Source organism: Podarcis muralis, chromosome Z (assembly GCF_964188315.1).
Source record: "Podarcis muralis chromosome Z, rPodMur119.hap1.1, whole genome shotgun sequence".
NCBI lineage: Eukaryota > Metazoa > Chordata > Lepidosauria > Squamata > Lacertidae > Podarcis > Podarcis muralis.
In genome coordinates, this window is record NC_135673.1 from 21,322,829 (window position 1) to 21,383,776 (window position 60,948).

At 43.1% G+C, this 60,948-nt stretch overlaps 2 protein-coding genes across 2 annotated transcripts; both read left to right on the plus strand.

Moving 5' to 3' along the window:
* Nucleotides 1-7,671: 7,671 nt before the first annotated feature.
* On the plus strand, nt 7,672-27,365 carry LOC114589427 (G-protein coupled receptor 83-like). The gene is made up of 6 exons (XM_077922432.1): nt 7,672-7,811; nt 14,776-15,253; nt 16,002-16,127; nt 20,377-20,510; nt 23,659-24,269; nt 27,193-27,365. The coding sequence occupies exons 2-5, from the start codon at nt 14,822-14,824 to the stop codon at nt 24,251-24,253; spliced, it is 1,287 nt and encodes a 428-aa protein (XP_077778558.1). The 5' UTR covers nt 7,672-7,811; nt 14,776-14,821; the 3' UTR covers nt 24,254-24,269; nt 27,193-27,365.
* A 9,160-nt stretch (nt 27,366-36,525) lies between these two features.
* Nucleotides 36,526-59,281, plus strand: PGK1 (phosphoglycerate kinase 1). Its single transcript, XM_028714837.2, has 11 exons — nt 36,526-36,692; nt 41,304-41,354; nt 42,762-42,917; nt 43,037-43,181; nt 46,801-46,904; nt 48,264-48,383; nt 51,262-51,376; nt 53,038-53,217; nt 53,451-53,628; nt 54,483-54,581; nt 58,807-59,281. The coding sequence occupies exons 1-11, from the start codon at nt 36,628-36,630 to the stop codon at nt 58,845-58,847; spliced, it is 1,254 nt and encodes a 417-aa protein (XP_028570670.2). The 5' UTR covers nt 36,526-36,627; the 3' UTR covers nt 58,848-59,281.
* The last annotated feature ends 1,667 nt before the right edge of the window (nt 59,282-60,948 follow it).

Consider the following 60,948-nt stretch of genomic DNA (forward strand, 5'->3'; position numbering starts at 1 on the left):
ACTGGAAGGGATTCAGGTCATCAGCTGGAGTGACATTTCCCCAAACTCACATCAATATATCTGAGTGAACAGATTCTCCTAACAATATGCTTTTCACACTTCCTTTTTCAGTTTTTTTCCATCTATTCATATGTATACTATTCATCAAAGCATATACTAGTCCTTATGTTACTATGAGCAGCCAGACCAGTAATAGCCCAATACCAGAAATTGCCAAAAGTTCCTACGTGGGAGGCACGGTTTATTCATGTGTGGGAAATTGCTTTATCTGAACATGTAAGGTAAAGGTAAAGGTACCCCTGCCCATACGGGCCAGTCTTGACAGACTCTAGGGTTGTGCGCCCATCTCACTCTATAGGCCGGGGGCCAGCGCTGTCCAAAGACACTTCCGGGTCACGTGGCCAGCGTGACAAGCTGCATCTGGTGAGCCAGCGCAGCACACGGAACATCGTTTACCTTCCCGCTAGTAAGCGGTCCCTATTTATCTACTTGCACCCGGGGGTGCTTTGGAACTGCTAGGTTGGCAGGCGCTGGGACCGAGCGACAGGAGCGCACCCCGCCGCAGGGATTCGAACCGCCGACCATGTGATCGGCAAGTCCTAGGCGCTGAGGCTTTAACCCACAGTGCCACCCGCGTCCCATCTGAACATGTAGTCTGGGATGAAGACAAACCGTACAGTTTTGATGCGACTGCTCTCCATTTTTTGATTATATAAATAGGGAGAGTCATAGAAATACTCCTCTCAAGTGTCACTCCTCACTGTGGCTGGGCTATAAAGGCTCATCATAAATTATTGGGTATATGTAACTGCATCTCTGTAATTTGCTTTTTATACTGAATGTGCTCCATATACAGCTCTGTCTTTGTTTGCACAGCTATGTGTTAGTTTGCACATACTGCACATTTGTGGTAAATGAATAAAAATTATACATGTTTAAGGCATATACTGTAGAGTTCTCTGTGGTGCAATGGGTCTGTGTGTCTTGATGTGAACCAGAAGGCTGGTGGCTTGAGCCCACCATGGGATGGCTGTGGGCAGGATTCCTGCATTGCAAGGGGTTGGACTAGATGACCCTGGGTCCCTTTCAACTCTACAATTCTATGCTTCTATGGCTCTGTGATTCTAATTTCTCAGGGGTAGGCAACCTAAGGCCGGGGGGCCGGATGCGGCCCAATCGCCTTCTCAATCCGGCCCGCGGACGGTCTGGGAATCAGCGTGTTTTTACATGAGTAGAATGTGTCCTTTTATTTAAAATGCATCTCAGGGTTATTTGTGGGGCATAGGAATTCGTTCATTTCCCCCCTCAAAATATAGTCCGGCCCACCACATAATCTGAGGGACAGTGGACCGGCCCACGTCTGAAAAAGGTTGCTGACCCCTGTAATTTCTACTACATTGTTGTCCTCACGTTCTCCCTTCTTGAATTATCTTCTCTCCCCTCAAGTTTTCTCTTTCTTCAGCCCAACAAGGCACACTTAATGACAGCAATTATGCCTCAGTCACCACAAAGTCTTTGTGATAACATCACCTTGGAATTAAACACAGCAGGTGGCAGGGCATCCATGAATGACTGTTTTCTTCCCTGGGTGTCATCCCTTTGTTTTATTAATATCAAGGAATGAAACAGGAAACTGTGAAAATAGACTGCCAGTCCTCAGGGGAATCAAATTCTTCTCTTCACTTTAGATGGTTTTGATGCAAGCAGCAAAACAAAACAAAGCTGAAATGTTGACTCCATATAAAAGCTATCTGTCAACAGTATAAATTAAATTTATACTAGGTAGACTATTACCCTCTATAGGCAGTCTAATCATTCAGATTAGTCATAACGCAGTAACAAAGAGTTGTTTGTAAAAGCTACTACTGAGCTCCATAGCTCATAAAAGTTTTCAAATGCTTTTGGAGATTCATGGAATGCTGTAAATAAAAGAGTGTTAGCCATTCTTGTTTTGTAGTCTATCCTTACATTTTGAATGATCAATAAAAAGCAGTCTAGAAAATAGGGTTGCACACAGCCCACCCATCCCCGATCTACCCTGTAGCTACAGCCCAGGGGGTTTACCCGACCTGCGATAACCTGTGGACCATTCCTGTCTCTGGATCCTGTTCTAAGTTCCTTCCTGAATAAGACCATGGGTGCTACCACCACTCCACCTGCTTGCTCAACAGGTGTTGAGAGGGGGTGTTCTACGGAGGGGGTGCTCTGCAACAGCTAAAGGAAAGCAACATGCAGAGCATGACCCACATGCTACAGGATCACTCCCTCCTCTCAATTGCTGTTGAGTGGACAGAGTGATCCTGTGGGCAGGCAGATATTAGGCAGGAAGGTGAGCACCAGACAGATAATAAGTTAAGTTAATATCTTCTCCTGGAAGGTGAAGCCAGCAATCAGAGGTAGGTGTCAGCTATCTCATGGGGTTATTCCGTCCTGCCTGCCTCTCCGTCCTGTCTGATCCTCCATCGCATTAATAGCCACAGATCGCTCTGGGTCATCCAACCTGACCTGTAGTCAATCCATGGCTGCCTGAACCCGATTCCTCCTTTGCCCTAAGCACAATTTGTCTCAAGACTCTACTGCAGCAGATGTACAACTCAACAACTAGCAACCACTACAGCCTTCAAAATACACTTTGTGCTTCCTTCTGCAGGCGGGTAAATCTTGTCTAAAATCAAGAAGATGAAAAGGTACTTTGACATTTGTGATGGACGAAGTTGCTTGGACAGTGATTTTCCAAAATGCTTGAGCTCTGTCACTTGCCCATCTCATGTGGAAGAAATCTGCTATCTTGTTGTACAGTTCTTTCTCAACGATGATCACAGAGTGAATTGACTCTCAATTCCAAAAAAAGGAAAGACCAAACTAATGGAAAATCTCCCCTTTGTAGAATGTATTGTGAAAACAGTAAAAGCATACTACAGTACTGTGATGCTTGTGACAGCTTTAATTTGTCAGAGAAACAAGCTTGCTCCATCTTCCATGTGAAAGCCTTTTGGCTATTTGAAGATGGCTATCATATCTCCTCTCAGTCTCCTCTTATCCAGGCTGAACATACCCAGCTCTCTCCACCATTCCTCAAAAGCCTGGTTTTCCAGAGTCTTTATCATCTTGGTCACCCTTCTCTGCACACGTTCCAGCTTGTCAACATCCTTCTTAAACTGTAGTATCCAGAACAGGATGCAGTACTTCCATTTATTATTATTTTTAAATAATATTTATTACTTTTACGACAATTTAAACACTACAGAAAAAAACCCAAAAAAATACATTACAATACAAAAACACTACATAACGCTAAAACATTAAATTAACAAGACAAAACACAAACAATTTAAAAACACATCAAAAAGAAAAAAAAAATTCAATGTCTTATCTTTCTTTCACATATTTCCACGACCTCCTCACACCTCCCTTTTTGTATTCCACTTCTATTAATTATTTCAGCAATTCCTTTCCATCTTCCCCTGTTTTCTATCCTATAATTATCTTAACACATTTTAACCTTATTTTTCCTTTAATACTCTATTAATCTATTTATACTTAATTCCTTATAACATTTCTACTAAAGCCATATCACTTCATTCCAACATTCTTCTAGCATTCATTAATTTTACAATGTTTCTGTAAATAGTCTTTAAACTTTTTCCAGTCTTCTTCCACCGACTCTTCTCCCTGGTCTCGGATTCTGCCAGTCATTTCCGCCAGTTCCATATAGTCCATCAACTTCATCTGCCACAGGATGCAGTACTTCAAGTGTGGTCTGACCAAGGCAGAATATAGCAGGACTATAACTTCCCTTGATCAGGACACTAGATTTCTGTTGATGCAGCCTAGAATAGCATTAGCCTTTTTTTTTTTTTTCCTCCCCCCCCCCCCCCCCCGCTGCATCACACTGTTGACACCAGTTTATGACAGAGCAGGCCCATCACTTTTTAGCCCTTTGCCTAAGGTCAAGTAAAGGAGCAGACCTGCCTTTGCCTCCCTTGGAGTGGGTCAACTATTATACGCACCCCTGAGAAACACTTGGTTTACCCTTTAAAACCAACTACAAATCTATGTTTGCAATTTACTCTCAGTAAGAAAGCTCAGTAAGGGATGCGGGTGGCGCTGTGGTCTAAACCATAGAGCCTAGGGCTTGCCAATCAGAAGGTCAGCGGTTCGAATCCCCACGACGGGGTGAGCTCCTGTTGCTCAGTCCCAGCTCCTGCCCACCTAGCAGTTCGAAAGCATGTCAAAGTGCAAGTAGATAAATAGGTACCGGTCCGGCAGGGAGGTAAATGGTGTTTCCGTGCACTGCTCTGGTTCGCCAGAAGCGGCTTAGTCATGCTGGCTACATGACCTGGAAGCCCTAAGCTGGCTCCCTCGGCCAATAAAGCGAGATGAGCAGCGCAACCCCAGAGTCGTCCGCGACTGGACCTAACGGTCAGGGGTCCTTTACCTTTACCTTTACCTTTAAGAAAGCTGAAGAATTTCGCTCAAGCTAACCAAAACTCCACTTCCCACATGAAGACACAGATTTGAACATGGCTATCCTTTGATCTGCAGACTGAGATGTACTGGGCCTACCTTAATCCACCCACCTTGGGTGGTTGAACTCCTGCAGAGTCCTTTGGGCAATAAGCAGCATGGAGCCAGAAACAAGCAAAAGAATTGTGAGACTCTGACCAGGAAGCCCTGGTGATGAGGCACTGATAATACCAAAAATTGTGACAAGATGAGGAGGAGAATTCGAAATGTCAAAGGCAATAACATCTGCGGGATATTTTGATGCAGCTAACACCTGGTTTGTCTATTGATTTCAGGTTCTGTTAAAATCCTCTCAAGGTAAAGAAAAACAAAGCAACTAGTACCATACACTGGGATATCAACATTCACAGGCTTTAAACCAAAGTGCTTTGTTGTAAATCTGAGGAGAGTTTCTGATCATGGCACCTGGAAAGTCTAGAGGTGTTTAAATGCCTCCAGCTGAGTTGAATAGTAGAAGCAAATTAAGATGCAAATCCTACTCCTCAGATGAAGGAAGGAAGGAAGGAAAATTCATTATGATCACAGACCAAGAAAATTAAATACATGGGCCCATCCAGTCCAGCTTCCTGTTCACACAGTGCCCAACCACATGTCTGTGGGAAAACCACAAGCAGGATTCAAGTGCAAGAGCAACACTCTCCCCTCCTGTGGTTTCCAGCAACTGGTATTCAGAAGTGTTGCTGCCTCCATCTGTGGAGGCAGAGCATAGCCTTCAACAGCCCTCTCCTCCATGAATTTGTTTAATTCTGCTTTAAAGCCATCCAAGTTGGTGGCCATCACTGCCTCCTGGGGGAGTGAGTTCCTATTCTGAACCACAAGCCCAAAGGAGGGCTCGTGGAAGTGGTTGAGTGCAGGGATACCAAAGAAGGTTGTCAAAAATATCAGAGTGATCAGTTCCAGTGCTTTATTAAAGAAAGATGTAAACCAGGAGACAGCAACCTTTTCCAGCAGTGGGCTGGTCCACTGTCCCTCAGACCTTGTGGTGGGCTGGACTATATGGGGGGGGGGGACGAATTCCTATGCCCCACAAGATGCATTTTAAATAAAAGCACACATTCTACTCATGTAAAAACATGCTGATCCCTGGACCGTCTGTGGGCCGGATTGAGAAGGCAATTGGGCCGGATCTAGGCCTTAGTTTGTCTACCTATGGTGTACTTACAGCAAATTAGCCTGCCAGGTCTCTCAGCCTTTCCAGATGTGAGATGGACAGCAAGGAGATGACTTGTCCACACCCAAGCAAGCGTACATGCATTCTTTATACACAAAGCAGCATACATCACTTTGGCCAGGGCTTCCCATCATTCCACCTGGCCAGATGACGGCATAGGTGGCAAATACCCATATCTTACAGATAGTTCTTCTTTCTGGGCTCAGAGCCCCAAGCCCACAGATGAGGATAACATCAAAACAAGTAGGTATAAACATATATGAGCTAATTGCTACAACAACTACCAGTTAATCTTGGGGTTATCTTGACTACCAAGATGACAGTTTGTAGAGCTTCCGAAACAGTTCACCTTTGGTTCAACACAGTTCCATAGTTTAAAAATGTGCTGTGTGAAGAACTAATTGAAATGGACACACACACACGAAACTGACAACAAATTTCTCCTCATCTGCACTCATTTCAGATCTAATTTTTGCAATTCTCTCAGTAATGTGGAAATAAATGTGCCTTAATCAAAACAATACCTAATCTATAGTAGACCTTCCCAGGAGATTTTGTTTATTTTTTGTTTGGTTTGGTTTTGGTTTTCAAAAGCTTATTTGACAATTGGCAAATTAAAATAAAACCAATTGGCAAATTAAAATAAAACCAGCAAAACAGCAGCATATACACAAGCAAATAAGATTAGTAAAATTAGCCACATCCTGCAGCAGACACAGTAAATATAAGGAAGGGTTCTTAATAGCGGGGACATCAAAATCCAGCTGCACTTACTATTTATTTAAACAATTTATATACCACTTAGCTACAATAGTCTCCAGTGGTTTACAATGCAAAAGAACATGATCAACATATTCTGTCACTCCAGCCCCACACAGACACTAATGTTTGTTGTCCCGCTCTTGTTAAATTGTCCATTTATCAATGCAGAAAGCAACACACAGAGACAAGTGAGCATAAACACTTTCTAGTGTTTGGAGACCCTTTGGAGACAGTTTCACTGTACAGATTGCAACTTTATTTAAAAGTAAGTTTAATAAGCACAGTAGAGCTTATTCTGCAGTTAGCTTTCTTCCAGCAGCTTCTGAGGAAATTTCAGTCAGGGATTGGAAGGCCCCTATTATTAGCACCACAGGCTCCCATCAAACTGCAAAATTAAGATGGACAGACATTCCATTTTGATCACTCCTGTGCACATTACTTGTGAATACCACTGGACGTACCGGTACATCTAAGCAAACACTAGCTGGATTTTTCTGTGATTTGAAGATCAACTTTCTAATCTGAGGTGTTGCCCACCAACCCAATCTCCAAGCAGTGCTTGGGGGATTCCAGGTGCTTCCCTGGGGTTGTTTCCTTGGAATGAGGGACAGTGGAGAGTGTAGTGTCTTTAGGATATATGGTTTATTTACACACATATACAACCTGAGTCTATGATGGAGGAGCTTGCAGGATTAGCAACCAAAAAAGGTCTTGCTTCTCCCATAGTCACAGTCTTGGATTCCGGCAAAAATGAAGCGTGGCTATCACTCTCAGGCTTCTACCTGCAACCTGCTTCTAGCCCAGCTCTCACACAGTACACAAGCACACGCACATGTGTGTGTGGATTGGGTTGAGTGGGGAAGAATTGTAAACTGTGAGTTGAAAGGGAAATGAGATTCAGTTTTCACTGTGGTTTAAAAACAACCCTTGGATTTCTCCCTCTTTTGCACTGAGTGATCAGAGCCACCATCCCTTCTTATCCTCTTGTAGTAAAAAGCATTACTGTAAGTGTCACTCATCATCCTGTAAATGACAGAAGGAACTCAAGCACTTCACTACTAGCAAGCTCCCTCCCACCTCGCCCACTTTCCTGCCTATCTCTGATTGGCCAGTCAGTTAAGGCACATGTGCCCAGTGATTAGAAGGGACTGTGTGTGTTTGGTGTTCTGCAGGACTAGAGGAAGAGCAGGCAGAACAGGGTGTCCTGCAAGAAGGCACAGTGAGAGATTGGGAAGTAGTTCATCAGCAGAGGAGGGAAAGAGTGCTCAACATTTTCCTTTGGGCCATAGGTTTGGGTGGCTGTGGAAAAGCCAGCAGAATCAACCGAAGCAGTTCCCTTCCTTCCCAGAGGGTGAGTAAAGTGAAAAGGACAAGTAGAATTGTTTTCATTGCCTGTCACCCATGCATCAATATTCCTGTGCTGCTGCAGATTCCCTCGGCTTTTGCACAATTTTGTATTCATGTGTTCGGATGTTTCTGGCGAGTTAAAGCGAAAGGATGAGGCTCGACTGCAGAGTTGGTTTGATACTACGTTGAACATGTAACACTAGAAGATAATGTATTGTGGTTTCTGAAGTAGCACAGATCTTGCCTTGAATGTGTAATAAAGACAATAATAGCTGTATTACTACAGTGATACCTCGGGTTAAGAACTTAATTCGTTCTGGAGGTCCGTTCTTAACCTGAAACTGTTCTTAACCTGAGGTACCACTTTAGCTAATGGGGCCTCCCACTGCCGCAGCGCCACCGCCGCACAATTTCTGTCCTTATTCTGAAGCAAAGTTCTTAACCCGAGGTACTATTTCTGGGTTAGCGGAGTCTGTAACCTGAAACGTCTGTAACCCGAGGTACCACTGTACTATTATAGTAGTAGTAGCAGCAGCAGCAGTAAGCACTATCTGAAGGTTCTTTAGACTATACTATGTGTCTACCATTTCTAGCTGCGTATGAATGTTTATACAGTATCAGAGAATCGTAGAGTTGAAAGCGACCCTCTGCAATGAATATATTCTGTTATATTGGGATGCTATCATGGGCATCACCAGAGGGAGAGAAGACGGCAGACACACACACCCAGCAAGGAGCTCCCACACACACTCCCCCCCCCCCTTGCCACAAACATATACCCTTATTTTTCATTCATAGATCTTAACACGTGGAATACAACTCACCCATCTAGACGTATATTGGTACTTTGCCCCTTCTGTACGCACCCTCCAAAAAAAAAAAATTGTCTGGTGCTGCCACTGGACTTCTTTTCTTATAGACACACATTCAAAGGCTGTTTGTGAAATGTATGACCTTCCATGCTTTATATGTTTCAAGGCGTTTTTTAATGTTTCAGAAGCTTAAAATAGTTTCCAAGTGTTTTAAATATTCTTTTGCTTTTGGTTTTTTATAGTGCTGTTTGGTGTTTGCCACCCTGAGCTCCTGTGGGAGAAAGGGCATGACATAAAAATTGTAATAAATAATAACGTTGCCATTCCATCTCCAGGTTTGTACTGGCAATTCTGAAACAGACTCTGACTCACATTGAAATCTAACTTTTTCTGCTAGACCACAGTACACTAAAGCTTTCTTTCAGCTTTATTTCTGAGGAGATGAACTGAATGATAATTCTTAGGCATGGAAATATACAGTGGCAAGGCATTTAGTAAAAGCCTGTCATATTAATCATTGCTCTGGTTCCAGTGCTCTCCCTCAACTGGTTTCTGAAGCTGAGTACAAACAGCATTAGCCGTGATCCAGAGGCATCCTGCCATTTCTTATAAAATATTGCTGGTTGGTGCGCTTTCCCTCAAACCAGCTTCCCTGTGATTTTAAAATGCAAGCTACAATTAATGTGAGGTATGTAAACTTGAGAGAGCTGTTGCATGTGTGCAAATGACAACCTCTGCTTCCCTCTGAGGGAAACTGCCCTTTAGCGCTCAATCGGAGCAAACACCAATTGGATTCTCTCTGGATTGACATTTGCACTGATTTTAACACCAAAAAGTGGGTTTTCCCTGGGAAAGGAGCCAGGCAAAGGGGAAAATGCTTGGGCCCTTGCTCTCTGGGCACAGGGCAAGCAGAAGTGTGGGTGAGCCCTTAGCCTAATCTACCTCACAGGGTTGTTGTGGGGATTAAATGAGGAGTGTGAGAGAACTGTGCATGCCATCTTGAGTTCCTTGGATAGAAAGGTGGGATATAAATGCACTTGGGCATAGATTGCTTTTGTTTTGCAATATTGACTTTATTCTGTGTTTGCCAGATTGTTGATTTTTGCCGCTTTTGAATTTACTGACGTTCTGTATTTGCCTCTCCCATGCTCTGTGTTTTGATGTTTTGAATGTTTGCTGTAAAATGCCTTGGGCACAGCTCATTGTGGAAATAAACTCAACCAATAAATCAAAGCCAGACTGAAGTGATCCAGAGAATCTGTTTCTTCCGTAAAGAGGCACTGGCACCACCTTCTCAAGTACGTTGCCCAATAAAGGGATATTTGTGATTGGGCAGTAGTGGTCATGGCCCAGGGAGGGCCCCTTCTCACTTAGGAGTCAATGGCCTTGTCCATCTCCCCATTCCATGTGAGACCAGAGCCCTTAGATGAGCACCAGCACTGCAACTAGAATGCCACCCCACCTCACTGGCCCCCAGAACATTCGGGAATCCCTCAAATTCCATAGGTCACTCAATGTCTTCAAGTTTAATTTGGACCTCATTCACCTGGGTTAGCAGTTTCAAACTCAAACATCAAATCAAATATAATTTATTTACAGTAGACAGGCTACAAGTACAGTATAAAAGTTACAGAATATAGAAGGCTAAGGGGAAGGGCGCAAAAAGCAATAATAGCTTGTCAAAGGTCACATCCGCACCATATATTTCAAATGATATGATACCACTTTAAATACCCATGGGTTCTGGGAGCTGTAGTTTGTCAAGGGTACAGAGAGACACTTATTAGGAGGCCCCTATTATATAAATAGGGACAGTTGTACTGAGGGAAATAATTCCAGAGCTGGGGCACCAACACAGAGAAGGCCCCTTCTCTGTACACCAACCATCAGACCTCTAATGGCATAGAGACCTGGGAAAGGGCAGGCTCCTGGGGCAGATGGTCCTTGAAGTATCTGTTGGAAGTGCAACAGCAGCAATCGTTCAGTTTGTAACTTAGTAGTAAATTATTTTACTGTTACAGTCTGTTAAAGCCAAGAGGTGGGTGGGTGGAGGTGTCACATAGCAACCAGGCAGAGTGGCATGATCTTTCCTGAGGTGGCATGCATTCTGACTGGCTGTGTAGTTCTGAGGGAGTTTTTAATTTGTGTGTTTGGCTGAATGTCTCCTTGCTATGTACAAGGCCTGAACTAAGAAAGACAAAACCTCTCTGTTCCTTTCTCTTCATATTACACAGTCTCTGTTCAGTTTGCTCAGTAAAGTGTTATCTGGACTTTTCTTTCTGGAACTGCATTTGGGTTATTTAAGTGACTTTGCTTACAATATCTGGGTCCAGTGGCATAGCATGGGTTGTCAGCACCCGGGGCAAGGCAAGTAATTTGCGCCCCCTAACCCGTGGATTTGTGCCCCATAACCCATGGATTTGCACCCCCTAACCTGTGGATTTGCCCTAACCCCAGATGTTGCACCCGGTGCGGCCGGCCCCCCCTGCACCCCCCACGCTACGCCACTGTCTGGGTCCAATGTGTTAGTACAGAAGACAGGTACATTGCAATGCTGCAAGATACAATTTTTAAAAAAGGTTGGCAGGTAATGGCAAAACCAGGTCTAACATGTTATGGGAGGGCCCTGTGTAAAAGGAGCCCCCCCCCCCCAGGATGCACAATAACTCTCTGCACCACACATGGGGGTCTTGGTTGGTGCAGCTGCCTTACTGTGAAAGGGAGAGGCACAAGTGGAAAAATAAGTGGGGGTTCTCAACAAAACAAAAAAAATCACAGTAGAAACTGCTCCTTGAGGATAAGCAGTTTGAATACAAGTCCCAGGCAATTAGATTTTGTTTGTGTATAACTTTCAGTTTTAATAATTGTGCAGTGAATAGAGAATGTTATTGCCTTCAGCTGACAAACAATGGCTGGAAGTATTATGTACTGTGCAATCATATGCCTGCCTGCTTTGAAGTAACTTCTGCTATCATCAATGGGGCTTGTTGTCAGGTAATGATATATAGGATTGCTGCCTTAGGGTAGCTTCATCCAAGACAATTTCCTCCTGCATGAATATCATTCCTATGTAAGAAAACCACTCACTTGTGCACCATAATGTGTGCATTCCTACCCATGTTTCATTGTATTGCATTACAAAATACCTAGATTTCCAGGTACCCAGGAACAGCTATGGGCAAGATTCCTGTATTAAAGGGGGTTGGACTAGATGACCCTTGGGGTCACTTCCAACTCTACAATTCTACGATTCTATTCTATGTATAAGGCTGTACACACAGTTGCTTCTTGTTTGTTGCATAGAATCTTACTCTTACTGGTGATTCATGACTGGTAAAAAAATGTTACCTGTAGGTATGCGGTTATTAGTTTTATAACACAATTTAAAACAGATTACGTGAGTATTTTAAAAAATATAACTGGGAAAATTCACAGCAGAAATGCACTTCAACAGACAAAGGAATGATTTGCTGAACCAATTTAATGTCTGAGCTGTCAGTATTTTGCTGTACTGATTCAAGTAGATCATTTAAAGTAAATAGGTGCTGTTTTGCGCCAGGACATGCAAATCTACTGTATTTCTTCTTTGAGAAAAGGACTTTTGGTTTGGAAACTGACAGGGAAATTCACAGTAAAACGTGGGATGAATGAATGACTAACATGAAGATGCTTAAAGACACCTCAAGTGAATTAGGATGGATGCCAGACAAGTTCTCATTGTCGTGTAACCATCCCACAAGCAAATCACAATGAATACTTGATAAAGACCAGATATAATCTAGCCTCTGAGGAAGCTTTGTGCAAGCAAGTCAGAATGAATACCCAATAAATAGCTAGTTTGTAAGGGCTCTTGAGGTAGATTTAACACACAAGCCACATATTTAAGACAGGAGAAATGTGATCTAGAAACATGCACCTTTTAAATAAGTGGGAATTTTTGTTCCATTCATTTCATAAAAATGTACCAGGCAAAGCCAATAAGGTGCAGTGGTCACTTAAAACATAATTCCTGGTGCCCAAATTTTGGGGTTTGAAGTTAAGTGTGAACCCCATGTTTGATGTATCAATTGCTCAGTTTGTGGGGTGCTACAAGAAGCAAGGTTTTTGCTGCAAAAAACTTGCTAAACTTTGGTACAGGTTTGGAGTGGATCCCAAATTTAGGGGTTCGTAGTTAATGGGGCTGATTTTCAGCAGTAGTTAGTTAAACTATAGGCCTAAACACACTTACCCCCAGGTAAGTAAAACCCATTGAGATTAGTGGGATTTGGATCTGAGCAACCTTGTGTGGAATTGTACTGTGCCATTGCATCTCCTTCTGGTAAGACATAAAAGCTGACTCTCCAAACATGATTGCTGGCTTTGTCTGCTGTGTTCTTTCTGGGTTTTAACTGAATGTTGGTGAGCTTTGCCTCCCAATCGTAACAATTTAGGTGGGTGGAAAAGGAAAGCACTGTTCTCCTGGGACTGCAGGCTGGAAGGGCAGCACTCTCTGAAGAGCCTCTTGGCTCTCTTTCCACTGGGCAGAGAAGGAACAACTGCAGAGAGCTTGCTTTGTGCCTCCCTGTCAAGAAGAGCACTTTAAAAAATATTATATCCAGAGCTTTTTGTTCCCCAGCCAGAACTCACTGAAACTTAGTTCTGGCACCTCTCAGGTGGGCACCATTGCCATTCTAAAAGAATAAGGGAGGCATTCATGATGAGTTCTGCTTTTTCTAGAAAAATAGCACAGATTGTACCTGAGAACTGGTGTCTGAGTTTGCCTTTTTTCCATCTCTAGTCCAACCCCTTTTCCTTTTGTGTTGTGTCTTTTAGATTGTAAACCTGAGGGGCAGGGACTATGGTAGCTTACTACGGAGTGATGAAAGCTGCTTCAGAGACTTGGTCCCGGTCCCCCCCACACACACACACACACCTGAAGGGCAGTTGAAATTGAGCAAATTAAATGTATGCAAGGTTTTTCTGGCACAAAAAGAACTTTTGAGCTCTCTGCCAGGGCTGGTGCTGGGAGATCTCATGGGGACTTGGATGGCTCCATGATATCTCATGAGAACATATCAGAGCTGGGGGACCGCATCTTGTGATCAATTATGTGAGGCAGAGCTTACCAATATTTTACAGTATTCAAGTTGGCACCCCTGAAACCATGGCAACTGTCTCAACAACCATAACCACAGAGTTTCAGAAAGGGGAGTGGGGGGTGCTTACTTTATAGACTTTAGCTTCAGAACTAGGTTGCCTGTTCGCTCTGAGCTAGTAATGTTTACTGTTGGGAGGAACATGTTCTGGAAATGGACATTTTCCCCCCACAATCTAGTCACAAGAACTCTTCGTTATCAAACCTTGCTCAGTTTGTACAGAGTTACAATCATGCCTCATCTGGTCTTGGCTGCCTGCTGATTGGAAAATGTAATTGAAAGCAAAAGACTAAATAAATAACCCTTCATTTTATACTGTACTGAAGAAGAACACGGAATGCAGGAAGAAAAGAAAACAGAGGTGAACTTATGGTGCCAGAAGCCAGCTTGTTCCCTGTTTAGGACACTGTTCCAAGCTCATCTCTGAATATTTGCATAGTTGCTTTCTATTGTACAGAAAAGAAAAAATCAAATCTATCAGCATAATGTTAATGTTTTCCCCTGATATCATTCACAGGTTCTGCAGGACAATCCAGCTGGGAAGAGAATTATAAAGAAGGGAGGGGAAAATACACATTTTAGAAGAATTGTGCTCCAAAAAAATCGACAAAGCAAATAGGAGGGTAAAGTGCTTTGAAAAAAGGAAGGGGGGAGAACAAAACACTGTAGGGCACTCTCAGAAGTTGGAAGAATGAATGCCTCAATAACGGGTAGCACAAAACGACTCAAGATGACCAATTAAAGCTGCACACCTGATCTTTCTCCATGATTTGTGTGTGCTCTGCCGTATGCCATTTTTATTTATTACTCCACTTTTACTGTCCACATTTTTTGTCAAATGACACACTAGTGCCTTTCTGACAGTGTGCTACAAAACATATTTAATGCACCTCAATACTTCTTTCTACTTGGATATTTAAATGTTGCCTTTCTCCTGACAGTTGCTCCCAACCAGAGTTGGCTAAAAAGCTTCTCTCTCTCTCTCTCTCTCTCTCTCTCTCTCTCTCTCTCTCCTATTTAGTCCCACCTGCTAGAACAAACGCCTCCTGCTAACTTAGCCTGTCTCCATGCAAGGCTCCAGCTGGCTGGAAGACCACCTCTCTCACATGCTCCTCTTCCCTCTATCCCATTCCCCTCACTTCCCATGTCCTCCTCAGGAGCCCAAATGCAATTTTTCTGTGGCCAAGTTTATGTTACACTACCAAGCCAAGAATGGCACACCCTTCAACTGGACAGAGAGCCAGATCATTGAGTGGGAGAAGTTTGCTGAGCTGGCTAAATACGAGCCGGAGTCGCAGAAGCCCACCATGAAAGCTCTTCTCATTGTGGCCTACACAATCATCATCATCGTATCTCTCTTTGGTAACTTGCTGGTATGCCATGTGGTGATGAAGAAGAGGAGGAGGAGGAGGAGGATGCATTCGGCCACCAGCCTCTTCATTGCCAACCTGGCCATGTCTGATATCATGATCACCTTGCTCAACACACCTTTCACTTTGGTAAGTCCTTCGCCACTGCCATGCCCCCAGACAGGAAAGGGAGGAGGTCACTGCCTGGATTAAGTCATTGCCTTGCATTTGCATTTGGTGTGCTGGACAGCCACCCAGGGCCTTGTTCACACCATACATTTAAAGCACTGTGATCCCACTTTAAATGTTCATGGGAGAGCTGGAGGAGGTCAGCAAATTCATCTGCCCACCCCTGCCTCGCCAAACTGCTGACCTTGAGGCTCATATTTCATTAAATTGGAAATATTAGTTTATGTTGCAATGATTTTGCTTGTTTGCCTTATGATAGAATTGTTTGGTTATTTATTGGTGGTCCTGTTTATATGATTTTGTAATTTTGGTGGATATTTTTCTATGTTTATTTTTATAAACTTTGTTCCCCTTTCTGAGATTGAAAACATTCAATGACAAGTGGACTATAAATACTGTAATCTTTTAAATTAATAAATAAATGGCTCTCCCAAAGAATTCTGGGAGCTGTAGTTTGCTAAAGATGCTGAGAGTTGTTTGGAGGGTCCTATTCCACTCCCATTGCCACTAGGCAAGCAAACAGTCAGATCAAGTAAAAAAATGACAGAAGTCCCTATTTTAATCTTTGCGAACTTTCACAAATGGACAGAGGTCTTCCTGACCCCATGTGCCGATGGAAACCCCATGTGCTTGACTGTACCAAGTGAATCCTAGTTGTTAGCCACAAATCTTCTGCTAGCCCCATTATTCTTGCCACTCTCTTCCGCAGGTTCGGTTCGTGAACAGCACGTGGGTCTTTGGGGAAAGCATGTGCCATGTCAGCCGCTTTGCGCAGTATTGCTCTCTCCACGTCTCCACCCTGACCCTGACAGCTATAGCCCTGGACCGGCATCAGGTATGAAACTCAACTCCATCCCCCACCTACCCCTGCAAAAGGTATCCTGAAACCAGGGGTGACAGCTTGAATAAAATATGGGGGGGGGAGGTATAATTGATCCCTGTCAATTATCCCTGTCCTGCATAATTGATCACAAGGTGTAGCACATGCACACCATTTGAGTGGCAATGCTCATCAACTTTGGGGAACCCTGGCCCCCTCAAATATTTTATTGGGGGGGTGGCTGAAGGGACCTTGGGCCCTATTTTGCCTTTAGTCTTGACTACACAAAGTTGTGGAATGGGCAGTGGGAGAAAGGGTGCCCTAAGGACACAAGGAAATTGAAATTGCCCACCATAATAAACAGCCAGTGTATGTATGTATTTGTTGGGAGTGGTCACTTGGGAGTATAAGCAGCTGCTTATACGATGTCAGGACATTGGTGGGTCTAGTTCAGTACTGTCTACACTGACTGCCCGTGGCTTCCTAGGGTTTCAGACAGGAATCTCTCCCGGCACTAAATGGAGATGCCATTGGAGATTCTACCTGGGACCTCCATGCATGCAAAGCAGGTGCTCTATCACTGAGCTATGGCCCTTTCCCATAATGGTCAGAGAAGGGTACTGCAGCTCATCCATCCGATCTGATCAGGTGAAAAACAGCCTGGGCAGTGGTTATTTTGCACACGTTCAATTATTGTGTGACCACTGAAATGCGGGTCATTTGGACCTGGAAGAGGGTGGGGCATAACAGGACATGAGGGGGTGGGGTGGGCTTGGCTTATGCGTGCACTGCCAACACGCATGAATGCCCAGAACGCATCCCCCGTGCAAAATGAGGGTTGCCTGTATTACAGAGAAAAGCCTTTTTAAACCAATAAAGCCAACTGTCATGATATATAAGTAACTTTATTTCAGAGGGGGAAAGGAATGCAACAAATCACACAGAGAGAGACTTCCAAATAACATTTTTAAAGTCAATCTAATTTAGTTAATTACATTTTGCCTATTTGAGTACTGTCTTGGGTGTCAGAAAACATGCAGAGCTCGTGGAAAGAAGGCAGCCTAGGAAAGTGCTAGTCCCTTGCAGAATATCTCTGGTTTTCATGGTTCCAAAGGAGACAAAGGACTACAGGATATGTCACACATTTATTATAGTTTGGGACCAGAAAAAGCTGCCTGCCTGGACTGTAGTTTGAACCAATGGTGAAATAAGCTCCATCTCTCATGTAAGTGGTTAGGTATCAATCAGAAGCCGTGTCTGGGGTGTTAGGGGAGGGGTTGTACCTCTGGTGGATGACATGTTGTACATTTTCTGAGGTAGTTTGTCCACCTTGGGTCCCCACCCTGCACTCAGCTCTCACCTGTGGGTCCTAGAAGCTGTCAGCATAGGACAGTGGCTACACCCCGGGAACAGCTTTGACTGGCAAGCTAAACCAGGTAAGGGGTAGCCGATGGGTCTCAAATCCTTGATGAGTTAGGGACTTCCCCTGCATGTGAAAACAGGCTGTTGTGGACTGAGTGGACCCAATAGACCTCAAGAAGGCAGTTTCTGCATGCGCTGTGGATGGAAGTGAGGGGCAGGTGGGACTCATCTACATGAGAAAGTAGTGCATCCCAGGGAAGGAAAACTCTGACCCTAAACCTCTGCTGGACCCAACACTAATCCGGAGTTCAGTCCCTAAGACAGTTGGACAGTACCTTGTACGCCTCCTTCCGGCAACTCCTGTAGCCAAGTTGGTGCCGAACATATTGCTCTGATTTCCTTTGGACCTCGTCAGTGACACCGAGGGGGGGGGTCTTGTCATCTGGGCAGCCCAGGACCTCCATGCACACTGCCTAGACTTGCACCCCAGGGAGGTCACTTTGGTGTTGCTAACACAGCAATTTGACTTCACCCCCAAAGGTACACTGCATTGTCTCTCGAGACAGATAGATGCCAACAACCACTAGTCAGAAATGTGCATAGAGGATGGTTCGGCTTCCTAATGGTGTTGAACATCCATTACTAAAGAACTAGTCAATTCAGACCAGTTTGCTATTGTAGGAAAGAAAGGATTAAATGAAATGAAACCAAGGATATTGTTTCCATGCACCGTTCTTAGCACTAGATGGCACTATTGGTCTATATTAGAATAAAGAGGTTCAGCTCTCACACATATTCATGTACAATAACTGACCCGTTGTTTTGCACTTCTTGATAAATGTCCTGCAGCAAAATTACATGGCTTATCAAGCATCTGGTAGATTGTTTACATGGGCTCCATGATTATTAAGGACTCATGGAGTTGGAAAGGACCTAGGAGATCATCAAGTCCACCTCCCTCCCCCATCAGTGCAGAATCTGCAATGCAGAATGATAGGCGTTGTGTCACATAGTGGGTTTTGTTTAACTCCTGGAGCATATACTCACAGAAAGATGAAACAGTTTAAAAAGGTTGGAGTGTGTCTTAGGAGCTTCTTTCATTAACTGAGGTACTGTGTAAGCTAACAATGTGTATTATAATATCAGCTCAGTAGGGAAAATGATTAATAGAACATTGTGACACTGAAAGAAGGTAGAAAGAAATTGCAGGCTTAGGAAGTGAATACTGAAATATTCCCCTGAGTGTTCAGAGAAAGTGTTCTATTATTATTCTCCCTAATAAGTCAAGCATTGGCAGCATTAAAAGCACCAGATTGTCATGTGCTGGTAGCAGTGAGGTAAGCTTTGCAGATTATCTGCAGCAGGGATGGCTACCTTTCTTCAGCCTAATATTAGCCACTCCTCTGAGAGTTACATGGCTTTTGCCACACAAACCCACAAGGGCAGACCACTAGAAACACAGCACTCCCTTTTATGTGCTGAGCATCACCTGGAAACCACGGACTTGCAGGTAACTCAGCTGCCTTTCTTCAGCCAAGTCTGTGCATCTCCCATGGATTGCAAACTTCAGTCAACAGCTTTCCATTAGCAAGAAGCTGATAATGGTGGTTGCTTATGCCAATATTCTTGCATGATTACCCAGCCCTTTTATGTCTAATGCAGTAAGAAGAGGCAGGACTTCAGAACTCAAAGAACTGTCTCTGATTCAAGATTCGCACCAGCACGATAATGAAGGTCAAGAGCCTCTATTGTCAAGACTGATTGGATGAGTGGGTCTGAATTGCATCTCCCATGGCTGCCTGCACTGGTTACAGAGATGTGGGTTAAATCTCTCCAACCACATAAGTGCAGTGATGGGGTTAAACAGCTCCACGCTCTGCTTGGTAGTGGGAGTGGGAGGTTTTTAAAACATCCGCACTATATATTTAAAGCAGTATCATGACCAGTTGTTCCCAAAATGGGCGGTACTGCCCCCCTAGAGGACAGTGGGATTACCTAGGGGACGCTAAGAGGCAAGGGGGCAGTAGTGGTTGTGGGAGATGCAAATTACTATCGGACTTTGAAAAGCTGGTACCACTGGATCAAGTCCATCACTAACTTAGATGCAGCCATGGTCGCGAACTTAGAATTGTAGAGTTGGAAGGGACCCTGAGGATCATCTAGTCCAACCCACTGCAATGCCAGAATATGCAGGTGTTTCATTTGGAGATCGAACCTGCAATCTTGGTGTTATCAGCACCACGCTCTTACCAATTAAACTATCCGCATCAGCTTTGTTGAATTAATTAAACTAAATAGTTTTAATTGGCTTTTGAATAAATGTGCAATTAATTGGTACTGTTTTGATTTTTATGCTGTTCCTATCTTCCTTAGTGGGCTGTGCAAACCACTATTCTGAAAAATGCCCTTTGTAGGGTAGAGTAGGGAGCACTGGAGATGAGTTTATGGAATGAGGGGGTGGCCCCAAAAAAGGAGTCACTGGTTTTGGCAGTCATGGTTTTCCCCGAAGAATCATGGGAAGTGGTTTGTCAAGGGTGCTGAGAGTTCTTAGGAGGCCCCTTTATTCCTACTGCCAAGCTGCAATCCCCAGAGTTCCCTGGGAAGACGGACTGGTTGTTAACTGCTTTGGGAAATGTTGGGGGGGGGTGGTCTCCGAACAACTATGAGAACCCTTAACAAACTACAGTTCCCAGCATTCTTTGGGGGGAGCTGTGGCCATTTAAAATGGGGTCACAGTGCTTTAAATGCATGGTGCAGGTAGTGCCCAACATGACAATTAAATTTATGGGGAGCTTTATATGGGTATGGGTATGGGTATGGGTATGGGTATGGGTATGGCCTGCACTTTACCCACCCCTGGTCTGCAGAGATGAGAATCACTGTGAGGCATCCTTTCTTCCAGGTCATCCTCCATCCACTCAAGCCAAGGATGTCACTGACCAAAGGAGCACTGGCCATTTCCAGCATCTGGATGATGGCAGCCTGCTTTTCATTACCCCATGCTATCTACCAAAAGCTCTTCATTTATAATTATAGGTGAGTCTTTTAACCTACCCTTTTCTTTTCTCACCTGTCAAACTACGTGCTACTTTAAAAAATGAAAAGCAAGCTTCACCTTCTACCAAAGATGGCCACAGGAGTGGATTTCCTACATTGGCAGGAGGCTGGACTAGGCAACTTCCATTTTGTAGGTGGAATACAGGAAAGTGTTGTTATACCGAATCAGGCCATGCACCCATCCAGCTGAATACTGCCTACACCAGTGATTCCCAAAGTAGGTGGCAATGTCCCCTGGGAGGTGGGGAGTTGCTAAGAGGCAAAGGGGCAGCAGGGGGTTTCTGGAGGTGGGCACCTCTGAGTGCATTGATCGCTTAATTACAATTAGTCAGACTCCAGCCTAAAGCAGCACACCTTCCTCACTTCATATTTTAAGTGTTACTGCTTTTGCGGCTTTCAAAGCCATTTGCTTTGGTCATTTGCATTTATGATTCTGAGTTGCTGCAAGTCACAAGGCAGCCAATTATTGGTAATAACAGCTATCAATTTTCTTACAAATCAGTTACCGTACAGAGGTGAGCAAATGGGAGAAAGCCCCACCCATTAGCACTGAGGGCCCCATCACACCTAGTTGTAGTTCTTGCAACCCAGCTCATTCTTTTGGGGTGCTTATGAGGACACTTGAGTGGGCAGCTAAGGTCTTACAAAGAAAAGGTCTGACCAGTTTAGCAACTTCCTCCTCTGTTAGATTCCAACCTTCACTGGGCAGGACCCCCCCAAATGGGAAAGGACTCACCAAACCCACAACAGTATGTTGGTGTGCTACACAACTCCCATCATCCCTGACCTTGGACTGTGTTGTCTGGGGCTGATGGGAGCTCAGTATGACACCTGGATGGCACCAACTCAGCCACCCCTTCCTTGAGATTAGCCCCCTACCCTTTTAAAATCGAGTAACCGATATTCATCTGGCAAGGAACAACAGAATGAGAGCAGTAGTTCTGGGGAATCTATTGTCATTCCATTCTCGCTTCCCACAACAGCCAGTGTGTGTGGAACTTCCCTTTGGAGCACAGCGTCACTGCAGTTCAGGAGGCTGAAAACAGGATATTAAAGATGTGAATCAAGCCATGAAAAAAAATATGCAGTGACAATATCTGTAGGACAAGAATGGATGAGAAGAGAGGTGAAATGGGAAGAAGGATCTCAGAGTAATCTGAGCTTGCATATTGCATACGGTTTAATTTCAGTGGGACCAAGCAGTGGTTCAAAACACAGGGTTTGGCAGTGACATGGGGGGTGGCGGTGGGGAGGTGAGGCACAAGGAGTTCTGCAAGGGCCCTGGCAGAGGTCAGGTGTTAGGAGGCACCTTCAGATGAGCAGAGAGAGTCCAAATAAGGAGAAAGGATGGAGGAGGGAAGGAGCTCCCAGTAAGAAGTCCATAGCTGGCTGGGACCGGCATCTCCCTCAACCACCTACCAGCCTGGTCCCTGAGCTTAAAAACAAGAAGCTCATGGCGTCAGTATTACTGAGGAAAGTTCCCAGGTAGGCTGCTTTCTTCAGCGCCTGTTCTTGTGGTTCCCTGCCGTCTGCACGAAGCAGGAGAGAGCTGAGGCAGCAGAGCAACAAGGAATAATGCAGTAGGAATAATGAGAAAATCGATGACCAGCTTCACGGTTTCCCCCACATCGTAATTTTTTATATAGTTCACACACACATTGTGATTCAGGATATATTGCCATGTCAGCTTTTATGAAACCATTACCACGGTGTGAACTTCAAACCAGTTTTGGACAATGTATCAATACATCGCCCAGCCCTAGTGCAGAGTGCCTTCTACCAGCTCTGCTTGGTGGCCCAACTGCACCCCTGTCTGGACGAAGATAGCCTAACTTCTGTTGTCTATGCCTCTAGGTTAGATTACTGCAATGCATTATACTTAGGGCTGCATCTGGAGATGGTTCAAAAATTTCAGCTGGTGCAGAATTTGGCGGCCAGGTTGCTCACTACAACAAGATGGTTTGAGAATATTACACTGATCCTGGTCCAACTGCCCTGGCTGCCAGTCAGTTTCTGGGCCCAATACAAAGTGCTGGTTTTGACCTATAAAGCCTTAAATGGCTGCAATACCTCACAGACTACCTCTCCTCATGTGAACCGACTCAGACTCTACAATCATCATCTGAGGCCCTTCTTCATGTGCCTCCTCCACAAGAGGCCTGGGGGGTGACAACACGCGTATGGGTCTTTTCTGTGGTGGTTCCACGTTTGTGGAATGCTCTCCCCATGGAGGCTTTCCTGGCACCTTCCTTACATATATTCAGGCAGAAAACAGAGGCAGTAAAACCTGGCATAGTTACTGTGGTAAAAGTTCCAAAATTATTCATATAGGAACACAAGAATGGCTTGTAAGAGGCATGCAGCCTGAACTGTAGCAACCAGCTCAAAACTGAGCTTCTCTGGTAGCAATAGGCTTGATCACCCTTTTCCCAAGGTGAGGGTGAGTGAACTAGCTAAGCCTGGCAGGACAGCTAACTCTATAGAATTAACCCCTTAATGCATTAATTAGACTTAAGCATGTTGGTTACAGGATAAGTTTGCCATATTTCAAACAGGGAAAATCTGGACAGAAAAGTTATTGAGCTTTTTTGGGCAAAATTGCATTTATTATTTTTGTGGCTTTTGAGCTTTTTGAATGGAAAACTGCACCGCCAACATGAGCTGCCATACAACCGGATTTTCCCCAACATTTTATTGATTTCCACCCAGACACTGCTCACTGCTAGAGGCAGCAGTATTCCAGATATGTCGGAGGAAATCCGGATGTATGGCAACACCAGATGAGGCTCATTATCCCACAGACTGAAGAGATGTACTTTTGGTATTAATGAAATTCTGTCAATCCCAAATAATAAAACGGACTCTATGGTAACAGAGCAACCTCTTAGGATGAGGTAAATAGCACTTAAATTGGCCAGCAAAGGAGCTGGTTTGGCTGGTTCACCAGCCTCGTCTCCTAGATTCTAAGCAGGCCCTTGAAGGGACCCACAAATATCATCCAGGCCACATCCCTCCCTCCCCCCCAAAAAACCCTCATAACAGTATGTTCAGCTATGTTAAGGTACTTAAAATTTCCCAAAGTTTTCTTGACTACATATCCAGAATAAATGTTTATTTGTTTTCAAAGGGAAACTACTATTCGTAGCTTGTGCCTCCCAGATTTTCCTGAGCCAGCAGAGGTGGTGCAGAAATATGTGGACCTTTCTACTTTCCTCCTCCTTTACCTCTTGCCCCTCCTCATCATTTCCGTCACTTACACACGGCTGGCCAAGAAGCTCTGGCAGCGCAATGCCGTGGGGGATGTCACCACGCAGCAGTACATCATCCATCACAACAACAAGAAGAGAAGCATCAAGATGCTTGTGCTGGTGGTGGTGGTTTTTGCCCTCTGTTGGTTCCCGCTCAACTGCTACGTCCTGCTCATCTCCACCATGAACATCAGAACCAAAAACTCCCTCTATTTCGTCCTTCATTGGTTTGCCACGAGCAGCACTTGCTACAATCCTTTCATCTACTGCTGGCTGAATGACAGCTTCCGTTCTGAGCTCAAGTCCTTGTTCGCCATGTGCCTGAAGGCGCAGCAGACGAGAGACAACCTCATTCCAGGGGCAACCTTGCCGTATGGGGAGGCATGGATGCAGCAAATCAAATGCAAGCAAAGGTTTTCTTTACAGAGCATTCGCTCAACCACAAATGTGCAGACTTTCAAAACGGATTTGTGAGCTGGGCCCGATCAAGGTGAGTTGACAAAATGTTTGGCAAATATGTAAAATATCTCATTCAGATGATGGCAGGTTTAATACAGGACTGTTCATTTGCTGAAACAGACCTAGCATTGGGTTTCTCATACCTCCCTAGTCTGTTTTTGTTGCTAGCATCATACATAACACTTATGAATTCTTCCAGAAAGGAAAAATAATCACATCCATAACCATTGCCTCCGTCAGTTCCTACTTTCCAGCCTCCAAAGCAGTGGCTCCATACTTTTGGGCCACCAACCCCTTGGTTCTGGGTGTCGCCTTCCCTGTGCTGTAAAAAACATTATTCGGAACAGCAGTCTTCACAACCCACTGAGGAAGGTAGGAGCACCATAAAATTCAAAACTGTAACAAGTAATTGCACATTTATTCAAAATGCAATTAAAACTATTTAGTTTAATTAATTCAACAAAACTGATAGACTTGATCCAGTGGTACCAGCTTTCCAAAGCCTGATAGTCATTTGCACCTTCAACAACTACTACTGCCCCCTGCCTCTTAGCACCCCCTAAGTAACCCACCACCCTCTAGTTGGCAGGACCACCCACTATAGGAACCACTGGTTTAAAGTGTCATGATACCGCTTTAAATATTCATCATATTTACTCAAATGTAATACACACTTTTTTTGGCCAAACAACATTGCAAAAATTAGCGTGTGGCGTCTTTTGCACAGAAAAATGAAGTACATTTTTGTTTCAAGGTTTTGAAAATTGAGGTACAAGTTAGATTTGATGTTGTGTAAATATGGTAGTGGTGATGTGTTTTTTTAAAACAAACAAGCAAACAAACTCCCACTACCAAGCAGCAGGTGGCGCTGTTTAACCACATCATTGCACTTTTGTTGTTGGAAATATTTCTTTTTTTCTTTTTAAATTTTTTTTTAATTAATTTTCCTTTTTCATTCATTACATACATTTCATATTCATAACATTTACTATACATTCCTTCCTCCCTCCCCTCCTGGGCTTCCCCCAACTTCCGCTTCTGATTTGTTTCATCTTTCACCTTTTTTGCTACCTCCTAACTCTCATCTTCCGAGAACAATGGGAGATGCAATCCAGTCCTGCTCATCCAATTAGAAAATAATAACACATTAAAATTAAAAACAGTAACAGTTAAGTAACACAATAAAAGTTAAAAACAGTAGCAAATAATTATACAGAATCCAATTAAAACTATTTGGCTTCATTAATTCAACAAAGTTGATAAACCTGATCTACTGATACCAGCTTTTCAAAGACTGATAGCAATTTACACCTCCAGCACTACCCCCTTGCATGTTAAGTGTCCCCAAGGTAATCCCATTGCCCCCAGTGGGCACCACCACCCACTCTGGGAAGCATTGCTCCAAAGGATTTGAGGTTCATAGAATTATAGAACTGTAGAGTTTAAGGGACCCCAAGTATCGTATATTCTACTCCAACCCTCTGCAATGCAGGAATCTCAACTAAAGCATCGATGACCGATGGCCATCCAACCTCTGCTTTAAAATCTCCAAAGAAGGAGAGTCCACCACCCCCTGAGGGACTCTGCTCCACAGTCAGAAACTCTTATTGTCATAAAGTTCTTCCTTGAATGTATTGGTTTTGGTCCTACCCTCCAGAGCAGGACAAAACAAGCATGCTCCATCTTCTACTTTCCTTACATCCACGAAGCCGGCTGTCATCCTCTTTGTCTCCCCTTCCCGAGGGTAAACATACCCAACTCCCTCAACCATTCCTCATAAGGCTTAGTTTCCTGACCCTTGATCATCTTGGTCACCCTTCTCTGCACACATCCCCCGCTTGTCAATATTCTTCTTGAACTAAGGTGCCCAGATGGCTCCAGCAGCTCCCTTGTCCTTCATGTCTCTTGGTCCTACATACACTGTGAGATAGCAGTGCCCCTGTTTACAAGTCCTGGCCATAAGCTCCCAGAGGCTGCAATCGGCTCATTAGAACTGCTCCTAGCAGCTAACTCCTCCCGCAACTCACTTCCTCCTCATAGTGTGGAGGTACAGTGTCAGCCCCTGGAATAGATACTTTGTGGTGAAGGGAGGGCAATACTAATAATATTAGTAATCTGCCTTATCCAAAGTCAGACCACTAGTCCATCTAGCTTACTATTATCTGCACTGACTGCAGCAGTTCTCCAGGGTTTCAGGTGTGGGGGCACACACACATTCCCAGCCCTACCTGGGACCTTATGCAAGCAAAGCAGATGCTCTGCTACTAAGCTACAGACCCGATTCCCCTGCAGTATGGATGCTTCAGCCCATATAGGGGAAGTACTAACAAACCTGGTACACTATGCTTGAATAAGGCATATGTCTTGGGACGCGGGTGGCGCTGTGGGTTAAACAACAGAGCCTAGGACTTGCCAATCAGAAGGTCAGCGGTTCGAATCCCCGCGACGGGGTGAGCTCCCGTTGCTCGGTCCCTGCTCCTGCCAACCTAGCAGTTCGAAAGCACATCAAAGTGGCGGGAAGGTAAATGGCATTTCCGTGCGCTGCTCTGGTTCGCCAGAAGTGGCTTAGTCATGCTGGCCACATGACCCAGAAGCTGTACGCCAGCTCCCTCGGCCAATAAAGTGAGATGAATGCCACAACCCCAGAGTCAGTCATGACTGGACCTAATGGTCAGGGGTCCCTTTACCTTTACCTTTTACGGTATTACGTACTTCCCAGAGGTTTGGCTCAATACTGAAGCACTGAACCAGGAAGGCTAAGGGCGCCTCTACACACTCGTCTTTGGTTGCTCATTTCTTTCATTTTGCAGGTGCTAAGTCAACCAGCAGACTGTACAGGATTTCTCTAGAATTCTCATGTGCCATGGCTTTATTACAGGAAAAAGTTGTGCCAGAGTAAGGAAGATGCCGACAACAACTGCAACAAAGATTGTTTTTATTTTGTGTTCACACAGGTGGGGTGAAGTGGACCTAGATGAAGAGGAACAACCTAAAACACACATTTGATCACAATGACAAGGAAGAAAGGGGAGAGAGTCTGTCGAAATTACACCCATTCCGTGGAAAATTATGGAAGTGGAAAATTCAAAATGTTTATTTACTTATATTTATGTTTAATTAAATTTCTATACCAGGGCAGTTTAAAAACAATATAAAAATGCTTTGTGTTAACACTAGAGTCCCCAATCAGGAGCTAATGACAGCACTCAAAAATGCAGTTTGGTTGTAGGGGCTTTCTCCCCCCCCCCAAAAAAAAATCCATATTTCCCCTGTGTTATACTTGACACTTAATCTGGTATACCTCAGGTTTGGCCAGACTACAGAAAATGTACTTAATAGAAAAAATTACAGGCACACCTTGTGGTAATTGACATAAAAGCTAATTAGGGTAAAGGTAAAGGGACCCCTGACCATTAGGTCCAGTCGTGACCGACTCTGGGGTTGCAGCGCTCATCTCGCTTTATTGGCCGAGGGAGCCGGCGTACAGCTTCCGGGTCGTGTGGCCAGCATGACTAAGCCGATTCTGGTGAACCAGAGCAGCGCACAGAAACGCCGTTTACCTTCCCGCCAGAGCGGTACGTATTTATCTACTTGCACTTTGAGGCGCTTTTGAACTGCTAGGTTGGCAGGAGCAGGGACTGAGCAACGGGAGTTCACCCCGTCACGGGGATTCGAACCTCAATTAGGGAGGTTAAGACCACTCAAAATTAACTGTGGAAATAATGCTGCATTTTCCAGCTATAGAACCTTCGTTCAAAAAGCGTATTAGACTCTCCTGACTGGAGGGTCTAGAACAGGGGTCAGCAAGGTTTATCTTGCCTGGGCCAGATCAGTCCTGTGGAGATCCCTCCATGGGCCAGATCGCGTGTGTGTGTGACTGCGCACGCCCATGATTTCTGGCATCTGTGCATGCGCAGACGCAATTTCTGGCACCGCAGAAGCGAGTCCCCGCGCCGCACTGTGCTGGTTTAGCACAGAGCGCAAGCGGGCAGCTCGGTTCAGGGGCGGCTCGTGGGCTGGTCAAACGACCTCCGCAGGCTGCTTCCAGCCCATGGGCCTTAGGTTGGTGACCCCTGGTCTAGAAGAAGGGAGAGCAGCTGGCTGGGAGGGAGAGAGAGTGAACCTCTCTTCTGAGATGTGATTATACCCGTTCCACATATCCTTGGAAATAGACATTACGTTTACATGAATAATGATTTTTCAGCTCTGGGGCATCTCACTTTACATTTGGAGGTTGTGTTATAAGGAAAATTGGAGTTGGCCTTTACAACCAAAATCCCCATCAAGTGACCCAGTATCCTCTAAGTCCATGATTGGTCAGAGAAGAATGGGTGGAGGCAGAAACCAGTAGAGGAAAGCAAAGGATATCTTTATTAGCCAAAGACCACCCACAAACATCCTACAAGCCTCACAAAAGAAGCAATTTACAACAGAAATTTGAGACTATGGCTTGTCTCCTGTCTGTCAGGATACCTAATAATACTTGCTGATTGCCTTTTCCTGGCAACTGGGGCCATTATGTATTCTGAAATTGTAAATACCTTAGTTCTTGAATCCATTGTTACAAAGCTATTCATACACAGAATATGCCCTTTTGACAGTTCTGCTCTGCTTTTAACAGATACTTGCCAGATCTTTTTACCAATTGTGTGAGAAGTTTATCTATTTACAGGATTCAAAAGATTGCACATGAAAAGATCTATTAGAAAAGGTTTCACCAAGATACTTTCTTCCACTGCAGAGAAGATATTTGGGGTCTTTAAGAGAGTCAAGATGACTTCCAGATTGCTCTGTGAACTCAAATAGAGTGTATTCCTCCCCCCCCCCCCCGAATATTTCCTAATTTTTAAGGGTGAAGGATTGGTTTTCTGTGAAGTGTGTGTGCCTAAAATCCGTTTAACAGTTGGCCAGCGTGGTTCTCTCTTCAAAGGCCCTATTTCGTTGTTCACTGAACAGCTTTCCAGAAATTAACCTCTTGTTCCTCTGCTACCCAAACCAAAATGATGCCAAAGGGTGCCTAAGTGGGTCTGAATCTATTCTTCAAGTACCTAATCCCTGCTTTTCCTCCTCTCTCCCTTGTTTCCTGTTATCTCTTCCACAGTCCCAGTTTTGAATCTCAGGGCAGGATTCTGCACCTCCTGCCAAGGTTATTCTGAAAAGAGTCTTCTAGTGTCTGAGGGTGCCACAGAAAGCTATTTTTACCTCTTCAACACACTTTGTATTTTCAAAGGAGATCATTTCCTGGTCTTCTTGACCGTTTCCTGCACCAGAGTCGTTCCATGCTGAGCCCTGACAGAAAGAGATGCTACAAATCAAAGCATCATTGCTGCTCCGTAAATAATGGCTTTAGCCAAGGATGGGGAACCTCTGGCCAACTAGCAATTGCTGGCCACCAGGCTTTCCAAGGCATGAGGCAAATATCTACAGCACCTAGCATAGGTATTTACAAAGTTATTCAAAAACTCATTTACTACCCCCTCCCTCACTTTCAGAGCCAATACATCCCAGTTCCTTCAACAACCAATTGCTCTTTCAACAGTTGTGACAGGGAGCAATAGGACAGCCCCTTGCAGGGCCAGCCTGAAACATTTTGGCACCTGAGGCAAACTGCAAAATGGCGGTCCCCCTGGGACAAGGAAGGAATGAAGATCTACATTGGCAAAAAGGGGGAGAATCAAATCAACCGGGTTGAAGTGGGAATCAAAGGCTGTTGCGTGGGTGTAAGGGGGTGAAAGGGGCCCACCCTGAATCACGCCGGTTGGGTGCCCAGCCCAGAAGACCCTAGAGGGCAGCCCTATTCTCCAAGAGAATTTGCAACATAAGCAAAAATATGTACAGTGGTACCTCGGGTTAAGTACTTAATTCGTTCCGGAGGTCCGTACTTAACCTGAAACTGTTCTTAACCTGAAGCACCACTTTAGCTAATGGGGCCTCCTGCTGCTGCCGCGCCGTCGGAGCACGATTTCTGTTCTCATCCTGAAGCAAAGTTCTTAACCTGAAGCACTATTTCTGCATTAGCAGAGTCTGTAACCTGAAGCGTATGTAACACGAGGTACCACTGCATATGATTGCACCTTGTTATGTTTCTATACCTCAAAATTTAAGCATCTGATTTTAAAAAATGATCGGGATGAGATGACAGCTTTATTTATGTGTTGCTCCCACTGATCAACATTGGCCAGGTAAAGAATGGGCAGGCACAGACATTGGCTGTCAATAAGTGCTTCAAAAAACAGAACATCCACCTTCCAGAATGTGCCTGTTTAGCAATGAATATAGGAAACCATGACTACAGCTCCCTCACAGAAATTAAATATTAATGCATCTTCAAGCAACTTATGGCAGTGGCACCATGAAAAAAATAGGGTCGCCATACGTCTGAAATTTCCTGGACATAGCCGGAATATAGTAGTTGAAAACAGTAAAGGTACCCCTGCCCGTCATGTCCGACTCTGGGGTTGCGCGCCCATCTCGCTTAAGAGGCCAGGGGCCAGCGCTGTCTGAGGACACTTCCGGGTCACGTGGCCAGCGTGACGAAGCTGCTCTGGCGAGCCAGCACCAGCGCAGCACACGGAAACAGTGTCCGGGCAGAAATCGCTTGAATGTCTGGGAAAATCCAGACATATGGCATCCCATGTCAGAAGTCTAGATTTTGGGGAATTTCCTTAAAAATAGCGCAAAAACTCAAATTTTGGGCAAAACTAAACAAACAAACCAAACCTCGAACAACTTTGGCAGCAACAACTTTTGTGTCCGGATTTTCACTTTTTGCAGTGCTTTTTTTCTAAAAACATTTTTAGGGGTACTCTCATTTTGACTCAATAAAATCACAATTTTATAGTTCAAAATGGCAAAAAGAAATACAGTAAATGGACAAAAGTACAAAGATTCACAAAATGTTTAGGGGTATACGTAGCCCTGCGCCCCCCCCCCCAGAAAAAAGCACTGACTTTTTGAAATATGACCCTAAAATAAACCCTTACTAAAGACACGTGAGTTTCTTTTTAGACCAGTGATTCCCAAAGTGGGTGGTACTGCCCTGGGTGCAGTATAATTACCTACGGGGTGCTAAGAGACAAGGGGGTGGCAGGGACAGTGGAGGGATGTTGGGGCAGTTGGGAGTTGTTGGAGGTGCAAATGATTATCAGACCTTGAAATCCTGGTATCACTGGTTGAAGTTTACCAGTTTTGTTGACTTAAACTAAATAGTTTTATTTTGATTTTGAATAAGCATGCAATTCTGCTACTCTGAATAATTCTTTTTATAGAGTAGAGGGTACTGTGGGTGGGTTTACGGAACTAAGGGGGGAGTGCCCCAAAAGTTTGGGAACCACTGTTCTAGGCTGCTTTTCCTGCCCGGCCTTTTGGTTTCTTGACAAATCAGGACCTGTCAAAGAAATGGTTTTTAATTTCATAGTGATAATGAAATCCTTTTTGTAAACCCCTTCACCACAGACCAAACGAAAGCTGCATCAATTCATAATGGAAAATCTGGGTCTTCACCTTTCTCTCTGCAGCCCACTCAGTGACTTATACACAACCCAATATGCTTGACGGGGGGCCCAGGTAAGCTCCTCTCCTCATAATCAGAGGTCACAGTGTACACACACCATTAGAATAGCAATGCCCTTCAACTTTGAGGTGGCCCAGATTCCTCAAATATTTTATTGTTGGGGGGTGGACCCCTTAGCCCTTAGGAGTTGGCTCTATGATGCTTGATAATATTCTCTCAACAGACATTGATTTTCTCTCTCAGCCAGTTAGTTCCCATTACACTCCTTCCAGCACCTTTCCTATTTCCATTTTTTATTTTGATCATGGCTATTTTGTCTGAGAGTGAAGTTGGTGTTGTTCCATTTCCTCAAGTCTCTCTTCATTTGTTGCCACAGGGGCTCGTAATTGCGGAGGTATCATTTGCTGAGGTTTCTGGTTATTTGAACCCCTAGGTACCTGATTTTTTTATATATAATTTTTATTAGAAATTTTAACAAAACATATTATCCAAAAGCATGCCATTCTTAGTTTTTTAACCACTTTCCTCCCTCCCCCCACTCTCCCATACAAGACCCACCCCCACCCCACCTGACTTCCCTCAGTTCCAATCTTTGGTTTACAGTATCTGTGAATGCTATTCTCTGCATGTTACAAAGTTGTATATATCCTTAAATTATCTAACTGATTCTTATCAATAGTTTGTAAATGTTTATTCAAAACCTGCCAAGGAGTCCAATTCACTTTGTTGCGTCTTCAAATACTTTGTAAAGGGTTCCTATTCATCTCTGAAGTCACAGTTATCCTTCTCCCGTAGCTTATGTGTCAATTTTGCCACTTCTGCATAATCCATCAGTTTCTCTTGCCATGATTCCTTGGTTGGAATTTCTTCAGACTTCCATCCTTGTGCTATTAAGACTCTTGCGGCCGTTGTCACATACATGAAGATGTTTTTCAACTTTTTTGGCAGATCTTTTCCTACAATCCCTAACAAAAATGCTTCAGGTCTTTTAACAAATGTTAAGTGGAACATTTTCTTCAATTCATTGTATATCATTCCCCCCCCCCAATTTAATTACATTACAATCTCACCACATATGATAAAATGTCCCCTCCTTTTCCTTACACTTCCAACATATATTTGAACTAGTTTTGTACATTTTCCCTAACTGCACTGGTGTCATCTATACATCCTCCTCATATAATTCTCCTTCAACAGGGAACAGTCTGTAAATTTTAGATCAGTTTTCCATAACTTTTCCCAATCTTCCATCATAATATTATGGCCTACATCTTGTGCCCATTTAATCATGACTGATTTTACCTCTTCATCTTTCATCTCCCATTCTAATAGTATGCTGTATGCCGCCTTCAATAATTTCACTTTCCCTTCAATCACTTCCGTTTGGAACCTAGATCTTGTATAGCTAAATACTTTCTTACTGTCTTCTTTATATGTTTCATACACAGTGGTACCTCGGGTTACATACACTTCAGGTTACATATGCTTCAGGTTACAGACTCCAGAAATAGTACCTTGGGTTAAGAACTTTGCTTGAGGATGAGAACAGAAATCGTGCTCCGGCGGCAGCAAGAGGCCCCATTAGCTAAAGTGGTGCTTCAGATTAAGAACAGTTTCAGGTTAAGAACAGACCTCCGGAACGAATTAAGTACTTAACCCGAGGTACCACTGTACTTGTCAATAGTGCAACCAACTCTGAAAATGATCTTTGATCTCATCGTAATCTCTTCATTTCCATTTTCCATCATGATCCCTTAATAGATTGACATATGTGAGCCATTTTCCTTTCTTTCAGAGTGGTTTGAGCAGTAATGCTTCATATGGTGAAAGCCACCAAGGGGTCTTTTGTTCCAATAAATCTTTATATCTCTCCCATACTCTCATTAATGATTTCCTAATTATATGGTTATAAAAACTTCTGTGGACCTTTCCTTCCCCATTCCATAGATATGCGTGCCAGCCAAATCTATTGTCGTGTCCTTCTAATTCTAATGCCTCTTGCTTATCCAACCTCATCTAGTCCCTGACCCATACCAGACAAGCAGATTTGTAATACAATTTAAGGTCTGGGCAAATCCAACTCTATCTTTTATATCTGTAAGTATTTTATGTTTTATCTTTGGCCTTTTGCTCCCCCCCCCCCCCGATAAATTTTGAGATCTGTTTCTGCCATTTTTTAAAACATTCATCTTTCAGGATGACTGGTATTGATTGAAAAAGAAATAGCATTTTTGGCAACACATTCATTTTAATCACTGATATTTTGCCTAACAGTGAGAGATTCATTCTGCTCCAAATTTCTAGATTTCTTTTTACCTCGAGCCAATTTTTTCATGGTTATTTTTAAACAGGTTTATATTTCTTGATGTTAACCAAATCCCTAAATACTTAACCTTTTTATGGACTTCAATCTCAATGTTTTGTTCTAACTCCGCCTAGATATCTGAATTTAGTGAAGAAGAGTTTTATCTTTGTGATGTTGGTGAATTCCTTTTGGGTATGCAAGACATGTATGTGTGTGTGTTTTGAAGCAGATAGCCTCAGATTTTGCAAAGTTTACTTGTAGGCCCGACAACAATGTGAATATGTTGAGTTCTTTAGTTAGGGTGGTCGCTGTGTTTATGGGGTCTGGTGTTTGCTATTTTAATAAATTTTATTTTTTTCATTTTCTATTTTACATAAATGAGTTAAAAACATAAATATATAATCCCCTTTGACTTCCCTCCCCCACCCTTGTGGATCTTAATATAATGTTTTCCCCCTCTGCATCTCTTTCATAATTCTATTCTTATAAATCCTTTTCAATCCTGTTCAGATTTTTACTACAGGTTTTCTGTCAATCCTACCAATGTACGGTATGTATCTGTTTACTATAGTTTTTCCAATAAATTATAAACTTTCTAATTATAAAATTAAAAACAATCTTTATTAAAGACCTCCTCTTCTTGTTTTCTGATTCTTCTTATGCCATCTCTGAATAGTTCAACAGTTTTGCCTGCCATTCTTCTTTGGTCAGAGTTGTACCATCTTTCCATTTCTGGGCTAAGAGAGCCGGTGAAGCAGTGGTCACATGCATAAATAGTTTCATCTGGTCCTTCGGGATCTCTGGTCCCATAATACCTAAAAGAAAAGCTTCTGGTTTCTTAGGAAAAGTTATTTTCAGCATTCCCCTCCCCCATTCATTATGGGGTGTGGTGTTGTGAACATCAGGTCATCTGCGATGAGCCCTAGTATATAGGTTTTGATTGATTGATTGATTGATTGACTGAATGTTAGTGACTACCATTTACCCCACCAGGCCCTGCCTTGCCTTACTGTCAACCTATCTGCTGATGGGGGGCCTGTTTCACAGCTGCCCCCTCTCTGGGTCACCTTGGCTCTTCTTGGGGTGTGTAGGGTTGCCATCTGTCCTGTACAATACAGGCTTGTCCCATACAGTCATACCTCATGTTACGTTTGCTTCATGATACGTTTTTTCAGGCTGTGTCCCGCGGCGACCCATAAGTACCAGAAAGGGTTACTTCCGGGTTTCACTGCTCACGCATGCGCAAAAGCGCCAAATCACGCTTTGTGCATGCGCAGAAGCGCCAAATCATGCTGTGCACCTGCGCAGATATGGCGCTCAGGTTGCGGGCTTTTCATGTTGTGAATGGGCCTCTGGAATGGATCCTGTTTGCAACCAGAGGCTACCACTGTATTTAAATGCTGCATCCTGTATTAATACAGTTTTGCCTTGTATTTCAGGCCTTTCTCTCCCCCCCCCACTCCCCGCGCCAAATTAGGGGTCCTCTCCAAATGCATGTGTTTGAAAAGGTGTGTGAAAGGTCATGCATTTAAGCTCTGGGTAGCCAAGGGCAGACAGATTTACAAATTCATGCGTATGTGTGTGTGTGCGCGTGCGCGCGTGACACAATTCAGAGAGGACCTCCTTTTAGGCTGCAATAAATCGTCATGGGTCGCTTTGAAGTCACTTCAGCACCAAAAACCGTCCCCCAACCGCCCCGCTTTTTGCAGGAACGAAGGTGGCAAACCTCGGTGCGGGGCTCCAAGACCCAAACCCACTCGCATCCCTCCGAGGAGGGGTATTAAGGACCCGGCCAGTAGCCCATCTAGCACAGTACACTCCTCTCCCATTGCCTAACGGGATGCCTGTAGGAAACCCGCAAGCAGGACTTCGAGCACAAGAACAAACTCCTGCAGCTTCCAGCAATTGGCATTCCGAAGCATTGCTTGCCTCCGTCGTAACCAACCGCCGCCGCCAACTTATTTATCCCCCGTGAATTTCCCCAACCCTCTTCTAAAGCCATCCACGTTGGTGGCCATCACTGCCTCCTGAGGGAGTTTAGCTGCTTCTTTTTCTCCCCACATTCAGTTTTCTTGAGTGTCCCAGAGATCCAGTGTGAGTGGAGAGGGAAGAAACACTTTCTCCGTCGTTTCCCCTCTGTCACTCTTCTCTGAACCTTTCAATTATATACACCTGTGTATGTTTGTGCTTGTATAACGTGGCGGGCGGGACACTTTGGGTAACCCGCGAGGGCGGCCAGTCCCCTCAGGCGACGAGGAGGACCAGATACCCAACCGCTCTTCTCCCCTCAGGGGCTTCCCGCCCTTTCTGAGCCATTGCTGCGTGCGAGACGTGACCACTGCGCCGCCAGCCGGTGCCCCGGTTCCCCCACCCACTCCGAGATTGACGCGACCCTCTGAGCCAATCCTCGGCGCGGGTGACGCTGCCCGGCCAATCCCGAAGCCGGTGGCAGGCGGGGCTCCAGTCGACACGCTCCGGTCGCCACAGCGCTAGCTCGTCCTCCCTCCGCCTCTTTCTCTTGCTGCCGGTGAACGAGGAAGAGGTTGCAGTTTGTTTGCTCCTGCTGCGAAAATGTCTCTCTCCAACAAGCTCACCCTGGACAAAGTGGACGTGAAGGGCAAGCGCGTGGTCATGCGGTGAGCTGCTTTCGCTGCTTCTTTTTCGTCGTAGGCCTGCACCGCAGGGCTGGGTGCAAAACTGGGTAGCCTGGGGTGCTGGGCTGGTGGGAGGGGGAGGAAAAGCAATGCATCTTCAAGAGGGTTTGGCGGGGGGGGGGGGAGGTTGGCTTAACTGTTCGCATTTATATATGTGCAATGTGTTAAGTGGTGGCAAAGCAAGTGATGTAAGAATTAGAACGTAAAGGAACATAAACCGTTATGGGTTGAGTTTATATTTATATTAACGTTTACTGAGGCTTTCAGTTAAGTACTGGCGAAACAGATAATGTTAGGGGGAGAAACAAACAGTTTTATTTATATCCCGCCTTCCCAAGGCCCCTCCGAAGAGATCTAGGTAGTTTTCTCTAATCTCATTTTATCCCCCCAACAACCCTGCGAGGTAGGTTAGGCCGAGAGGCAGCGACTGGCTCAAGGTCACCCAGTGATCTTTATGGCTGAGCAGGGAGTTCAACTCTGGCCTGCCAGAGGCCCTACCTAGTGCAACACTTCAAACACTAGAACACAGTGACTTGCATCTGCTGCTGAACTTTTCAGCCAGCACAGAATATTTACATGGCATATCAATTCCCCCCATTTGCAATGGCATATATCTACTTTGGGGTCAAAAATAGCCTTAAGGCCCATAGTTACCCACGTGGGAAGGAGTAGTATTGTGGAATGATTAGCACAAACCCATTACAGTATAGAAAAGTAGTAAAGCGCTGTCCTTTAGGTGCTAACCATAAAGCCACAGGAACAGAAAACCATAAAAACTCTAGTTTCTGTTTTAATTGAGATGTTACACATCTTATGCTGTGTATTCTGAACATAGTTAATTATAAATAATTGAACACAGTGGGGACAAGATTCCACTGTTTGATTCCAAATCCGGGAGAACTGGACTGTGATTATGTTTTGTAGGACTTCTAAAAGTAAAGTATTAACTTATACTAACAGTGCTTAATAATCACTGTACAAATCACTATACATGTTGCTAATACAGGATGCACATAGTAAACCTTTTTTCGCTTGCAGGTGCATATTTTATTCATAGCTTGTTGGCTTCTGTGGCTTGTGTCACTAATTTCAATCCCGCCCTCAGCAATAAGACTCTGAGAATTGCAGTGATTCCTATCAGGCACAGGAAAGGAGTTGTAGGTGGTTCCGTTATCCAGAAGTAATACTGAGCTCCCTATAGTCAATTAAACCAAGGACAAAGCAAGATCTTAATTTTCATTTCAGCATCCCTTTGGTCTTTTGCATAGAACTATATTTTCATGCATAGTATATTATAATTTCAGAAATGTGCTTTAATTAATCTATTTATTTCAACTAATATTAAAGAGGGCTTTTCATTTAGTCCAGCATTTGATTGACAGGGAAGGTTGTAAATGCCAAACTATTCCAAGCCTGGCAAGAGATCATAGGTGGGGGCTGGAGTCTAAAATCCAAGCTAAGGAATTGTATGCCTACGGAGCGTAATCAAAATTAGAAGAGGGAAAATCAGTTGCATCTAAACTTTGTAGTACTACCTTTTTAAAAGCAGAAGTCAGTCAAACCAGAATTTTGAGCTGGGGGAAGTACTTTAATTTCAGGTATTGAGTTGTAAGCCTCAGAAAAAGACTTTAAACTGCCATGAAAAATTTGTTATGAAATAGTTTGCTGCTCATACCGCATGTGTGTGAGTTTTTTATTGTCTCCAAACCTTGTATATGTGTATTATAAAAGTCTCCAGTATTTTTTTTTCCAAGGTCATTGAGGTTAAGCAAAGGCATTTCATTTTGTTACTCATATTTCAGTTTCTTCCTTGAATATATTGGCAGTTTCTCTCTTAAACCTTTGTGAAACTTTCAGTGGAACACTTTCACTTTTCTACATTTTTTATACATCTAACCCAAAGACTTGCATTACCAAGTGACCTTAATGTCATGGGCATTCTTTCATTCATACCCTGTTTTTCCAAGCATCTTCCATTGTGGTAATAATTGCCAGCTTGCAGTCTGGTCACTGACTCCACCTTTATTCACTGTGAAGACACTTGTGCTGCACACAAACTAAGGAGATTGGTGAGCAGGGCCTCCCACTTGATACCCTGTGTAGAGATGTTCAATGGCCTGTTTGTGTTTATGCAGGCCAATGGATACAACTACATAGGTGCAAAGTTCAGGCAAAGAAACACTGGCTTTTATCATCTCTTTAGTTAGCTGCTTACCCCTGTTCTGCTTGTGCCTCCTCATTAACTGAGGTACCAGATCTTCAAAGATAAAAGAATTTCATTTTGGCTGTGAGGTGATAACCCTAGTTTGTGCATGAAATTTATTGTCTCTATTGGTTCAGTGTTGTGCTCTAAATTGCTGTCTGATTTATAGATGGATGACTAGAGCATCAAAAGCATGGAGCTATTTATTATTTTATTTATTCAATTTGTATGCCACCCTTCATCCAAAGATCTCAGGGCAGTCCACAGCATATAAATACAAAATAAAAACACAAAATACATAATAAAAGCTTACCCTCTATATGCTGTGGCCAGCAGTCCAATTCTCCCACCTGTCCTCCACATTTACCATCTAACTTAATGATAGCAGAATGTTATATACCAAAGCATGTTATTTATGGAGAAATCTAGAAAAGAAATGATTTGCTCCTGCGTTTCTTTCGTGCCTTTGAAACTTGGGGAATGTTATTCTAAAAAACTTAACATTGCTTAAAACAAAATCTAGTCCTGTTAATCGTACTGTAATGTGTTCTGTTCTGCCAGTTGCTGTATTATGCAACATGACTTCCTGTCTCCTTCAGCTTTGGGGCACAGCATGCTTTGTAGAAATGGCTTCTGAGGCTCTTCCTGCTCTTCTGTCTGTTGGGCAGGCTACATCATGCGGGCCTTTGCTGAGTAATCTCCCTGCGTAGGCATGTGAGATGAGTGTTTCTGGAAGCACCGTTTGCTATTGAATCTACGTTTTTGTACAGTGTGCTGGCTGAATCAAGCAGGCCTCTTATAAAATCCAAACCTTGTACATGGTTGCTAAATGCTTGAGACAAATGCCTGCTAAATGTTATGTGCTTGTTTTTGACATCCCAGGTGATGGGAGCCCTAAAGTTTTGTTAGAATTATCTTTTTTAATAAAAGTTTTATTTTATAACATTTTGCTAGAATTGCCAAGCATCTGTGATCAGGGAGATTGTATACAGCACTTAAAATAGTAGTTTACACAAAAGTGGGGCAGTAGTTAACTAAATAAATAATTAAATGGTAATTGCAACATCCCAGAGTATTTAGGTTGGAGAGAGAAACAGTGGTTGACCCAAGGCAATCATACAAACTTGAGAAGTGACTTGATCCTAGATTTTCTATGTAAAAGCCCATTGCTTTAGTCACAGCCTCCTTTCTGGATTATTATTATTTTACAACAGTATAGCTAAAGCAGTTTGTGAAGGAAAATAAGGGATTATAACAGATATTGAAGATGATTGCACTCTGTGTTTACCTTGCCTGTAAAACTCATATTGTGTCTAGGTGGCTTTTGTGCCTCTCAAACCCCTACTCTTCCTGGTTATGGAATGGGTATTAGAACATTTTTCTCCTATTCTCTGCCTTTCTCTTTGAATTCAACCTTTGCTTTCTAGTCAAGGGCATCTCTGTTAATACTTGATAACTTAGATATTCATAACTGGTCACTTTTATTTTAGGCCAGGTGTGGCCAACCTGTGACATACCCACAGGTATTGTTGGACTGCAGCCTTCATCATCATTGGCCATGCTGACTAGAGTTGATGGAACTTGGGGCCCAACAACATTCTGGTGTTCTAATTCACATAGTAATGAATTTCTAAACTTTTGCCTGCATAGGGGTTGAACAGTGGCAGAAGCCTCCAGCAGGAAATATAGCTGGCTTATATAGCCTTGTTCATGAGTGTTGAAGCTGTCTCAGCATGATTTACTCATTTGCAAAATTTCCTTTCTTTCCAATGAGCTCTTTGTTGTGTACATGGTTCTCCCCCTCATTTTATCCCCACAACAATCCCGCAATGTGAATTAGACTGAGAGTGAGGGACTGGCCCAAGCTCACATAGTGTATTTCATGGCGAAGTGGAGACTTGAGCCCTGGTCTCCTAGGTCCTAGTCAGACACACTGATGATTATGCCATGCTGGCACAAGTGGATTAATTCACTCAAGCAGCCTCTGAAACAGGACAGCTCTTGCAAAACCCTTTTGCAAGCCTTCTCCTTTTTTGCAACAGGTTTACCCAAAGTGATTCAGCACAGTTAGGCTTTTCACTTCACATGGTCTCTTTGTTCCACCAGTGGCCCCTGGTTTTGAAATTTATATCCCTGGTATAGAGAAGAGAAGTTGCATGGATCTGAGAGCCTTTGAGTGCTGTACCAACCAACACAGCAGGGGAAGGGCAGTAATACTGTGACAGCTCTCCCTCTGCACTCACCCCACCCAAGTGCAACTTTTGCTGCAGCTCCTTTTTGAGTATCTTGCCTGTTTTGGGACATTAACAACAGCGTCCAGTAATTAATAGTGTTTGTGTGAACAACTACTTGCATTGAAACATTTCTGTCCCCCCCCCTTTTTTTTTTAGGGTTGACTTCAATGTTCCAATGAAGGACAACAAAATAACCAACAACCAAAGGTAAGAGTCCCCTGCAAATTCCAAGTAGGGCCTATGCTTAGTCATTCCTTGCTTAGTGATTCTACTAGACTGTGACTCAGTGAAAGAAAAAGAAAAAAGTACTTTACTCATTTGAGGTTTCAGGACTGATGCCCTGGCATTTCCAGGTAAGATACTGAGGTACTGATAATGTGAAACATGTCTTGGGCTCATTCTGTCCTTCCAAGCTAGATTTAGGGCCATAGCTCTGTGGTAGAGCATCAGTGTTGCAAGCAGAAGTTCCCAGGTTATTACCTCAACGGTATCTCCATGTGGGGTTGGGAGAGACTCCCTTCCTACAATCCTAGAGAGTTGCTGCTAGTTAGTGTAGACAATACTGAATTAGATGTACCAATTGCCTGGCTTTGTATAAGGCAGCTTTCTATTTGAATCTACTGCTAGTCAAAGTTGATAGCAAGATAGCCTCTGATTAAAGGCAACTCATCATACCAGCTTCATGTTTCCTGCTAATGCTATGCTAGGCTTGAGGGGGCTTGAGAAGGAGAGGTATGTTCGAGACCATTGGTCTCCCAGCAGCTCACACTTGCATTGTACTTTAGGAGGAGAGGCCTCTCCACACTCCTTTTTGAATTTGACCACTGCTGGTGTGTTGTTTTGCCTTCTGCTGGCCAGGAGGAAAGAAAGGGGCAAGACAGGGCCAAACGGGGAGAAAAACTTGAGGCAGGATCTGTACTTAGGAGCTCTGTGACCTGTCTGCCTTGAAGCAGGTCCCCTCTTGCAGGCTGTGGTTCCAGTAGCAAGAAGCCCTACTGACCTCTGTAACTGTTGGGTGTGCCTCCTTTTCTCTGGATTGATATTTTAAAACTGGATTAGAAATTATTTTATTGAGAATGAGGATAAAAAACACTTATCCACTGCAGAACATTCATTCCAGAGTAGCTAACTAGGCATTGCTGTGGATATCACAGCCTTTTCTTTTTAACACAACCAGCCAAAAGGGGCTATATATTATTTCGACTGGTATATTCAGCCTTTCTGCATTTTGAGTAGTTATTGCACCAGACTGATAGTCTGTGCACCAAGCAAGCTAATGGCTGCAAAGATTTTAAAGGTATCAAACTGATCCATCTTTAACAGGACTAGTGAAACATTTGTTACAGTCCCACACATGGTAAAGTGATAGTGACCAAGGCAGTTTGTATTGTAGGGAACAGTTAGTGTGGTATAGCAGCTGATGAGGGAGAATATTTCTACCTTGGTGAGGTAGGAATGAAGAGGTTAATGGGATCTATTACTTCCTGATTCTAATAACCCTTGATTCTGTAGCTGATGTGCATAATCTCTACTTTAAAACCATGATCTGTTGATGTAGCTTAGATGCTGCAGGTACTGCTGTGGGAACCTTCTGTTCTTCTATTTTCGTTGCAGAATCAAGGCAGCTGTCCCAAGCATCAAGCATTGCCTGGACAATGGAGCCAAGTCTGTGGTGCTGATGAGTCACCTGGGTCGGCCTGATGGGGTTCCTATGCCCGACAAATACTCCTTGAAACCAGTAGCAGCAGAGCTCAAAGCTTTGCTAAGCAGGTATGGCACGATAACATTACAGACTGACTAAAGAGAGGTGCTTTGAATGATAATTTGTTGTGAAGCGTTCTTATAATTGGTAAACTGAGGCTATACATTTATCTGGGAATTGTCTCCAGGGATGTCATGTTCCTGAATGAGTGCGTGGGTGCAGAGGTGGAAGCTGCTTGCGCTAATCCTGCAACTGGCTCAGTCATTCTTCTGGAAAACCTCCGATTCCATGTAGAAGAGGAAGGGAAGGGAAAGGACGCTTCAGGGAACAAGGTGAGACATCTTGTCTTGTGTTCTGCTTTCTCTACTGCATCACTTCTGGGTGCTTAAATTGTGCCACTCTCATGTAGATGTTTCCACAAAGTTACTAATAGTTCATGCTCTCAGATGGCGTTAGAGTTGCTCAGTCCCTGCTCCTGCCAACCTAGCAGTTCAAAAGCACGTGAAAGTGCAAGTAGATAAATAGGTACCGCTCCAGCGGGAAGGTAAACGGCGTTTCCGTGCGCTGCTCTGGTTCACCAGAAGCGGCTTAGTCATGCTGGCCACATGACCCAGAAGCTGTACGCCGTCTCCCTCGGCCAATAAAGCGAGATGAGCGCCGCAACCCCAGAGTCTGTCACGACTGGACCTAATGGTCAGGGGCCCATTTACTTTTTACCCAAAGTGGATGGTACTTAGGGTGGGGGTGCTAATAGGCAGTGGACTGCTGGAGGTGTAAATGGTAAATGACTATCAGACTTTGAAAAAACTAGTATCACTGGATCAAGATCATCAATTTGAATTAACTACACTAAATAATTTTAATTGGATTTTGAATACATGTGCAATTAATTGTTACCGTTTTGAATGTTACTGGGTGATTCTCTTCCTTAGTGGGTTGTGCAAACCACTATTTTGAGTACTGCTTTTTATAGGTTAGGGTGGGGAGTTACTGGAACCATAGGGTTGGCGGTCTGAAATGGTTTGGGAAACACAGGTTTAAGGGTATGTTTTTGCAGGAAATATCTTCAGCAAGAGCATGTGAGAAGCATGTTTCCCTTCTCTGCTCAGTTAATGCTGTGATTTGTTCATGGGCTGTTTGAACCCCGTTAACTGGGACTGGCAAAACCTTTGAATCCAGATGCCACACTCTGCTTGGGCAGCCGCTTGGGTATCCATACCTCTTGACATTTTAATGAAGGTCGCCATGACCATTTGGTTTCTTTTCTTAGCACCTCTGACCCTATTAAGACTTGAGTCTTGGCTCCCTTTCGATGCAGCCACAGTGATATATAGTACAGTGTCCTTTTTTAGGTTGATACAGAACACCACACTGTGCTATAAAAGCCCATGCAAATTAACTTCTCAAGATGAAGAGCTTGAATTTAGAGATTCCAGCTTCAGTCTCTTGGCACAATCCTTTCGTCCTCATCTCCAGTCGAAAGTAACTGTCAGGTTACCTTGCATTTACACTTTTAACACTTGCTCCCATGGTCCCATTTTTTTCTTAAGACCCTGGCCTCCCTTTTTGTTGTAATTTTCTATACTGCCAGTATTAAGAAAAAAGATTGTGAACAGCATAAAATCAGTTACAGAACTGCTTGTCAGGAGGGAACAATCCTCAGTGAATGTAGAATATTTGAAATTGCCCATTTGGGTGCAGTTCATCTTTTGAGAGGATGTCCATCTTAAATTACAGAAAAGCTAAGTATTTGCTCTTGTTGTGCACTTTAAGTATGGCTTGTTTCTCATTGTTTGCCTGCTTTAGTATGTTACCTTGGAGAAGCAACAGGAAAGGTGGCTGCCTCAACAAGCCTGAGCTGAATAAACGGCAGATGCCTTAGAAATGCTGCAGCAAACACTTAAGATGCGTTGCGCCTATGTGCTGTGCTGGTGACTTAATCAGGAGCTAAAGGAGAATGGATTGCACATACTTCCTATTCTGCTAGCTGCCACTGGCTGTAGTAGAGGCAGTTAAACTAAGTACATAAAGCTGATCAGCTGAGGAGATGAAGCAGCAATTGATTGTATTAGTTTAAACCAATAATAATAATAGATTTTTTTGCCTCCTCAAGGTTAGAGGAAAGCTACAGATCTGTACTGCCTATATGCAACTGTTAGTTGGCAGTGTTTCCTGCTGCTTCCGAGTCTTGAAACAGGATTATTTTTAAGATCCCTACCTCCACTGCCATATGAGCAGAGGCTTTGGCAGGTTGAACTGCACAACTCAACCAAAGCCGTACTAGATATTTGTTTGTTTGTTTGTTTGTTTGTTTGTTTGTTTGTTTGTTTGTTTCATTTATATCCCACCTTTTTCTCCAGGGAGCTCATTTAATCCCTGTAACAATGTTGTGAGGTAGGCTAGGCCTAGTAGGGATGTGAACCCAGGTATCCCAGTTCCTAGTCTAACCACTACACCACACTGCTTCTCAGTGTGTTGTTGGCCAAGAAGGCTGAAGAGAGCTTGCTTGCTTGCTTGCTTGCTTATTTATTTATTTATTTATTTATTTAACTAATCGGTTGCTTAACAAGATAACTCAAAAGCATAGCACCTACATTGAGACTGGCATAAAAGAAAAAACCAAGAAAAATCTAGAAGACAATCCTATTTTTAAAAGGCAAGATTAAAACATCCCACTCTCTGAAGGAGGCCATACATAATTAAAAGCCAGAAAAGAAAAACTTTTTATGTGTGAAGCTAGCATTTCGAAAGCACGTCAAAGTGCAAGTAGATAAATAGGTACCGCTCCGGCGGGAAGGTAAACGGCGTTTCCGTGCGCTGCTCTGGTTGGCCAGAAGCGGCTTAGTCATGCTGGCCACATGACCCGGAAGCTGTACGCGGGCTCCCTCGGCCAATAAAGCAAGATGAGCACCGCGGCCCCAGAGTCAGTCACGACTGGACCTAACGGTCAGGGTTCCCTTTACCTTTACCAGCCACTTGAGACCCAAGTCACGGGTCCCTTTACCTTCTATGTTATGGTGCCAGACACGTCTCAGGGAGAGCATCCCACAAGCACAGAGCCACCACTGAAAAGGCCTGTTCTCATGTTGCCACCCTCTGAACCTCCTCTGGAGGGGGCACCTAAAAAGGGCTTCAGATTATCATTGCAAGGTCCAAATCGGTTCATATGGAGAGAGGTGGTCCTTGAGATACTGAGTCACATAAGAATTTAAGAGCTTTGCCCTGTTTTTAATGGGAGAGTTAGCAGGCAGAGTCTATTTGCCTTTGACTAGTTCAAAATGTGATTGCATTGTTGTTGTTGATGATGATGATGATGATGATGATGATGATGATGATGATGATGTTTAAGTTGCAAATATACTGTTTGCATTCATTCTGATTCATTAATAAACTGTTTTGCTCTTTCAAGAGGCAGAAGGGGAGTCACATCCTCTCTTAATTTTTTTATAATGAACATTTATTAGAGTAGAATCTGCACTCCTTCCAGAATGGCTTTCAGTAGCCTAGAAAAGAGAAGAGCTCTGATCTTTGCATTGAATGAGAACCACCTTGTGGTGGAAGCAATATGACGAGCTGTTCTGCTGTACATAGTTCAGAAACAGCACAGGAATGTGGCCCATTCTCCTAGTGAACTGTTTTGAGGTTTCATTGCAGTCAACCTGTATAAAGTTTGCTACATAAAATAAATGAAACAACCTGTACAGAAGTGCTTAATGATGATGGCATTTTAATGAAGCTTAAAACCCACCTGTCTTCCTTATTTTTTTGTACTTTTCGTATGTACTGCATTCACTTTCCATTTTTTAAATACTGCTGTCAAGATGAGAGTTTACATGTGTGCTCAGAGGCATTTAAAATACATCTTATACCAGGAAATCAACTGTTAGCTTCTAATGCCCATTGATAAAGTAACTAAAACTGGTGAGTTTTTAATTCTCTTTCTCTTCCCAGATCAAGGCTGATCAAGCAAAGGTTGATGCTTTCAGAGTATCACTTTCTAAACTCGGAGATGTTTACATCAATGATGCTTTCGGAACTGCACACAGAGCTCACAGGTATGTAAGCCCCTGCCTTTTATTTTGTCATGGCTGGGCTTCTGTCTGTTTCAGAGACTGGCTTTTAACAAAACGCACATGCTGCTTGAGTGTTATGAATCCTCAAAGTGCTTTACAAAGAAAAACGCATTAACATTATCAATAAAAGACAGTAAAAACAGGTAAATAATAAACTAAAAACAGATTGAAACACATGTAACTTCTGCAGGACTAGATGGGCTCACCTAAACAAAAATGTTTTTAAGATTAGCTGGAAAGAGTATAGCGAAGGTACCTGCCTGATATGAGTAGGCAGGGAGTACCAGGGTATAGGTTTTGCCACACTTAAAAGGTAAATTTCTTACGACAGCAGAACCTTACAACACAGAGAATTATGTGGCACCTGTAACAGCAACCATTCCACAGATCTTTAGGTTTGGATTCTCACCATTATCACAGAATCCTTTCGATCTTGTATGAAATACACAGTGATATTTGCTTTATTAACAATGTAGTATTGTTTGCTTTATGCACTGAAAACAGCTTTATATGGGCTCAGTTTTCCTCAGACTGCTGAGTTGTATATTCTACTAAGCAGCTGCATTACATTGACACCCAGTGGGATGGAAAATTTTGACTGCCATAGGCCTTGGATACTCCTTAATTCGGTTTTGAAAACTAAGTTTGCCAAGGTATGAGAAGTGTGTTTCTGTCATGCAAATGTTTTAAATCTATATCCTTTGTCAAGTTGCAGAAATAACTTTCAGGTTTTGCCATGCAGCCTCTAAAAACCACCCTTCATCTAGCAAAGCAAAACTCTGGTGATGGATCTTTTCACTTCCCTTTTCCCAGAATTTCACCCAGTAGCATAAAATGGGTATTCCATATTGAAAATGTAAAAAAAAAAAAAAGTTCCTTACAGAATCTGCAGGTCATGTGCCTGTTAGATCAGAAAAAAAGATCTGGACTTCTGTTATTTCATAACCTGAAAGTATCTAGATGGAAGAGCTCATCTATTTTTGTGATACAAGGCATGGTTTAATTTCTGAGGTCACACAGTGCCACCAGTATATGCAAATGTGTGGCTCATTTAAGACTATATAGAACCTTTATTCTCAATAGTGATGGAGCTCACCAGGTGGAGAAGGCTTCTGTGGTGTATCTTTGTGTTTTATGTTTGCACTTTTATTTGTTAACAAATCATTTTTTTGTGTGGACTTCTGAAGTAACATGCCTTTTACACAGTTGTTTATTCGTTGCTAAATATTTGCACAGTTGTGGACTTGAAGGGTTTTGTAGCATCCATACATATAGCATCCAAAACAACAGTGGAACTCATTTTTATTGGCTGATTTGTATATTTTCTCTCCAATGTAACAGTTCCATGGTAGGTGTCAATCTGCCTCACAAAGCTGCTGGTTTCCTGATGAAGAAAGAACTGGAGTATTTTGCAAGAGCTCTAGAGAAACCAGAGCGACCCTTCCTAGCAATCCTGGGAGGGTAAGGACAAAATATATTTGCCTATATTGTTGTTTGCTTCTACCTTTATGTGAACTTGTAACTAATTGGTTTACTGTGCAGATCGTTTTACTTTCCATATTTTCAACACTATGTCTATTTCAGTAATTCTTTTAAAAAATAATATTTTTAAATTTTATTAAATGTGTAACAACAAGCCTGAAGTACCCCCAACAATCCAACAAAGGGTGGTGTGATAAGAAAAAACATTTGAGCATGATTAGGTATAAGATAAGGAGAAAATATTAAAAGAAAATTGTGCAAAAAAGGCAATATGGCAGTATTCCAAGATAAGACACAGCAGATCAGAAACTCATATATTGTAATCAAAAACTACACCACATGAAATCACATTTGGATAAGATTTGCCTGAATGTGTTGTTAAACTACAAAAATGGGCCCACTCTCCTCCGAGAACCTGAAGTTGGTGGGTCAGTTTCTCTGATGTGACTATAAATAAGGCATTTTCAAACCAGTTCATAGTAGAGTACATAAAAGTGTAGAGTACAGTCAGTGCATATTGTGTCATGGGCCAAATCAGCATGTCTGTCTGTGTGTCTGCCTGTGGCTGACCTTTCCACCAAAGTTTAAAGTACAAACATAGTCCTTATTCAGCAGTGCTGTGTGTAAATTGACACTGCCTGTCGTTATGCAACTATGAGGAACTGTAGCTGGATACATGTCAGCTCCTACAGCTTCCAAGAGGCATAGTTGATGTAGATGTAGATGTACAGTCTCAGAACATGTGGTCAGATGCCAGAATTCTATATGTTAAGCCTAAAATGCTGTTTTTGTCTGGAATACCCCCCCCCCCAGCTTTGCTTAGAAAAATGAAATTGGGGTTTTAAAAAGCATTTTTCAGGGGTTTGTTTTTTTAAGAATGCAGATTGTCACAAATGTAGTTATACAAAATCATAATCCTCATGCAAATCTCAAGGACTGCATTGCAATTAAGATTTCATTCTTATTGTGCACTGATTTGAATCTTCCTGATTGCCCCAATTACAGCTTTCAAATGTGTATGATAAAGTACAAAGACCTGAGCTGCTTTGATGGCAAAATCTTTCTGTTCCTTTCTTCCCTGCAAAAACAAAGCAAGCTTTTGATGCTGAGCAAAGGCCCCCCTGTGGGGGCAAGCATGCAACCATGAATAATAGGGAACACAGTAGCCTTGGAGCTCTTGACTTGACCAATCTCTGTTCATTTGCTGTGCTGCTGCTACCAGAAGTCCATTAAATTTCTCAATGGCGTTTCCAAAGGCCAGCCTTCCCTGTGCTGACTGGGAATGATGGGACTTGTAGTCCAAAACGCAGAGGTTGGGAGCAAGCCTGCTTCCCCCAGTTTTAAACATGTTGTGCCAACTCAATTCATAATGTTAAAAACAGTAGGTGTGCTGTTTTAATCTCTTACCTAAAACTGCAGTGTGTACAGTTGTACCTTGGCTCCTGAACGCCTTGGGAATCAAACGTTCTGGCTCCCGAATGATCAAAAACAGGAAATGATTGGGGTTTTTTTGCCATCCGAACATTCAGTGTGGCTTCCGCTATTGTTTCCAGCATGTCTGCACAATCTGAAACCAATCAGAAGCTACGCCTTGGCTTCCGAACATTTTGGAAGTTGAACGGAGGTAGGATTGTAGACACTACATATGGTCAGCCCCTTATTGTGGGTGTCAAATGAAACCAGCTGGTGAGAAGATGGGTGATAAATTCAATAATTTATAGAGCACTTGCTTTGCATAATAAAAGCCCAGCCTAGTCCCTATCATCTCCAAGTAGGGCTGAGAGAGAACGCTGTTTGAAATCCTGGAGAATTCCTGCCAGTCCTTGGAGAGTATACTTTGCTAGATTGACCAGTGAATATGACTACTCTGACATTAATGAATCCATGCTAGTCATTTCCTGTGTTCCTATTAACCAGTGCTACCAGTACAGTTGTACCTTGGTACTTGTTGAACGGCTTGGTACTCTTGCGTTTCGGCTCCTGAACAATCGAAACCTGGAAGCGAGTGTTCCGGTTTTCAAACTTTTTTTGGAAGCCAAACATCCAATGCAGCTTCCACTGTTGTTTCCGACACACCTGCACAATTGGAAGCCAGTCAGAAGCCGCGCCTTGGTTTCTGAATGCTTCGGAAGTCAAATAGACTTTCGGAACACATTCTGTTCGAAAACCAAGGTATGATTGTAGTGCATAATATCTTTTAGAAATAACTATTTAGAGCATTTTCAGCCAAAAAGGTTCCCAGAGTGGCTTACATACAATCAATAAAAACAAGACAGTGCCTTGTTCATAATCCGTGTTTTTTTGGGGGGTGGGGGTGGGGGAGCAGCACACTAGAGTGGCCAGCTTTGGAAACCCTGGGTATTTTCCTTCCCACTTTGCTGCAACTTTTCCTGTTTTGCTTTGAGTTAAATTGCTTCATGCTTCTGTAAAATGAGATGAAATCCTAGTAACATCCAATGCAGTGGAAGAAGTTGGAACAAGAGTCCAACCATACCACATACTTAATAAATGTTGGATACCTCCTGTAGATCTAGTGTTTATAGATACACATTCAAATCATTAGCCAAACCTCAATTTTTTTTCCCAGGCAGGGGTGGTGAGTGGGCTTCTAACAGTTGTAACTTTATCCCCTTTTTTGCTTTAAGAGAATTATTAGATTATCATGCATATGTACCAATACATGTGACTTCCTCATTGTTCAATAATTATGTATTTGTTCTCTGTATTTATTTTTCTGTATTAGGTACTGATAACAAGTGAAACTTGGCAATAGTAGGCTTGTCTACAACCCTGCTAATAAAGTGGTGCATCAACTCACATTTTTTTCTTCTTCCCCTAACCTCTCTCTGTTCATCAGTGCTAAAGTTCAGGATAAGATTCAGCTGATCAAAAACCTGCTGGATCAAGTCAATGAGATGATTATCGGTGGTGGAATGGCTTTTACCTTCCTTAAAGTGCTCAAAAACATGAAGGTATGCAACCTGCAGTGTCTGCTATATATAATTTGGGTGATAAAGATGCTTATTATGCTTCCTTGACTGTTTCTTTATAACCTTTCCCCAAGCTGGTGTCTTCCATGTGTTGTGGACTGCAACTCTCATCCGCCCCAGCATCATATGGCTGTGATGGCTGAGGCTGATGGGAATTGAAGTTTGAAACTTCCAGAGAACACAAGCTTGGGGAAGACTGTTCCATATGTGCAATCTTAATTGACAATAGTTTTTGAACTGCATTCTATGGCTTAAAATTTGCTAAACAGATCTGGATGCAAATTCATGAGCAAAATAAATCGTGTATAACAGGACATTGGATTTGGGGGCAGGCTAGGCTGCTGGTAAAATCTCTGGCTGTTGGCTGTAACTTAAACGCTCGGAGGACAAGCTGAAAATGTTTTTCCTGCAGCTTCATGTAGTTTATCTGGTGTTTTCTTATTTGTATATATTTAACATAATAAAGTTATGGGATGCGGGTGGCGCTGTGGGTTAAACCACAGAGCCTAGGAATTGCCAATCAGAAGGTCGGCGGTTCGAATCCCCTCCACAGGGTGAGCTCCCATTGCTCAATCCCTGCTCCTGCCAACCTAGCAGTTCTAAAGCACGTCAAAAGTGGAAGTAGATAAATAGGTACCGCTCCAGCGGGAAGGTAAACAGCGTTTCCGTGCACTGCTCTGGTTTACCAGAAGCAGCTTAGTCATGCTGGCCACATGACCCAGAAGCTGTACGCAGGCTCCCTCGGCCAATAAAGCGAGATGGGCGCCACAACCCCAGAGTCGGCCAGGACTGGACCTAATGGTAAGGGGTCCCTTTACCTTTACCTAACATAATAAAGTATACCAACAAATGCCAAATAGAAGTAGAAAGAGATTTCTAGAACTAAACATAATTTGGATTTATTTAATTTATTATGTTAAGACTTTGTAGTGAAAAAAAGATTTTCATTCCAAAGTCTTAACACAATAAATTAATATCACAAGGTTCCAAGTAACACAAAAGGATTTACATTATCCTGTTCTTTATTATTCTAGTACATTATAAAAAGACTTCATTTCTCTATGAAGACATTTGTTTGTTACCTGCCTTCTTTGGTTTTCACTATGTAAGCTTAACCATGCTTACTTACTATGTGCCTTCAGTTATACTTCAGGCACCAGGCAAAAACATTCCTCTTCACCCAGACCTTTGGCTGATTGACATCTAATGCTCTTTTAAATGTGTTATGGTATGGGGGATTTTTTGTTTTTTCTTATATTTTTAAAGTATTTTGTGGGTTTCATGTTGTAGCTTTATGTTGTGAACTGCCCTGAGATTTACAGGTGTCAGTATACAAATTTAATAAATAATAATAGTACTAGGTCCTAGGTTTTAGTTATCAATTTCCTCAGGGTTGATTTTCTTGATATCTTTCCCCCTCCCCTCCCCCTTCTGACAAATAATAATCCTGGCAGCAGTTAAGAGGTTGCATTAATTCTCTGTCCTCTGTTAGTTACAGTTTCTTTAACATACCCATATTATCTGTTGATGTTACTTGGATTTAATAATAAAAAATACCTTGCTTTCGAGATTCTGATTTGCTTTGTAGCAGTCTACACAAACATCTGTAGATAGCTACATAGTGCATTGTCTTCTGCTTCCAGATTGGCAACTCTCTGTATGATGAAGAAGGATCAAAAATAGTCAAGGACCTGATGGCTAAAGCAGAGAAGAATGGTGTACGCATCACTTTGCCTGTTGACTTCGTCACTGCAGATAAATTTGATGAGAATGCTAACACTGGAGAAGCCACTGTGGCCTCTGGGATACCTGATGGATGGATGGTAGGTTTAACTCTTGATTTCCTGCAGATGTTTTGGATTGCAGCTCCCATCATCTCCAGATAGCATAGGGTTGATGGGAGTTGCAGTCAAAAGCATCAAAGGAACCCACATGGAGAATTCTGGTTTAAAGACTGGGGAGAGGTTGGGGTGGGTGGGTTGAGGAGCTCTTCTACTTGTTTGATCTTTCTGGTGCAATGGCTGAACAGCTACCACCCTCCCCTTTTTGATCCTAGGGTTTGGATTGTGGTCCTGAAAGTGTTAAGCTGTTTGTGGAAGCAGTGGGCAGGGCCAAGCTGATTGTATGGAACGGTCCAGTTGGTGTCTTTGAGTGGGACAAGTTTTCTAAAGGAACTAAAGCTGTGATGGATAAAGTTGTGGAAGTTACATCCAAAGGCACCATCACCATCATTGGTAAGAGCCACCATTCGTTGTCTTCTCTAGTTCAAATGAATAGTTTTTCAGTCTTTTGGAATACTTGATTTATTTATTTTCTCTTCATAAGAAGGGCGTAAGAAGTTGCCTTATACATGGTCAGACTCTGGGACCGAGCTTTTAAGCCAGTGGTTCCCAAACATTTTGCCCCCTTGGTTTCACAAACTCATCCCCAGTACCCCCTGTCCTACCCTAACTGATTAAACAGAAAAGCAGATTCTACAACCCAATAACAAGGATAGTAACAATGAAATTCAAAATAGTAACAATTAATTGCACATTTATTCAGAATCCAATAAAAACTATTTAACTGATGAACTTGCTCCAGTGATACCAGCCTTTCAAAGTCACATAGTCATTTTAATCTCCAGTGACCCCCTTGCCTCTTAGCACACACCCCAGTAAACCCTTTAGTGCAGTGGTTTTCAGCCAGTGTGCCCCTGGGGTGCCTTGAATGATAGTCAGGGGTGCTGCAGGCAACTCTGGCCTCTGTCCCTCTTTCCTTCCCTCTGATGCCCTCTTGCATTTCTGCGTCCCAAAGGCTTGCACACCTGTTTATTGCAGCAGCCCTGGCCATAAGTCCCACAGGTGAACTTGGCATTTTAGGCAGGCGCCAAAAAGAGTATGGCAATGGCTCCTGCCTGATGTCTATAGGCAGGGAGTTCCAAAGTATAGGTCCTGCCACACTAAAATACCAGTTTCTTACAAATGCAAAAAGTATTATGTGGCACCTATCACCATGCCAGTGTATGGGGTAAGGCGACCTCGCAGTTAAGCTTCCAAATTATGCGTCCAAAACCATTTTCAGGTTCCTTGACTGTTTTCTTCAACAGGTGGTGGAGACACTGCTACATGCTGTGCCAAATGGAACACCGAGGATAAAGTTAGTCATGTTAGCACTGGAGGTGGTGCCAGCTTGGAACTCCTAGAAGGTAGTGTGTGTTTTCCTCCCTCTTCCTTAGATGTCCAGGGGATTAATTTTGCTTGTATGTTTTTTTGTACCTTGGTCATTCTTACAGCTATCCACACACATGATTACTCTTCAAAGACCAGGTGGCTAAAGAAAATCAATGTCATGTTATACTACTGTTTGTTTCTTTAGAATTGTAAAGTTGGAAGGGACCTCAAGGGTCATCTAGTCCAATACCCTTCAATGCAGGAATCTCAGCTAAAGCATCTATGACAGATGGCCACCCAACCTCCCCTTTCAGCCCAAAGGCTCTCAAGAATAAACAGATGCATACATATACAATAATATAAAATAATGCAAATACAATACGAATGCATATACAGTGGTGCCCCGCAAGACGAATGCCTCGCAAGACGAAAGGGTTTTCCGTCGCGGAGGCGCTTCGCAAGACGTTTTCGTCTTGCGAGTCTCGCCATTTTTTCCCCGCTCCCCCCCCCCCTTTTTCAAAGCCGCTAAGATGTTAATAGCCTTTTAACAGCTTAGCCGCTAAGCCGCTAATAGCGCTAAATCGCTAATAGCGCTAATCCGCTTAGCCGCTAATGGGGTTGCTTCGCAAGACGAAAAAACCGCTAGAAGAAAAGAATCGCGGAACGGATTCTTTTCGTCTTGCGAGGCACCACTGTACAATACAATAAAAATAAATCTTAATATTTCAAAAGTATTGATACATTCATTTTCCTGACAAAAAGGCAGCAGATTATTCCCAGTGAAAGACTTGAAAGCAAGAGAGAGCAGGAAGAGCAGTTCCTCCTCTTAAGGTTCTTGGGCAGGGAGGTGGGGCAAGACAAGTAGAGTAGCTGGTGCCTGTGATGGTTCCAGCAGACTCCACATAGGGACCATTTTCATGACAGCTGCAGTTTTGCATAATGATGGTGACCAGAAAAAGGTCTACATCTCTCAAGCGCTCGGACTGAGGCCTCCATAAAACCCAGACCCAGGACATAATTTCTGGCCACGTGCCTCGACTAAACAAAGGGGTGAAACTAATGTTTACTATGTGTGCCCCCCCTCCCCCCGGCCAAAAAAAAGGCTTATGCACTTAACCAAATTCATTCCCTACTCTTTCATATGGCTCGCAATTCCAGGACTAAAGGGTTGCCCTCATATTTGCAGCTCTTTAAAAGAGCTGTCTATAATAGAAACAGTTTAGGAAATTGCTTTATATTGAGTCAGACCCTTGATCCATCTTAGCAATGTTTACACTCACTGGCAGTGGCTCCCCAAGATCCCAGCCCCACCTGGAGATGCCACTGGGGGATCAAACATGGGGCCTTTTCCATGCAAAGCAGATGGTTCACCACTGAGCTGGGTTACTGTCCCGTGTCGATTTACTCAGTGTTCAATCAGCATTGTCAATGGAAGTTTTTTGTGGGTGCTGTTGTTTCATGAATGACTCTTGGGAGCTTCCTCTGGTAATTAGCTGTTTCTTAATATATGTACATTTTCCAAATCCTAGTGCCTTCCCCCTAAAAAAGAAAGAGGCGGCACTGGACTCGTCAGCTGTTGTTACCAAAAGTTATGTTCTGAAAGGGCTTTGTTTCTGTTGCCTAGGAAGTAGTGGAGAAAGGAAAAAATGCAGACCAATAAAAGGAGACCTGCAATGGTATACACACCAAAGGAAGGCATTTTGGGAAATGTAGGCTTTGCTAAGTGGCACTAAACTTCAGAGTTTTAAATTGCACCAAACTCCTTTTCCTTAACTGTAGAAGAATTGTTAGGCAGCTTCAGACTGGGGAGAAAGGAATTGGATAAAAAGTCACAGATTGCAGAATTTGGTTAAAAAATAATTTTGTATTGGAGTACATCAAGCAATACAATAAAAATAATGGGTTTTACAAATACAAAAAAGCAGTGCAGTATATCTGGAGGAGATTTAGGTAAATAAGGCCATTTGGAAAGCCTTACTTACTTAAGACTTACTTAAGGCCATTTGGAAAGCCAAATTTCACAATGTACCATGGAGAGGGAGTTGTGTGTGTCTGTATTCATTGTAAATAAGATAAAAGTGAGTCTAACCTACCTCACAGCGTGGTTGTGAGGATAAAATGGAGAGGGAGGAGAACCATGGAGGACAGAGGGGATAGAAAGGCAATAAATGATAGCAGTGGCCTGAGTTTGTCAAAAGGCCTTGCTCAAAATCTCACTAAGTGGCTTTTAGACCGGCTACTGCTGCCTCATTCTTTTACCCCCAGCCTGCCCCAGAATGATAATAGGCCTCTTTAAAAGCTTACTCAGAGGGTGCTCATGGAGAGCTTTCAGCACTTGAGGCAATTTTAATACTTTATTATCTGTCCACCTTCAGGACTGTGACTGTGCTTTCTATACAGATCAGCATTTAAAGTTTTTCACAATCCTGACTAATACCCCAGCAGCAAACTTAATGATATTAACTAAGTTGCACAGTGCAAGATGTGTATCAGAAATTCAGAGAAAAAAATAAAAATAATCTTAGGGTTTTAAGATGCAGCCCCAAGCATATTTATCTGGGAATATGTTTAATTGAATTAAAAGAGGCTTACCTCTGAGAAGTCTGGCACTGGATTACTCCGCTGTTCTGAAAAGAACTGTTTCTGGTTCTATGTGAAAGCACCTGTCAATTAAGCTTTTAAACCTATTTTAGTAGAAAGGTGAAAGTGTTGGCAGAATTATGGCACGATCCTAACCACATCTACTCAGAAGTAAATCCTGTTGAACTATGTGGGGATTAGGATTGCAGCTTTAGACTGCTGATGGGTTTCAGGCTTTGTAGATGTAACATCTCTGTTAACCTTTATTGGGTACCAAATAATTTCTGGGCAGAATTCAATGTGTGGGTATTTTTCCTTTTCATTAAAAAAAAAGCACTCATATGTGTTCTGGGTCTTTTGTTCAGCTCAAGAGTGCATTCTCCTGGACAGCCTTCCAAGGGCCACATGAAAATCATGGGCAGCACCTGAGGCAAAACTGGGTGGAGATACAGTGGTGCCTCGCAAGACGAAATTAATCCGTTCCACGAGTCTCTTCGTCTTGCGGTTTTTTCGTCTTGCGAAGCACGGCTATTAGCAGCTTAGCGGCTATTAACGGCTTAGCGGCTATTAACGGCTTAGCGGCTTTAAGAAAAAGGAAACAAACTCGCAAGAACTCGCAAGACGTTTTGTCTTGCGAAGCAAGCCCATAGGGAAATTCGTCTTGCGGAACGACTCAAAAAACGGAAAACCCTTTCGTCTAGCGAGTTTTTCGTCTTGCGGGGCACCACTGTATTCATAGAAATTTTGCTTCCGTGCCTTAGGCTAGTTGCTCTACACACACACACACACACACACACACACACACCCTTTCTATCCTCCTTCAAAGAAAACAGACTGCATTATCAAAGATACATTAAAGTCAGGCAAAAACTCTGAAGGAGGGTGTGAAGCAGAGGAGTGTAGGTGTGTGGCCTGGGGGGGATTCCCAAGAGTGAGACGGAGGCTGGGAAGAACGACATTGGGGCCCCTGTCATGTATAATACTATTATTTGTATGCTGCCCTTTCACAAAAAGAATCATGCGCAGATCTACAACCACAAAGAAGTATGTCCCAAAATCAACCATCATGAAAATAATCTCATAGCAACATAATAGCAAATATCTCTCGATAGCTAAAATAACAAGGGAGCTTGGCAGTTTCACCTTGGTCCTATGAAGATTCCTGTGATGTTGCTTAAAACTTCCAAAGGTGCAGGGGTGTGTGATTCCTTGACCACCAAAACACTGCAAGTCTCCAATCTGGAGGAAAGGTGGGGTACAGAAAATCTAAAATAAATTATTAAAAATAAACTATATTTTATGCCATAAAATTTAAATATTGCTTGACTGTAAAAAAAAAGTCAAAAATCTGAAGGCTGTTTACAAAAAAATAAAAACAATTATCAACAATATTTTTTTTCCATTTAAAACCTTCCACGTTAAAATAACAATAGACTGAAGACAGGCTAAAATACACATCAACTTTCTGAGCATCTGGACAGGCTTGTCTAAACAAGAATGTTTTTAGCAGATGCAAAAAAAAAGTACAGCAAAGACACCTGCCTGATATAAGGCAGTCATGAAAGTGTCAGCCAAAGTCAGTTTCCATGTACCATCCTTTATAGATTCTTTATAGATGTGTTAAAAGATGTTCCATGATGCATCATCTTTATATGTGTTTGTGTCTCTTACGCTTTGCAGGTAAAGTTCTTCCTGGTGTGGCTGCTCTGAGCAACGTGTAGCAGTAGATGGAGAGCGTGGGATGAATAAGAGCTCCCCCCTGACATGTTCCTGTGCACAGCCCTTAAAGCAACCACTGCAGCGCTTCTGTATTCGTACTGGCAGCAGAGTCAGATAAAGTAACCTGGAAGATTTACAGCAGCGTTAAAATGGCTCTTGTTTGCAGTTTACCTGATGTTGACTGTTGCCCCACCTGAATTTAGTGTTAAATGGTTTTTGTGATATTTAGAGTGGATATATTTATATATTTTTGCCTTCTTACCAAGGCCAAGTTCCCCTACTAGTTGTCAGTACCTCAAAGCAAGTTTCTTTATTCAATCTCAACAGCTTGTTTAGCTACTGCTACTTCTCACCTTTGCACAGTACCACAAGGTGGAGGGAAAATACAGATGTCAACTGCAATGTTAGCTTCTAAATAAATGTTTTGAGATGCAAACAGAGTTGAAAGTGTGTTTCTTCTCCCCCCGCCCCCAACCCCTGGGCTATCATGCACATTATCTTCACACTGTTTTGTGCATCTGGTTATTCTTGTATACTTCTATAGTCTTGCTTATATTTCTTACCCTTTGGAGGACATGGTGGGGACGTATGTTAACAACAGGCAAATTATCTAGCACTTGTTTATTTAAGCCTGGCAGATGGATAAAAGACAATCAAAAAATATGATCTTATTAGTACTGGGAAATTGCAGGTTGGACCCGTTTCTAGGACAGCTTGTGCCCTCCAGATATTTGAGACTGCAGAAATCCTGCTGCCACATATTTGCTGGATTGGATGCAGGTGCTGGCAGCTGGCTTTGGCTGATGGAAGTTGTAACCTTAAAACATCAGGAGAGCACCAGGTTGGGTGCAACTATTTGAAAAGGCCTCTTACGTCTGCTGTTTGGAGTTTGAATGAATTACATAGGTACAATTTTCTGTTTTAGACTGGGATGAACTAGAAGAAATATATTTTTATTAGTTTTTCAGTTGTATAGAGAGCAAACCAGAACATAAAGTCTACATAAAGAATTCCCCCTCCTCCAAAGCAGAACGGGAGAGCAGGAGCATTAGCACTGTATATAAGATAATTATATCAATGAGAGGCAAAAATAAATACCAATGCAATAATAAAAGCTGGACCTTGATAGAAGACCTGAAGTCAAGTTATCCTGGTTGTTTCCAACAGGTTTTGTGACAAAATGTGGGCTGGATGAGCTTAACTTTTAGGTGAATTTGTAGCTGGTTAACTGGCCAAACCCAAAGATTGCTCACTAATGGTTCCTCCTCCTCCTGGAAAAAAAGGACAAGTGGGATGCTGCAGGGTTCTGTCCTGGTCCTGTTGTTCAGCATCTTTATAAACAACTTAGATTGCAGGTAATGAAGCGATGCTCATACAATTTGCAGATGGCACCAAACTGGAAGGGGTAGCAAATGCCACTGAAGACAGAATCTGGATTCAATATGACCTTAACAGGTTTGAGAGCTGGACGCAAACTAACACAATTTCAGTAGGGACAAATGTAAGGTGCTTCACTTAGGCAGGAAGAACCAGCTGCAGAAATATAAGATGGGGAACACATTGTTTACCAGTAGTACATGTGAAAAGGATTTACAGGTCTTAGTAGACCACAAGGTGAACATGAATGGGATGCAGCAGCAAAAAAAGCTAATGCTACCATCAACAGTGTCCCAATCAAGGGAAGTAAATAGATCTACAGTGGTACCTTGGGTTACATACACTTCGGATTACATACGCTTCAGGTTATAGACTCCGCTAACCCAGAAATAGTACCTCGGGTTAAGAACTTTGCTTCAGCATGAGAACAGAAATCGTGCAGCGGCGGCGCAGCAACAGCAGGAGGCCCCATTAGCTAAAGTGGTGCCTCAGGTTAAGAACATTTTCAGGTTAAGAATGGACCTCCAGAATGAATTAATAACTTAACCCTAGGTACCACTGTATTCTACCTTGGTTAGACCACACCGAGAGTACTGTGTGCAGGTCAGGGTATGGCCGTTTAAGAAATAAATATCTAAGTCTGGTGTTTAAGAAGGATATTGACATGATGGGACATGTGCAGAGGAGAGGTTCAGGAAACCAAGCCTTATGAGGAATGGTTGAGGC

What these genes read in the sequence shown, in the direction of transcription:
- LOC114589427 (XM_077922432.1), top strand. Translation starts at nt 14,822, where the DNA reads ATGCAAGGCTCCAGCTGGCTGGAAGACCACCTCTCTCACATGCTCCTC. An exon ending in TAGCCCTGGACCGGCATCAG is followed by an intron (nt 16,128 to 20,376) that starts GTATGAAACTCA and finishes CCTTTCTTCCAG; the next exon opens with GTCATCCTCCATCCACTCAA. An exon ending in CTCTTCATTTATAATTATAG is followed by an intron (nt 20,511 to 23,658) that starts GTGAGTCTTTTA and finishes TTGTTTTCAAAG; the next exon opens with GGAAACTACTATTCGTAGCT.
- PGK1 (XM_028714837.2), top strand. Translation starts at nt 36,628, where the DNA reads ATGTCTCTCTCCAACAAGCTCACCCTGGACAAAGTGGACGTGAAGGGC. An exon ending in ACTGCACACAGAGCTCACAG is followed by an intron (nt 46,905 to 48,263) that starts GTATGTAAGCCC and finishes CCAATGTAACAG; the next exon opens with TTCCATGGTAGGTGTCAATC. An exon ending in AGGCACCATCACCATCATTG is followed by an intron (nt 53,629 to 54,482) that starts GTAAGAGCCACC and finishes TTTCTTCAACAG; the next exon opens with GTGGTGGAGACACTGCTACA.